Source organism: Crocodylus porosus, unplaced genomic scaffold (assembly GCF_001723895.1).
Source record: "Crocodylus porosus isolate Cpor-Errol unplaced genomic scaffold, CroPor_comp1, whole genome shotgun sequence".
Taxonomy (NCBI): Eukaryota; Metazoa; Chordata; order Crocodylia; family Crocodylidae; genus Crocodylus; species Crocodylus porosus.
This window is the reverse complement of record NW_017728937.1, coordinates 2,154,158-2,225,854: the sequence shown is the minus strand read 5'-3', so window position 1 is coordinate 2,225,854 and position 71,697 is coordinate 2,154,158. Positions and strand designations below refer to the sequence as shown.

At 46.2% G+C, this 71,697-nt stretch overlaps 2 protein-coding genes across 3 annotated transcripts in view; both read right to left on the bottom strand.

The window, feature by feature from the left end:
• Positions 1-11,911: 11,911 nt before the first annotated feature.
• On the bottom strand, positions 11,912-41,150 carry LOC109318182 (ras-related and estrogen-regulated growth inhibitor-like). 2 transcript variants are annotated; one of them, XM_019547250.1, is made up of 5 exons: positions 41,024-41,150; positions 24,207-24,263; positions 18,578-18,651; positions 14,526-15,007; positions 11,912-12,632 (listed from the first exon to the last, which is right to left on the bottom strand). In XM_019547250.1, the coding sequence occupies exons 1-5, from the start codon at positions 41,118-41,120 to the stop codon at positions 12,506-12,508; spliced, it is 837 nt and encodes a 278-aa protein (XP_019402795.1). In that variant the 5' UTR covers positions 41,121-41,150; the 3' UTR covers positions 11,912-12,505. The 2 variants fall into 2 exon arrangements, with proteins under 2 accessions (XP_019402795.1, XP_019402796.1); XM_019547251.1 differs by having other exon boundaries at positions 12,545-15,007.
• Positions 41,151-56,219: 15,069 nt separating this feature from the next.
• The window catches only part of MRPL21 (mitochondrial ribosomal protein L21), a 32,371-nt gene continuing 16,893 nt past the window's right edge, over positions 56,220-71,697 (bottom strand). Inside the window, exons 4-7 of the mRNA XM_019547249.1 lie at positions 68,850-69,013; positions 62,563-62,615; positions 57,859-57,962; positions 56,220-57,037 (exon numbers count right to left, since the gene is read on the bottom strand). Of these exons, the coding sequence (XP_019402794.1) occupies positions 56,973-57,037; positions 57,859-57,962; positions 62,563-62,615; positions 68,850-69,013 (386 nt within the window). The 3' untranslated portion in view covers positions 56,220-56,972. The remainder of the gene's footprint in view (positions 57,038-57,858; positions 57,963-62,562; positions 62,616-68,849; positions 69,014-71,697) is intronic.

Sequence of the window (71,697 nt, the reverse complement as noted above, 5' to 3'; positions counted from 1 at the left end):
CTGAATGACAGCCAGCATGGCTTTGTCACAGGTAGGTCACATCTGACTAACCTCATCTCCTTCTACAACCAGGTTACTCACCACCTGGATAAGGGAGATGAAGTTGATGTCATTTACTTGGACTTTAAGAAGGCCTTTGACTTGGTGTCCCATGAAGCTCTTAAGGTAAAACTGGGGGACTATGGGCTCAACATTTCAACAGTCAGATGGGTGGGAAACTGGCTGTGGGGATCTGTGTTGACCTGGTGGAAGATAGCCATTGGGGGTCCCCCAGGGTTTGGTACTTAAACTAGTGCTTTTCAACATCTTAATTAATGATCTGGATATGAGGGTGCAAAACACACTGGCAAGGTTCGCCAATGACACTAAGCTGTGGGGAAGTGCGGCCACACATCAAGGTAGGCTGACAATCCAGGCAGACCTGGACAGATTAGTTAGATGGGTGGACCAGAACAGATGCTGTTCAACACTGAGAAGTGTAAAGTGCTCCATTTGGGGAGTAAAAATCCACAACGAACTTACAGGCTCGGTGGTGAGCTAGCATCAAATCTGAAAGGGACCTGGGGGTCATAATTGACCATAAAATGAATATGAACCACCAGTGTGATGCTACAATTAGCAGAGCAAACAATATGCTGGCATGCATCAACCAACGTATATCAAGCAAAACTAAGGAAGTTATTCTCCTGCTCTACTCGGCATTGATGAGGCCACAGCTGGAGTACTGCATCCAGTTCTGGGTGCCACACTTCAAGAAGGAAGCTTGAAAGAGTCCAGAGAAAAGCCACTTGCATGATTAGAGGCCTGAAGAGCAAGCCATACGAGGAAAGGCCGATAGATATGGGACTGTTCAGCCTGGAAAAGATAAGACTTTGGGGGGATTTGGTGGCAGCTTACAAATATATCAGGGATGAGCATCAGGGGGTAGGCATGTGACTAGACTCTGGAATAGACTTCAAGTGGAGGGGGAGGGGGCACAGGCGCCTACCCTGGAGATCTTCAAAAGGAGCCTGGATGCATGCCTCGCTGGCGTTATTTGATCTCAGCAGTCTTTCCTGCCCAGAGCAGAGGGGCTGGACCCAATGATCTCATGAGGTCCCTTCTAGCCCTAAACTTCTGTGAATCTGTGAAATACCATTTCTTTCTAATTATAGTATATAAGCAAGACAAATAACCCTCTGACCTTTGGAAGGTGCCTGAAAGCTTTAATAAGGGCAATGAATGTTCCAAGCTTTTAACTAAAATCTATTTTTGAATTCCTTTCAATATGAAAAAATGCAGAGGTCAATTTAGGACAACGACCGCTGAGGACTGAGGGTTGCTTTCCTCCTGGAGGTGTGGAAAAGTAGAGAACTTCCACATTTGTCTCATCTCAACTTCATCTATTTCCTTGATCTCTGCTCCCAACTGGTCCATCTTTTCTTCACTATCTGTATTTAATCATATTATGGCAGCAGCTGGGGGCCTCTGTGCAAGGGACTGCGCAGAGAGAGAGAATGAGAGGTACAGTCTTTGCCTGAGAGCCCCTTAACTAAGGAGATGGAAGAAATGTTATTTCCATTTTACAGACAAGGGCACAGAAAGACTAAGTGACTTGCCCAAGGACACAGTGAGGCTAGGACAGAGGTGGGAACTGAATCCCATTCCTAGAAGTCTTCACAAGAGCATCCACAGTAACCATTTAGGTGATCACTTTTGTGACTGTGGCTATTTCCAACCTTTTAAATGGGGCTGTTTTTGTGACAGTCACCACTTGGCCAACTCATGGGGATCAAGCAGGGGGCTTTCAGGGTTAAAAGCATGAGCTGCTACAGCCTGGGCTTGAGAACTAGGATTGTGGTCCTGGGGGCTCTGACGTCCCATGCCTTCTGAAATTCAGGCACCAAGGTGGGACTTCAACAGCATGCTCACCTGTGTGTTAGCACTGAACCAACTACAAGGAGTTGATGTTGTGCAATGTGAAGTGTTTTCCCATGGGAGTAGCTAGGCAAAGTGCCTCTGTAAGGCACCCCCAGATTGTATTATATGTCTAAATGAAAGAGCAAGACTAAGCATAGAACTCAGATGCCCTTCTGGGCATCAAACACTGACCCTGTGGTAATGGTGAGGAAGGATGTTTGCTTATAGCTGGCTAGCTCACTGCTCAGAGGGCTCAGAGCTGAAGTGCAATAAGAGATGAGTGGCAGCACCAAACAGCTTTTCCCCACTTTTCTCCATTGTTCTCACTCTCTTGTAAAGAATGAAAAGTCAGAGAGAGGCAATGCATAGGGGGGACTCAGAGGGGCACATGCCCACCCTGAGATTGGCCCTCGCCGGCTGGGGAGTGGGGAGCACTGGCTGGTGCTCCCCCTGAGAAGTGCCAGCGGCATTTCCGGTTTTGCGGCTGGCACTTCTGGGGTTGGTGATCGACTGCAGGAGAACACCTCCAAGTCAGCAACCGGCACGCCCAGTCGGTGATCGGCCGCTGGTTCCCCCCCACCAGAGTCAGGAGGCACCAGTTGCCCATGCTCTGAATTCCCCTCTGTCCATTCCCTGATATCCACACTTGTCGTGGAGGAATTCTCTTACATATCACAGCACAGACAGTTCTGAGGCTGCTGTTTCCTCCTGCACAAAGGCAGGGGACGAAATACCACATTGTTAGTTTAGACCATGCTAGGCTGTGAGAAATGTTTGAACAATAATCGCCCGGAAGGTCTTGCCTGTTTTGACTTGGGACATGCAGTGGGAGTCAGAGGCCATCAAGTGAGGGAATTACCACCAGAGGGACCAGCTTGTGTGAGCAGAAGGGAGCTCTAATGTGGTGGGGGGGGCGGGGGTTGGGGAGAAGGGCTGGGAGAGTCCAGGAAGGGTCAATCCTATTTAGATGCCAACTGCAATTAGAGTGGAAAGACACAAAAGCATGAGGAGTGAGGGAATGGAATGCTTCTGGCTCTTGAACTTTTGTTCCCAGTGCTGTTTTGATCTGGCCCACATTATCTCCTTTGATGGAGACTTTAGCACAGAACAAAGCTGATTAATGACTTACTCTGGCTGTCCAGCCACTCCTTGCGTCAGCCATTTGGGTCTCTTCTGGAAGATGGGTTTGTGTTTGCCTCACCTTGGCAAAGGTCACCAGTGCTAGAAAGTGGTGTGCAAAATGAAAGCACGGCAGCTTCAGGGCCTGAAGCCACTCTTTTCCAACCTGTCTGTAATAGGTTGGTCCTGGGAAAGAGGGCAATAGGGTGATACTGGGTGCATCTATACATGTGCTTTAGTGAGCAGTAGCCTATTTTACTGTGCAAATTAAAGCATCATGTAAAAAGCCATGCAATTACACTAATGCACAGTAAAATCAACTACTGTGCATTAAGCGTCAGTTTAAAAAGGTGCACTTTCAGTACTGTGCATTAGAGCAGCCTAATGTGCATTTATTTAGTACCTCACAGTGGAGGTACTAAATTTAATGTACATTAGGAAAAGCTCATTAGTGCATGTGTAGATGGGTTTGCTGTGATCAACAAGGTGGTTTTCCCAGGGTGAGGTCTGTCCCTTGCACTCTGGGCAGGTCAACCTCTGACAGTTTCCCCAAATGCAGGAAACTCAACTGCACAATTTTGTGGCAATGGGGGACTGTGTTCACACTTCCCCCATGGCTTTCTTCTTGGCCTTTTGGCTAGGAGCAAGACTTGGGGGCATCTAAACCCTAATGCTCCCAGGCTGGGGTCTTGTACATAGGATGCCTGCCATAGATTTGAGGAGTGTCTGAAGTCTCAGACTGGTGGGTCTAGAAGGGAGGCTACTTATCCAGTGGTAGATCCACATACACAGAGAGATTTGAATGATTGAGCTCTATTCAATTGAAATTTCAAACTTGAATGATTAGGCTTTGCCTAGCAGAATTTGGAACTGTTTTGGCCCTTGAAAACAATTTAAAGAAAAGAAAAAAAGAAAACGATGATAAATATTGGGCCTGTGTGAATAAGGAACTATCTGATTCTGGTTCAGATTGGCCGATTCTGATGCCAGCGGTTCAATTCAGAGATTCGGTCATAGGGTATAATAGGGAATCAATTAAATATCGATAACTTTGTTGTTTTTTGTCCAGTTTGGAGAAAACTTGCAGGGACAGTAGCCCCTGGTGAGGCCATACAGCCTGCAAAGTTTCAAGGAGATCAGTGAAGGGGTTTGGGGGAAACTGTACCTTAAGATGTGGACAAGCAAAACTCATGACATGGGTGACACTGTGTGCATTAAGGCATAGTAGGGTGAAAGCTGCAGGCCTGCTAGCCCCTGCTGAGGCCACGAAGCCTGGCAGCTGTCAAGAAGATGGGTGCAGGGCTTCTGGGTTCTGGGGCCCTGCACCTCTGGCTACTGACAGGCAAAACTCGTGACATGGGTGCTTGTGCAACTGATTGTCTTGGAGCAGAAGCAGTTTGGCTCTGTATTGATTATTTCCTCTCCTTAGCCTGTGGTTTTGTAGGTGTTAATCCTGGCTCAGTAACTCATTATCTAGTAGCTACTAGCTAGCTACTGTGTATTGAGGTGGTCCCTGAGTGAATCATGACTGACTGGTAACACAGTAGCTTAGCAGCCAGGCTTGTAGTAGCTTCAACACCCCCCAAACCTCAAGACCGACACAGTTGCACAAGCACCCATGACATGAGTTTTGACTGTCAGCAGCTAGAGGTGCAGGGCCCCAAAATCCCTGTACCGATCTCCTTGACAGCTGGAAAGCTTCATGGCCTCCACAGGGGCCACTGTCCTTGCAGCTGTCACCCCGCTGCGCCTTAACACACACAGTGTCACCCATGTCATGAGTTTTACTTGTCCACACCTTAAGGTACAGTTTCCCCCAAATGCCTCCACCTATCTCTTTGAAACTTGGCAGGCTTTGTGGCCTCCACAGGGGCTACCATCCCTGCAGTTTTCACACTACTGTGACTTAACACATACATGTGACATGAGTTTTGCTTTCAGAACTTTGGGTTGAAGTTTCCTAGAAATCCCTGTACCTATCACTTTGAAACTTGGTACGTGTCATGCTCTCAACAGAGGCTACCATCCCTTCAAGTTTCATCCAAATCAGCCAAGAGACAACAAAGGTATCAATAGTTCATTGATTCCCCATTATGCCCTATGGCCGAATCGCCGAATCTTTTCTGAATCGATTCAGAAAGCCTAAAGTTTCCCGTGATTCAGTTCAGATTTGTAGATTCAGCCTCTGAATCATACAGATCATCTCCAAATCTGAATCATGATCCGAAGATTTGCACAGCCCTAATAAATATCCATTTTGGCTGTCAGATCACAAAGCCCAATGTCTACTTTGCAGAGTTCAAGCCACTAGGAGCATCATGGGATTGTCTCTTTCCTTTGGCAGGGGGGTGGGGAGGAGGATATTCCCTGCTTGTCCAATTCTGTACAAAACCATTTCCAGGGGAAATTGTCCACTGGACTTAGCTAAACTCAATGACATTGTATGGTGGGCCTCAGCTGGGTCATGACCTCTCTTTTCCTACTTGAAGGACCTCTCTAGGGCTACAATCAGTATTTGTGGTTATCCAGTTTCCGGCTTCTTTAAAAAGATGGAAAGAGGGAGAGGAAAAGATAGGTTTTAACCCTGTCTTTGCTAATCGGGGAAACAAGGCCTTTCCAGAGAGCAATAATTTGGAAGTTGCACTTGGTATTCCCCTTCCCTTTATAGGGTATGCTGGAGAAGACACAGCAGCAGGCAAACACTGGCCTAACACTAAAAGCAATGGCTAGGACGTTGTGTGTGTGTGGAGGGAGGGGGTCTCTGCTGAGTTAGAGAAAGGTAAGAAAGGAGTTATGGTGCCATGGCCTCTTCTCTGCTGGGTCTGCACAGGCAAGCCAGGAAAGCAGGCAGTGCTGGGAGGAGATCCGTACCTCAGAGAGTCAGCAGCTGATTCCACCTATTGTAGCTGCATCATTCACCAGCAGGAGCCCCCCCTCCCCCCTTCATGCAGACAGTGAAGAATGCCCCTTGGAGAAATGAGCAGTTCAAATAGGAATTGCCCTACAGGGCAAGAGCCCCAACTGGGGTTAGCGGTGAGATTTGCCCTGAAACTTTCTGTCTCTGGGTACCCGTGGGCTCTGGATGGGAGCATCTGTTCCTCTGTCTAGGTGGAGCTTGGTTTGAACTGATGCTGAGAGAGGTTAGTTTTGCAGAAGGGCCTCATAGGCCAGGAAGACAGATAAGGGAACATTAAACACTCCCAACTGCATGCTTCTGTCCCTGAAAAGTTTGACAAGCAGGGTCACTAGTTCCGGAGCGGTGCATACATAAAACCCCAGGCTGTGGCTGCAGGGAGGGATGGAAAATCTCAGCTTCATCCAACTCCCACCCCCGCTAAGCCTGAAGATGATTTCAGAAAGATTAATGGAGGAAAGACTAAAACGAGCGGCCAGGAGGCCTGTCTGAACCCTGCCCCCAGAGCCTGCAGAAGAGGGTGCTGGGGATGGGGAGAGCAGTCAGCTATCACCGGCACCTTATGCTGGGGCTTTTCTGACTAACGCACACAGTTTAAGTTGCCCTTTCCCATCAGCAGGAGCGTGAAGGCACGTGACGCCGCTACACATGACAACTACTGAGGTGGAACAAAGCAGCAGTTCCTGGGTGGCAGAGTCGGGGAGACGAGCAGGCTTGGGGTCAGAGGCAGGCTCCATCTCTGCTCATGGCACCTTGCTGGCAGCCTCCTGGCACAACACTAGACAAGGTGGACTTTTGCCCAGCTCCTGAGCCTGGGTTCTCCTCTCCCTCCCTACTGATAAAGTTTAAAGCACTGAACAGCTTTCCAGATGCAGCTGGGAATGGAGTAATTTTCCAGAGGCTAGGGCTGACCAGGGGGATTTTTAGTTGCTGAGAGGCTGAGAAACCTTGAGAACAATTCCAGATTTCGCTTCCCTGCATCATCATCTTTAGCCTGAACCCAGCTTGGGTTTCATCTGCACTTGATACCAACTCCAGTCTGGGGGGAGACAGCACACAGAGGGGCTGTGAGGAAGGAGGTGAGGCATGGAGGCAGAGCAAGAAAGAGTGGTGGCTAACCTGTTTGGCAGGTGTGCCACAAGTTAAGCCCTGCCTTTTTGAGTGCCACCCTGATCCCTGTCCACCAGATGCATACCAAATAAGAGTTTATACCCCAGGGTCCAGGAAGGGAGGGGTGGGAGGAAAGAGGGTTTGAGTCTGTAGGTCAGAAAGGGGGAAGGATGCTGCTGCAAGGAGGTGTAAGGTGTCACTGCCAGGAGCCCTTCCCTGCCCCACAACTACCAGTTTTATAGGCCAAGCAAGGATCCAAAGCCCTGAATTTGGCAGTGGCTGCAGGACCAGGGAAGAGTTAACCTGGCTCTTGGTGGTGACACTGGACATGTCCTGTGGCAGCAGCATCTTGCCTTGCTAGAGGCTCAAACCTGCTGCCTCCATTCCAGCACCTCCCTTTGCTGAGTGCCTGGAGCTTGCACGTCACACACAGCAGCTGCCCATGTCATGTGTGCCATGGACTGGCTACTCCTGCAGTAAGGCATATTGTTACAGCTCTAGAAGGCTGAGTTTCAGTTTGAACTTTGCTCTTGGCTTGTGTCAAAGGCTACCAGCAGTCCACCCAGCTTTAAATGGGCACCAGCAGATGTAGACAGGGAAGTCAAAAGCAGATGGAGGTGCAGCTGGCCACAGTACTCCCTTTGTGGCTTTCACTATAGAAATGGTGTGTGTTTTAATCATGCTAGCCTGTGGGCCCATAGGCTCAGGTAGACCTTTGACTTTTCCTTTCCAAGGAAGGAGCAAGGTTGTTCTTAGGCACTAATATAAACCTCTCTTGGAGATAGGGCTGCTATGCTAAGAAGGCAGCCAGCTTGAGGTTTGGACAAGGCTACTGGGTACATCTTATGGGGCATCAGGCATGGAAAGAGGTGGCTGTGTTGGGAGAAAGAGTTTTTCAGAGCTGGGAAGAGACAGGCAACTGCTTTTCAGGCTCCAGCATGCCAAGGGCTAACATTGCCAAGTTAGGCTCAGCCATGCAGACAGCATGGAGGAGCAGAAGGTACTACTTCATGGCAGAGCTGTGGTGAGATGAGACCTTCCTTTGCCTGTGCTACTTAGTGTTGATTTATCAGCATGATTTACTGATGGATATAGTGGTGTCTGCACTGTAGGTGTTTAATGCAAGATCTGACTTTGCTGAGGTGCAGTCAGGACTGACTCCCTCATGGCTGAGGTGTCACGCTGTCCTCTGCAGAACATCACCTTTCAATTTTTACAGAGGTCTTTTTTATCTAGAGCACTGGAGACACCACAGGAGAGGCTTACTTCAATGAGAGGCTCCCTTGACAGGTATACACACCGAGCCTGACTTTGTGAAAGGATCCACAATCTGAAATCCATTCACGTGCACTGATAGCTGCCCTGAATCTTCCTGCAAATCTGTTCCCTCTGCATTAAGTGTAAGGTTAAAGACACTGGAGAGTAGTAACAGCTTCCCTATCCAATGGGGCATAAATCTGCTGTACTAGATCAGATTCTTAGGGTAATCTGGTATCCCCCTGGACAAGACGCACTAGTGGTCAGACCTAGGACAGATGCGTCTAATTGTATGTGATACTGTGCTTGTGACTGTGACCCCCTTTCTTGGCAGTCTTAGAAAGCCAGAGTTCAAAAGGTCTCTCTCCCCCTTCCCCCAAAAAGAATAGCTACAGAAGCCAGCCTGTTTCACCAGCACTCAAAGAGAAAAGAACAGGAGCCTCCCCGGACTGGGTCATCTGTTTTGTCACACACAGCATTGAAGAATTCATGATTACCCTGCTAAATGTTCCACTCCAGGGACTGAGGGTGGATTTCAATCTCTGAAATATTCACAGTCTTACATTAAGAGTAGGTAGGAATATCCCAAACAAAGTGATTTTCTGTGCGTGGGAAAGTGGGACAGAAATTTCACACCTTCCCATCTTTTGCCAGATGCAGGAAGCGAAGGCAAAGAGAGATATCTACTTGGGCTCTATCATAATTCTGCAGTAAGTCTCCTGCATTCTATTATACGCATTCAGAAAGCAACTATATCAGAGCAGTGCTGGATAGGGACAACAAAGAATACTGAATACTTACTGCTGAGACAAAATAAGCCTTTTCCCTTAGTGAAGATAAAATATGGGTGAACAATAAAGTTCTAACAAAGCACACAATATTGCCCACACTGACTTTTATTGTAATGGAATGCAGCTACTGTACAGTTTAACAGGCTCCTATGTTGTCACTGAATGTAATACAAGTCATGTTATTTACACCACAAATCTTGAAAAATTCATCCAAAGAGGCAAAATTATCTGCTTTAAGGAGCAATTCAGCAGTAATGGGAGGAGAGTAATGGGAGGAGGAGATGGGAAGGAAGAACCCACTCAGTAGGAACTTTTCCAGCTCTGACTGCTACGCTTTAAAAGAGCCATGGGTAGGTTAGGAAAGCTCCCAGGTGTGAACAGTGGAGGAGAGACTGCTGCAAACCAGGTACAATTTGACGGCTTTCTGCTTTCTAATGAGGTTGTTCTGACTGAAGGACAAGTGTTTCTCAGGATAATAAATTCTGTGTATCGAGTCAGTGACCCTGAAGAACACAACCCGGCTTGTAAAAGCAGATTCTGTTCTGGTGATAACTTACCTTTATTTACCACATTGAAAGGAGGGTAGGGAGGGGAAGAGAATTAATCACTAATAAGAATTAGCATTTATGGATATCATCTTCAGATTCTACCTTGAGCAATCTTCCAGATTCACATTGAGAATTTCAAGCCCAGATGTTTCATTTCCTTTTACACATGGTGTTTATAGGTGGTACCCCTTCCTCTTCAATAGGTCATACTAGCCTATGCCCTATTGGTGCTACACTTACTAGCCCCATGGCCAAAAGGGACTTGGGGGTCATGCTTGACCACAAGATGAACATGAGCCACCAATGCGATACTACAGCTGGCAATGCAAACAAGACTCTGGCTTGCATCTTTAGCAAGACCCAGGATGTCACCCTCCCACTGTGCTCAGCTTTGGTGAGGCCGCAGTTAGAGTACTGCTTCCAATTCTGGGCTCCATAATTTAGGAAGGACGTGGAGAAGCTTGAAAGAGTCCAGAGGAGAGCCACGCGCATGATCAGAGGTCAGGAAAACAGATCTTACGATGACAGGCTGAGAGCCACAGGATTCTTCAGCCTGGAAAAGTGCAGGCTCAGAGGGGGGACCTGGTGGCAGCCTATATTAGGGGTGTGCATCAGGATCTGGGGAAATGTCTGTTCACCAGACCACTCCATGGGATGACAAGGTCTAATGGTCACAAACTCCTCCAAGACCATTTTAGGCTGGACATAAGGAAAAACTTCTACGGTCCAAGCCCCCAAGGCCTGGAATTGACTCCCTCCAGAGGTGGTGCAAGCACCTACTCTGGACTCTTTCAAGAAACATTTGGATGCTTATCTTGCTGGGATCCTTTTACCCTAGTTGACTTCCTGCCCCTGGGGCAGGGGGCTGGACCCAATAATCTTCCGAGGTCCCTTCCAGCGCTAATGTCTATGAAATCTATGAACTGATGTTGCATTTGTCCTGGGACCAGTTGTGCCTGTGTTTGTCCTGTAATGGAAAAGTCACAGGATTGGCATGTATATACACTGCCCTTCCAATCAGGTTTTAGTAAGCAGCTGAATGCACTGCCACTTTTCTGCTATTGATCCAACAATACAAACCCAGTACATACTTTGTGATGTCCTGGGACAAACTGTTAGTGGATCTTCCCACATGAACCTTTTCAGGGTCTGTCCTGTGACAAAAGAAATGGATGTCTGAACAACTGCAACTTTTCCAGGGAGAAAATTGATTCTCCTGGGACAAATGTGATGTTTGTTTGTAGCCCTACTGTTCTGATCATTATTCAGTTACCTCATAAAACCATGCCTTTAAGGTGGAAGAAATCCCACAGAGAATATAACAACTCACTGGCCCTCTAGGACAGACAAGTGCGATTAACAAGCACTTGTTAGCAGAGGTATCAGAGTGTGTCACAAGAAACAGTCCCCTCGGGCACTTGCACACATGTGAGGAGGCTGCTGCGATGCACTGTAAATCTAGCACGTCAGAGCAGAGTGTGTCAGAGTGCAGAAATTAATGTACTCTAGCAGCCTCCAGTGTCACATGTATCAGAATCTCCACACTGAAAAATGGCAGCAGGGCACTGAATAAAACCTTGTTTGATGAGCTTTAGTTCAAAGTGCCCCACTGCCATTTATTCAGTGCAAGGACGCTGATACACATGAGGAATGGTGCTTAAAATTAGCATGGCTCGCTAATTAAAGCACCTGCCTTCCCACCTCCCAGGGCAAATCTATAAATGCCCCTTGATTTACATACCTGGTAACCCAATCTGTTCTACAGAGATTGGGAGGCAATATACACATCCTGGCTACTAGGAAATTTCAGCAGGGAATGACCATGTTATCAGTAAGCCAGTTGAATTGACAGAGTCCCTTAGTGACCCTCCATTTGGAGAGATAAGCATGCAGCGCTTCTAAAACTATGTTGTTCAGGCTGGAGTAATGTGTAAACTGAAGATCAGTTCTAGATTTGGGTGGAACATGGAGGAAGCCTGGATGGCCCTTACCTGGGAGTGGGGGGACCCAATGGGAGACAGATGGCAGCAAATAACACAAGATGCACAGCTTCAGCCACGAGTGTAACAGCTAAAAAAAACCCCCAAACCCTACCACCTACACACCATTAAAATATAGTTGGTGCTTTCCAGCTAAGCTGGGACAGCAACATCTGACATTTTTGCCTTGCCTAAATTGTTACTTACTGTGCTATTTAGAGGGGATTTTGTCAAGTGATTTCAGCCCCCAAAAATGGTTTTACAGAGCCTCGGAATAACTGGCATTTAAAAAAAAAACCCCAAAACAGTAAAGTTGCTGTAAACAAGTTTTCTCAATTTAAACAATTTAAATGTAAACCAGCAGAAACATAGGGAAAGCAGACACAGAGATTAAATAATTAGGAATTAGTGGCTAGTATTCCAGGGATGGGATATTGACCCTATTACTGGGGAACCTGGGCACTTCACAATCCTTAATTGTCATTGTTGCACCCCGGGTTCTTATCCTGATTTTCACAGGCCAAGGAAAGGGGGTAAATGACCTGCCCAAGGTTATGCAGTGAGTATCTAACCAGAAGTGAACCTGTGTCTCTTATGCTTGCCTCCTCACCACTGGACTGACTTCTCTCTCCATCAACTAGAGATGCTGGACTAGTACTAAACTAGGCTAGCAGTAGTGTCAACTCTTCCACATGTAAGCAAAGGGCTCCAATCTCATGAGCCATCCAGTCCCTTTTCTTCTGTGCATCTGTAGTACCTGCAGTGTGTGGTGCCAGGCCCTATCACAAGTGGTCACTGGATCGCCATCTCGCAGCTCTCTGGATAGACCTGGCCAACTCCAAAAATCCCATTTGTCACAAGTGTTTCAACTAACCCCCAAGATCACTCTCAGTCAACAAGATTTGAGGGAACTGGAGGTTTTGGTTTCTTTTGCACTGGGACTGGGTGTACTGTCAGTCTTGTTGGTTCCCTGCATGTGTAGGTGGCTCTTCCTGGTTCCTGTGGATTGTTCACACTGGGATATGGGAGAGAAAATAATTTAAAACAGAAGAATGTGACTTCAGAAACACATATGGCACGAGGAACTCGGTGGCAGGGTCCTCCCTGGTGCTGCCTTTAACTCCTAACTTGAAATGGACTAGATTTCAAGCTGTGCGCAACCCTGGCCAGTGCTTGATGGAGCTGGCATTTGGCACTCTTTCCCTTGCTTTACTCCTCAGTTGGATTCATTTTCTCCTTAGGAGGAGAGAATTAATAAAGCCCAGAACCAGCAGTCTAACTAACTATTCTGGTGCTCTGAGAAGAACGAAAGGGGAAGGCATATTTTGTGTGCGGACTCATTTGGGACAACCATTTTAACTCCCACCCCCTGATCTACCCTATTCACCTACACCTCTACTACTGCCCAGAGCAGTAAACATGGCTCTTTGATAGCCACTTTGAGGACCATGATGGAGAAACACAACTGAGAACATTTTTGATTGTCACAACTAAGGTTCTGTCCTCACAGCAGTCACACAATTTCAGCAGCTGTGGGCACAATGTGATGCCCTCCATGCACACTACTGTAGTCCCATGGAAGCTGTGTCTCACTCTACAGATGGTGTAAGCTCTGGGTGGCATGAAACTTACAGGACTGAGTGCTTGTGTGCACACCTCCAAGAGTCACACTGAGTAGAAAGGGTAATGGCAGCTGGACCACCATGAAGGGTAAGTGCTTGAAATCTCTTTAGCATCAAGGGCTTGATTTTGTCCTGCTGAAGTCAATGAGAACTTTGTCCTTGAGTCTGATGGCTGGGGTGGGGGTAAGTGAATAGGGAGTGGGGGGGGGGGGTGTCAAACGTCACACAGTGACATATTTAAAGGAGTTTGCCCTTTGCCAGGGGCATTCAGCACTTTCTAGAAAAGCCACCTAGTGTTGACTGTTACTGAAGACAGCAGATGCAGTCTGATACCCTATGGGTCTGCCCTGGTAAAAGACATCCACAACAGGGTGCAGGTTGTGAATGGTTTTGTTCGGGAGAAATGGGGTTCCTTTATATGTCCAGGGAGGCTCCTCCAACATGCTGTAATTCCAGCGCATTAGAGTAAAGTTGATTAACACAGTGTGCAGGAGCGTGGTAATTACCGCACTCCATCGTCACGTGCATCAGCGTCTCTGCACTGAAAAATGGTGGCCAGGTGCTTTTCACTGAAGCTTGTTCATCAAGCTTTAGTTCAAAGTGCCCTGCTACCATTTTTCAGTGCAGGGATGCTGATACATGTGACATTCTGGGCACTTTTAAATAGTGTGACTCTTGGAGCTGCATTAATTAAAGCACCCCCCCCCAGAACACGTCTATAAATGCTCATAGGGATCAGTGGCCAAGCAGAATGAGGAGTTGTGTCAGGAAAGCTTCCAACTAGGGCCCCTCCATCCTGCTCTGCGATACCGCCTGGTAACCAAGGCCTGGGCTCCCACATGGCTCTAACACACAATCTTAACCTTCAGTCCCAATCCCAGTTCCACCTGGAGCAGAGCCTGCCAACAGCATAATGTACGGTGACAGTTTGTGACATAAGCAAAACGTGGATAATGAGGAGGAAGAGGACACCCTCTCAAACACATTTGGACTGCTCCCTCTAACCCAGGACATAAGCGTCCCCTCTAAGGCTTTCAATGTACAAAGCTAATGCACCAACCTCATCAAGCTACCCACCTTCTTGCCCATTCCCCTCTATGAAGCCAGCTTAGACTAGCACCGTGAACTTCCTGGAATACAGGCAGCTATAGTGACCCACCCTAGCTACTACACATGGGCTCTCAAGGCTGGCAAGGCCAGCAGCACTGCAGCCTGTCCATCACTTGTTCAGGCTGCTTCTGTTCATCATTCACTTCCAACCCCCTGCCTGCACAAAGGCAGCTCACTCTGGTATGTAGTCCCTGAAGGAGTTGAAGCTCAGGCTTCTGCCACCCGAGTTGAGGGTGGAGTTAGCATGCATCCTGGGAATCTTCTCCATCAGCTTGGACACTGTCTTCCTCTTGAAGGAGCCGGGAGAGAAGTGCCCCTGTCTCATCAGCTCATGGTACAATGTGTTGAACACCATCACTGTCTCTTCGTAGCTGTCTCTGGTGGAGATCTCATAGAATGGATATTTCAGGGCTTTGGAGAGGTTCTCGCCATCCTCAGAGGATACCATCCTGTCAAACTGCAAGTCCTTTTTGTTGCCAACAATTACCACAGGCGGCTGGTCACTCCCACTGCTCCGCTTAGGGCTTGCATGGATGTGGTTGATGAGGAAGCAGAGCCTCATAACCTCATCAAAGCTGCACCTGTCAGTCACTGAGTACACCACAGCAAAACCGTCACCCCACTTGATCTTCTCCTCAATCTGCAAGGAGTCTTCTTCCTGGGGCAGGGGAAAGTAGAAAGCACAGCATCACCATCCCTGCTTGGCACCTTTACATGCAAGGAGCAAAAAGCACTAGTTCAGACACTTGGCTACAGCTTGCTCCTGTTCCTATTTGGGTCACCAGTAAAACTCCCAACAGTGTGGGATCAGGCCTCTGGAGCAGCGCAGGCTGTTGGCTTTGGATTACATCTACTGGCACCCACTGAGGACCTGACAGTTAATATCAAGGGATGTAGACAGGTTGTTTCATGTCCCACTGAGAGGCACCTGGGATGGAACACAGTGGCTGGCTACCAACAAGGCAACCCAACGCAGCAACACAGGGCAGAAGCTGAATGCTCCATCCAATGAAACTGCAGGTAGAAACTGTGGATCCACAATGGGATAGTCTCAGTCAAACTATGGCCCAGTTACAGGGGTGGCACCCCTAATTTCATAGTACCCCAAGATCACTACTGACAACTGTCTCTTGTCAAAGAGAACACATGTTCCTCCCATCAAGCAGGCAGCTCCTTTAGAAACAGCAAACCCTCACACTAAGAAGGGGTATCAGTACTAGCTTAGGGCCAAGGGATCACTACTGCCACTCCATGGAGCATGTTTAGGGCACACTGTCTATCCAAGAACTGACAAGCATGATCCCGTGTAATGTACTGTGATGCTGAACAACATGTACTGTAATGTTGTAACATGAACTACAATGCCAAGAAGCCTTCAGGGGACTGGTGGAATGAACTCCAATGTGCACTACAACTCCCAGAAAGTGGCAGGAGGGCAGGAAGAAATGGAAGGAGTATCATCGGAGCATGGGAACCACAGCAGACCCGTGGCCAGAGGGTTGGAAGGAGTGGAGGGGCTAGGACTGTGAGCTGTAGCAGAGGGACTCAGACGTGGAGCCCAAGCAGATGGCAATTAAGTATTTTATAGGACCAGAGACTGATTTGGAGTCCTCTGGAATTATGGGAAGGCTTAAAGTTCTCATGTGTATACATCACAGTGTTACTGTTTTCTACCAATAACTACTGGTTTCTACCGATTTCCTCACAGTGTCACTATTTACTTCCTGTTACCCAGTTCCTAAGTGTATGTGCCTTAATGGTAATGTTTATTTACTTGTGTCTGTCCCCCTCTCCTTAGCCCACTGGCTTGTGACTAATCCCCAGCATCCCCTATATAAAAGTAGGCTCTTCTCTTGCCAGCTCCCTGTGCTAGTTCCTGGGGTTGCAGGGTTTGGTATACCTGCTTAGCTTGTAAAACATGACTGGCTGAAGGCTGTAGTGCCATTAATGCTGCAGAAAGCCCATCAGTGTTGTGTCAGGAAATAATGAACATAGTCACGCTGAAAATGGGCAGCCTGATTATTGAAAGCAAAACATCCCTGCTACTACTACTTTTACCGGCTTTTGTGTGCTCCTGACAAGAACTCTGTATCTCCTCCAACTTGGCTCCCCACGTTGTCCTTCAGTTTAGTGTTTTCTTCATCTTTCATTTATTCTGCACACAGCTGGAAATGGACTTGATCTAACCACACTGAAGTCACTGAACAGGCATGGTTGGACTTCAGCACATGGTAGATCAGGTCCAAGACAACCTCCCTCACTCACTGCTTCAATGACCTCGTCTTCCTCTTCTCCAACCCCTGCAATTTACTTCTGTCTTTTGCTGCACAAGGTAAAAGCTCCTCATCTTCCCCCCCTTGAAGTCCTGCATTATTTGCTTCTGCCCCTTTCTTCTTATACTTGCTCCCTGTACACCCCCAGTGTTGCTCCTTCCTTGGTCTTCTCTTCCTCCACCTCTAGATTTGTCCCTTCTCCTGAGTCTCACCCTGTTCTCAGAGCAACCTCCTGTCCCTTGCTGGGCAATGAGCCATCTCCTTCAGCAACACCTCCTCCAAGAGTGCTCTGTTCCTTACACTGAACTTCTCATTCTCCTGATGCTTTGATTTTGGTCAGAAGACAACTGTGACGTCTTTGGCACAGGGATGATGCCTTTGCATATGCTCTGTGGGGTGCAATGTGTCGTCCACAGGGATTGGTTAGAAACTGAAACAGCTCAAGAGACTGGATTAAAGTAGCTCCACTGGTTTTAATTTAACTATGCAAACATATAAATAAATACATGGATAAACCATACACCTAGGTCAGTCTAGACCTCTGGCTACCTGAAGTGCAATACTAAATCTCTTACTCCAAAGGCCTTGTCCATTGGGTCTTGGATATTTCCCAGTGCTGCAGACAGAGTGGTATTGCATTGTATACAGCAAAAGAAGAGAGAGAGACTAAATGGGCAACTTCAAATGACATGGCTGAAGTCCTACCAAGGGTGGTCTGATTAAATTAAAAAGTGCAAAGGCAAAGTGGCATTCCCAGAACATTCTCATCCCATCCTTAGACACCGATTCTTAGCTTCTCATTCAAGTCCTTATATGGAGGACCAGAGCTGATGGGAAGGCAGTTTCCAGTTCACAGTGGAACTGCCCCAGAGCTGAGGGTCTGGATGGCACTTGATTTCCAGTTCATAAGAAACTGTCCTTTTTTAGATTCGGTTTTGTTGCTAATCAGACAGAACACCAAAAATACTCAGCATTCCCCATGGACTAGAAACTGAGAGTATTTTACTCTGGAAAGACCAAAGTAGAGCAGCTCCTTAGAGTTGACATGCTCATCCATTTCACCACCAGCTGAGAGCAAGAAAGGTGATTTCATGGAGCAGCTAGGGGCCCTCAGTTGTATGCAGCTCCCAGGTAGTCCTGTCTGGGAGCTTCCCCAGAGCCACAGACCCTCGGTGCCCATCCTGTGGCTCTCAGGCTCTGAATCTCAGATCTGCAGCAAGAAGTCTAGATGCTCTGAGAGCTATGGCTCCTTTTATGGTTCTCAGACTTTCAGATCTTCCTCCTGCAGTGTCAGGAGCTGAACCTCTTTTGCATCCAGGGCCCTCTGGGCTTTCAGGCTCCCACCTCCATGGCAGAGAGCCTGGAAGCTCTGGCATGGCTGTTTGGCCCAGAGCCGCATACTCTAAATCCAGCTCCAAGGCTAAGTGGCTAGGGCCAAGGATCAAGTCCATTCAGGAGTCTCAGCTCTGGGGCAGACCCACTGGGCGGATGTTTCCCCGGGCAAGAGACTCTGGGAGCAGTTTGCCAGGGATTAGGGGTGGGTTCTGTTAGAACACTAATCTGGGACTGATGAAAACCTGAGGCATTGTGGACTCAATTAATTGACATTTTCTGATGAAATTTAATTCTGAGAGAAGATTTCAGGCTAGCCCTGTAAAACACAGCCTTAGAATCAAGCATAAGTGTTGCCTTCACTATCCTCTCTCAAGGCCTCCTCAGCTGGTCCACCCAAAGCATCCCTGCCCTCCACCACTGCTTGCTTGCTTGAAGCAACATGTGTCAAGGCTCAGAAGACAGATGTGCACCCACACTCTTTTTGAGGCATGGCCTACACTGGAATCCACGTACTGGGGCCAATGGCAAGAACATGGACTGAAAAAAGGATGCTGCCTCTTTGGGAATTCTTTCCAGTTAGTCTTTTCCAGCATCCGTGGATGAAGGAACCATAACTGTACCTGTCCTGCCGTGTCGAGAATCTCAAAATGCACCACGTCCCCATCGATGACAGCTGTGTGTCTGTAAATCATCTCTGCAGAAGAACAAAAAAAGGCACATGAAATGTCTCCTGATCCCTGCACAGAGTAAGTGTGGACATCAGCCAGCACAAGGTTGGCTTAGATCATGCTACATAAGAAAGTACTGACAGCACGGCAGATCAGACCCTGGCATGTCCTGATCACTGACAGAATGGTAACTGGATGCTTTTAGAGTGAACAGTCAAATTCACAACCCATCCCATCCCTGACTGCACTGAAGCTAATGGGAGCTTTGCCACTGATTTCAAAGGAAACCAGGTTGAGACCCTATGTCAGAATATAGCACTCTCACCCATGGTGAAAGGGTCATGCAGGCAGTTGCAGTGAAGTGCTAAGCGGCCCTGATTCCCCCACATATACACTGTACCGTATCGAAGTCATCAGACAGATTCTGACAAGTCTCCTTAGTTCATCTTCACCCGAGGGCATCGTTCTCTTGCTTTAAGATCAGGAAGGTGATAATGGAGCTGGTGTGCAGGGTGGGAAGAGGGGAATTCCAGGTGCTCTCATCTCTTGTAATGCATAGATCTGTTCCTGTTGCATGTTTTTGGCACGTTTTTCTTGACAGCTTTTTTCTGCTTGTCAACAAAATGTGTGTTTTCAAATCCCACCCTATCCTGCAGGCAAGCCAAAAGGCTACAGGTCTGTTGTCACATCTAATTCCATGGTAACCAATCATAATGCCCCTAAACAAGGGCAGTGATATCACTATAGGACCAAGTGCCCTGGGGCACATGGAAAAAACATGTGAACAAAAAAAAAGACAAGTCTCCCCAGCAATAGGTATGGAGGCAAAGAGATACCAGAGCCAAAAGCAATGGCTTTTCCCTAGGTCCCCCCAGACCTCTTCCCTCCCTCTGCCTCCCACCCAAGAAGGCCTAGATCTCTACTGGAGAGATCTAGCGGTGTAAATCAGTCACGGTGCTGATAGATGTGGGGGAAAAAAATCCAGCGCTTTACCAGAAAAGGAACCATGTCTGTTTGACCCTGCTCCCCAGCATCTATATAGCTTGCATGCTTCAGCAGAGCTTTTGGGCACTTTTATCTAATAGCCAAGATGAAAGTAAAGGGCTGAGTTTTTTGTTTCGCTTTGTTTTGTTTTGTTTTGGTTGGGGAGACAGTGTTTCCACATCTGTAAATACTCTCAGTGTCAGAAACTATGCAGTCTAAGACCCGTTGGTGTTGTCCACACTCTAAATCTAGCACTGGTTTAAGAAGCTGATCTGCATTCACCGTGATATGGTTACATACTGACTGTAGCACTCAGGGTCTGTCTTAAAGTTTCCAGCAGGAATCTGTGGACTGCTGTATCATGTACAATGTGCCTCCAACTGTTTCTGTAGTTTAATTTAGCAAATGGAAAGCTGGAACATCCATGAGAGATTCCTGCGGTGCTTTCAAAATTAAGACTCAGATGGATGAAACCATGTCTGTCCCAAACTGGGTACATGACTGGCTTTGTCTCTCTCCACCCTCCTGCCCATCTGAGAAAGAATGACTCTACAAAAAGAGGCCAGTGAGGCAAGGACTTGAACAAGGAAATGAAGATCAAAACCAAACCCAGGCCATGTTGGCCTTTGTTCCATTGGAAACATGAGGTTGGGAATCACAGGAATGATCACAGTGTGACATATGCTAGAAATGAAAAGGATCAGGAAAGAATGACTCCATTGCAGGGGTGTTAAATGCCAACAGAGAGGGAGCTAAAAGCTATGAGACCTTTCAAGCTATTTTTAAAAGCAATTCTTTCAGTTCTGTTTGTCAGCCCTGTTCCTCACCCACTGCCTTCAGCTTGCCTGTCTTTTAGTTCGGGTCACATACATCTGAAAGAACAGATCTTGCTTTTCTAAACAAGAGATAAAAGTTGCCTTGATGCATAGATCTGCATAGTTCTTTTGACATCAAATATGTAGTGAAATGCTTGAAATTTCTCTAATATATCCAAGATATAAACACCACAACACTCTGCTTTGCAACAATTTTGCAGAGACAGTGCTGTACAAAAGTGACCTTCCCCTTTATTTCAATAGTGATATTTGCATGAACAAAATTCTTGCCACTCCAGAGTTCATTTGTTACTGTTATGTAGACAGGGAGACAGCAGTCTAGGGAACATACCTCAGGATGAAATCAGGAATTCAAGTTGCTGGGAAGCTGGTACTTCTGAAAGTCAGGCCACCAGTCTGGCAGGACATGGTGGCAGACTGGTTAAGGCAGGGGCAGGCAAAATACAACCCATGGGGCCCCTAAAACATTTAGAAAATTAATATTTATCTGCTTCTGGCTGCCTGTCAAAGATGACAGGAGCCAGGGGCAGTAGGACCCAAGGGAAGTCATCAGCAGGAAGCAGCAACCCAGTCCCACACCACTCCCTGCCTTCCTGCCCCCATGCTGCTCTAGCACCACGTGGCTCCAAGCTGCATCACTAGACCAAGGAGCATGGCGTTGCGCTGGTATGGGGGAGTGTGTGTGTGCATGTGCGCACACATGTAGGGAGGGACTGTGTATATGTGTGTTCATAAGGTGAGTCCCATACGCACACCCCACCATACAGATGCACCCATACCCCTCCCTCACATTGCCATCCAAGCAGACTTCCACACCTATACCCCCCTCACACAGCCCAGCCACCCTTCCTTGCACAAACCCCATATATCTATACACACATCCAAATGCTCCCTCACCCCACACCTCCCACACCCATCCACCCCTACACCCCACATACCCACACACCCACAGCCCCCCACAAATCTATACCCACCCCCCACAATATACAAGAGTAAGACTTCATTTTAAGCTATTATATATAATCATCTCTATGTACACTACACAAAAGCATGTAAATCAGGACAAAAATATTTTCTGAAATCGAATTAATGAATCTTGTAGATGTGTGCTTTTTACAATATAATTTGGTATTTTTCTGGTTCTGAGATGGCAAAACCCCTTGCTGAAGGGAGTACTCCTGGGGGCAAGGGACTTCTAGTGGCAAAGGTCAGGGGTTAGGGGTGGGACTTACAGTCCCAAGATGGCAACCAGGGCAGGGCACCTGTCAAGGGGCAGGGCTACTCATGCAGACCTTGATAGCTTGCCAAAACTTGGTAAGTGGCCCTCTGCCCAAAATAATTGCCCGCCCCTGGATTAAGGCATCTTGCTACAGATACAGGTTTGGGCCCTGTTCTAGGTTTGTGCTAAAAACTGTCCCCAATCAACCTGGCTATATAGGGACACCTGGAAGGTTTTCTTGGTGACATCTTTTATTGGGCCAACTACTTCATTTGGAGAGATGTTAGACAAGCTTTTGGGCACCAAGTGCATTTCCTCAGGTTTGGGAAAGAAGCAGATGCAGCCCAAGCTAAATGCCAGGTAGATCAATGAATTGTGTTTAACTCCCATTAAGTGAAAATAATCACTAAAAGAAGGGGAACAGGGTAGTAAAGCAAAAGTAATTATTCTACCTGGTATTTAGCTTAGGTTCTACCTGTCTCTCTTCCAGACCTGAGGAAAGACATTTTCTGCCTAAAAGCTTTTCTAACATCTCTCTCAACTCTTCCCATATCTCTTCTAACTACTCTCTCAACCAGTTGACCCAATAAAAGATAATGCCAAACAAACCTCGCTTCTCACATATTCCCTAGACCATCACAGCTGCAACATAATTCTCACCTTACTGCAACTTGGACACCTGGTCATTCAAGCTGTGAAGTGACCATATATATTGAGAGCCACATCACTCCCTTGTGTGAGCACAGCATAGCAAGTGCTGTGCTTAAACAACGCTAGCTCAACAAGTCATTAGACTCAGGGAGACCTTTACCTTGACTTTGAGGTAAGATCCTACCTTGTTCTGAAAATCTTGGCTCTGGTCTCCATTCCTGCCTCTGATTCACTTTGGGATAATACCTCCCAACCTGTCTTGGAACAGGAAGTTGCAGGAGTTCTCTGAAGTCCTGCCAAGGCAGGGCATAATTCTTCACGTCTTGGTGTGGTTTTCTGGCAGTAACATCAAAGGTGTTTTAGCCTTTGTCCCTACCTATAGAGTGTACTCTTTTCCTCTGACCTCTCAAACCTGTTCAAACACAGCTACTGAAGTCATTAGAGAACATGAAGGGACTTTCTTGGTCATCAACTCCAGTTCCCTGCAGCCATGTCAGAGAATGCCTTCTAGCAGCTGATCTTTTTGCTATCAAAAACCACCTGCTCCTGTTCTTGGACTCCTGCCTTGGCTTTCATATAAAGTTTAACCTTTACACTCTTGACCTTCACCATGCTCACACTTATGACTTCCACCCTCAATCCTGATATAGTCCCATCCTCACTCATGCCCCAAGTCCTATTCCCTACCTTCCCCTGTGCTCTTGCCAAATTTTCCATAGATCCCTTTGTCTCTTGTCTCCCAGCCTCAAACCTTCAGCTACTTATGCCCTATCTTCACCTCCTCAGCTCCCTGCTCTCTTCCTCCAAACCCACCTGTGTAAATGTTTTTTCTCTTAGCCCTATTACTTCCTTCTTCTGAGCATGTGGTCTCATCTCATTTGGACTGCAAGCTCTCTGGGGAAAGGAACCCTGTGCATTCTGTGAAGTGTCCAAGGAGGATGAAGCTGGACTGTTCTTAGTGGTGGCAGATGATAGAACAAGGAGCAATGGTCTCAAGTTGCAGCAAGGGAAGTTTAGGCTAGATATTAGGAAAAATTTCCTCACTGGGAGGACAGCAGAACATTGGAACAGGTTACTTAGAGAGGTGGTGGACTCTCCATCCTTGGAGGTTTTCAAGACCTGGCTTTACAAAGCCTTGGCTGGGATCATCCAGTTGGGGATGGTCTGGCTTTGAGCAGGAGGTTAAACTAGATGACCTTCTGAGGTCCCTTTGAACCCTAATTTTCCCTGATTCTGTATCAGGTGTTTGTGGTGCAAGTTACATACTTTATCAGGCCACAGTAAGCAGCTCCTCGTGAAAGAAATAAGCAGCAGACAGGAAAGGAATTCCCGCGGGAAAAGGGATCCTGTCTTTGTGAAAACTTTCTCCAGTCAAAGCAAACAAGGGAAGCAAAATAAAGAAAACATAGGACGGGCAAGGAAAAAGCTGAGCTGAGCTGTTTTGAAACCAGAACATTTCTTTTCCATGAGGCAGTAGCTACTTCCTACATGAAGTGCAGAAAACAGAAGAATTTCTAGCATCCCCACCCTTCCAAGCCCAGCGCCATGGCCCAGCAAATAACATGGCTTGGAAAGAGCAACCTGCATTTTTATTGGCTCATGATTTTCCATATCCAACTTGGGGTTCCTTTAAAAAGGCCTGATATTCAGAAAGTAGGTGCTCAAATTGAGCATCAGGCAAACAATGGAGGCCCTGGATATTGCTAGACATGTTTTAATTGAGGGACTAAATGCCTTACTTCCCCATAAGAAAGCCAGCCTTGTCCCCAGATGCCTTCAGGATAACTCAGCAATTCCCATACAGTGTCTGGCACAATGGAGTTTACCCAGGCTATCATAATATAAATCACAATAATAGCAGCAGTAGTTGAATAATAAATACTTCACTTACCTAGAGTAGGGTCATAGTCTCCAATGAATCTTTTGGTGATGAATCTTACTGTTAAAGCTGTATGACAGGAAACAAAAACAAAGAAGAGTTGCAATTAACCACGAAAACGCAATAAAACACTGATAAAAAATAATTCCTTTTTTTGCACACTCCTGAGCACAGACCTGATGAAAGAAATTGGGAGCAAGAAGTATAACAATTAGCAGCTGGGTCTGGTCCAAAGAAATAGTTAAATTGAGAAGTGGTCAGAGAAGCTATTTCAAAGCTTGGACAGAAGTAATACACAACCAGAAACAATTCGAGTCTCTGTCCTAACACCACGCAACACTGACACCGGAAGAGATAAGGGGCAAGGAAGGGCATGATAATGTGGCAGCTTGGGGCTGTAAAGTCTGGACAACCCAAGCACACCAGGCTTAGAAGTAGATTGGAAAGCATAGTAATGCTTTGTCATTCTCCCTCTGCAAATCCAACTCCCTGACTTGCTGGTTGTCAGAGAGGTGCAGAGATAGCCTTGCCAGGTTCTCTGCTTGGCTCCAGTTAGTGAAGTACTTGATCATGAACTTAGACCTAGCTGGGCTGCTTCCAACACACAGATCTGGAATGTGGCCAACAGTCTGTTCTCCTGATTTGGTCAGGGGACAGGAGGGGGAATGAGAAACTGGGTCTGCATAATCCAACACTTTTTGTATCAAGGAGCTGCTTTACAAATACAAATCTTCAAAGAAGGAACTGGATGTGTCCCTCATGTATGGTTGGGATCCTTGTAGAAACCATGAGGTAGACTCCTATGGGCTGTGCCAGGCAGAGGGGCAGACTCCATGACTGTAATGCTCCCCTCATGGCCTTGATGGTGCATAGGCACCTCAAGACAGATATGACTTAAACTGTGCCCTGATTTACAGGGCTACTGATTTCAGTGGGAAGAATATGTTGTGGTAGACTTGGCTCATCCTGCCTCATAGCACTTTTCTTACTGCTTCCATTTGTGCAAAAATATCTTAAGTGACCCCAAATGCAATGATAAAAGAAAATCAAACTGTGCCCTATAAAAGTCAACTTAAGACAGGACAGTGGAATTTGTTGAGTGCCTTAGCAGCAGGCATAACACTAAGATGTGTGGCTTTGGTGGCTCCATCAGTGCTTCACATTCCTGTTTCCTAGTCTGTGAGCACACTGTATATTTTAAAATCATCTTTCATAGGTGATGCTGAGGAGGATGTTGGGTATTTTTTACTACTTAATGACCTAACTCTTGTTCAGCTCTTCTGGGTGTGTAGATTTCTGTTAGTCCTCCAAATGGGAAGGAGCTGCAAACTTTGAGCTGCTACAGGAAGATGGAAAATACTAGGGCTGTGCAAAGCTTCAGGTGCTGATTTGATTCAGAGGAGATTCGGCCTGATTTGGTGGCAGAATCTGAATAGAATCAGGGGACCAATTAAAAGGTCCGAATTGATTTGAAGCTCTCTGAATCTTTACTGGCAGTCCCCAGTGGCTGCAGCGGGGAGCTGCAGCTGGATTCGATTCAGCTGCTGTTGAATCTCTGAACCAGATGCAGCTAAATTGATTCAGGACAGTGAGTTGAATCAACGAATCAAATCACTGGCCCCTGAATTGGCTGAATCTGAATCCGAAGCAAATACTAGCCGCTTTGCATAGGCCTATAAAATACCTTAAAAAGTCCCTCTAGGGCATGGCGCAGTTCTCTAGAATGACAAGTCATAAAACCACAAGCCAGTACTTTGGAGGTGTCCATGACAATTTGGTGGGTGTCAGTCCAGCTCTGAATGCCACGTGAGACAATCCTTATATATACACACACACACATACACGCACGCACGCGCGTTTATGGACATTTGCAGACCCTGGCTCTGTGAAAGTCAATGGCATAACTCCCCCTGGTTTCAGCAGGGCCAGGAGTTCAGCCATAAATTTTTATGACCAGAACATACCATGACGATCAATCTAATCTGACCTCTTGCATAACATAAGGCAAGGCATTTCACATAGCAATTTCTGGACTGAATATTATAGCTCAGCAAAGAAATCAGAGTGTACAGCACAGAATCATTCAAATGTTATTCTAGGGACTGCTCTGAAATGCTGATAAATAAAACAGGCTTTTCCTCATGTGTGCTATTAATAATTGGTGTCTTACGGCCCTGACCCTGCAAAGACTTAGGTACATGCTTAACTTTACATCTGGTGGATAACCGCAGCAATTTGAGTGCAACTACTTCCTAGGCCTTGTAGCAAGACTGGCACTCCAAGGGCAGCGGTCACGTCTCCTGGTGGCGACTCAGCTCCTGCTCTGCTCCAACTCTAAAGTCCCTCCATTTGCTCTTTCCTGCCACACCTTGATCTTGTTAATAAAACTTGTAAAGGGAGGCTGCCCAAGGGTCTTACGACAAGCCACAATCTATCTCCTTTACTCACACATCCTTCTTGGACCCCACTACTCATACTCAATCCTTCCCACTATATGGGCCCTCTTGACCCATACATGCCTCCCAAAAGCACCCACTACCTTATGGGCTAATCACAGCTTCCAAATCTCCCCCACAGCCTTGCAGGTGTTTCCAGTCATCCCTTAGGTGGGTACCTTCCCTCACACCACTAGACCATCATAGGCCTCTTAATCCCTTGTTGGGGCCTTGGCCTTCCTGGCTTTTGCCCCACTGCTCTGGCTTGTCTCTTTGGCCTAGACCAGGGGTGAGCAAAATGTGGCCCGTGGGCTGGCTGTGGTCTGCCAGGTCATTCTATTCAGCCCACGGGGCCCCTAAAAATTTAGAAAAATAATATTTATCTGCCCTGGATGCCAGTCATGCAGCCCTCGATGGTTTGCCAAAACTCAGTAAGTGGCCCTCTGCCCAAAATAATTGCCTGCTCCTGGCCTGGACCCACACTGCACCAGGTCTTGCTCCTTGGGCTCCAGACCTTTACTCGCCCTCTTGGGCTCTTATCTCTGCCCTGCCTGGGCTGTGGACCCTCTGGCCCCCAATCTCTGCCCCTTTTTGGCCTGTGAACTCACTAGCCCTGTACCTGCCCCTCATGGGCCATGTGTCTTTGATCCTTGTTTTGTCTCTCCCAGGCTTTTATCTCTCTGTTGCTGCAAGCAAGCCACTGCCCTCTGGCAGGATTGAAAACAGCCACATACCACTCAGGTACCGTGCCACTGGGACCTCTTCTCACCCCTTTCTAGTCCCACCCAAACCGCTGGTTAAACTCTAACATACATAAGTATGGCTATAACCTAATCCTTTAAACTTACTGGCTCTGTAATACAATTGTCATCCATAGTGGTTCTAATCCCTTGTCAGTTCCCAGTTCCCTACCTGTGACTCAAAAGGTGTAGCACAGGGGCTTTCAACCAGGGGACACTTCTGCCGATTGGCCATTGGGGGACCCCCCCCACACACACACACTTGGCAACTGGTTGATGTGGCAGGGAACCAGGAAGTACTCCTTCCTGACCAGCTGCTGGGGATACACTGACCCAAAAAGGTTGAAAACCCCTGGCATAACAGGATCTCACTCAGACATCATCAACCCCCTGCAGAGTTCCTTTCCCTTCAGCCACTGGGCTGTTCACTCTGGGTCTGGCCTGAGCTTATATGCTACTAGAGTCCTGCCCCCTTCCAGTCATGCAGCTCCCTGGGTGGTCTGCAGATGCTCTCTAACATGCTTGGCTTAACAGCCTTCAGGACGGCCAATCGTGGCACCTTTAATCTTGCTCTTTTCACCATGCAACCCCCTTTCCTGCTACCGAGTGGCTGAGAGATAAAAAAACCATGGCATTAATTGCCTCTGGGCCACTCAGCAGCAGGGGGGAGGGGGAAGCACAACACAAAGAGCAAGATTAAAGGTACTCCTGCACTACAAACTTGCACTGTGATTTAGGTAGGTCCCTACCTATAGCAGCAGAACTAATACTGCTGTAGTTCTTTTTCTACTTCCCCAGGTTACTCTCCTATTGCAGCAATAGGCATGCCTCATTTAAGGATCTCTGGCTGCTTATCCCTTTACAGGCAGGCCCACTCTTGATTGCCTAGGCTCAGTTTGACTCCATTTTCTCTCTCTTAGTAACAGGAGCCATAGGTTCCCTAGTACAGCCTCAAGATTATCATGAGATTCTTTGTCAGGGTGCGCTCTTGACCTATAACAGTGCGGTGATAGAACTGTACCATCAGAACACATTTCAGTACTGTGCATTTAACGCTGTATATGTAAATGTCAGAAAGTGAGTAAATTCTGCTAAATACATCATTACAAGGACATGGAAAAGGAAAAGAAAGACAGCGAAATCAAGTGGTAGAACGCCACATATACAAATCAAATTGATCAAAGGCTCAGTTTAGAATGAGAAGCCTTTGCAATATCTGTATTTGCCATAATAATGTGGGTTTAGCAAACAAAGGAGGGAAAAAGCAGTTCCAAGTTTGGTCCTGTTTATACTTGGCTATGACATTTTTAAAAGAAAAAAAAATCATCATGAAATGAGGGCTAGAAAAATAGCCCAAAGCTCTTTTCCTCCCTGTGAGAAGTGAGATGTCTATGACAGCAAACACACTGTACACATGCTGCATTTATGTCTGGGAACTTGTATCCACAGCTCAGGGAAGCCAAGGACAGTCAAATGTTGTTTTAGCTTAACCCTTTTAAGGGTCCCAGGCCCTGGTCCCTCAGGGGAAGCTTACTGTAACCAAATGAATGCTAGTTGTGAAAATGTCTCTTCTTTTTGTATTCTATGTAGACCCAGAAGCAAAAACAAAGCTCAAATAAGTCAGCAGCCTTTTTTCTCAAATGACTACACTAGTTAGGAACAGCTACAGCAGTGGAATGCAAGTAATTAAATGTCTGTTATTCAATTAATAGATCTCAAGACAAATATAGGAGGTCAGGAGGCCTAACATATGGTATCCAGTTTAACTCTAGACTGAACCAAGGGTAGAGCCTCCTGCTTAAGCCCTAGCTGTTAGGTCCCTCCAGACAGCCTGGATGCCCTTTTCTCCTCTTTCTGCCATGGCAAAGTACTTACTTTTGTCCTGTCTTCTAGTCTGTTTGCTCTGAACAAGAAAGACATTAATTCCAAGGCAGTCCTGGAAAGGGAGCATCTCTCTGAGCAAAGCCCTCCTAAGTGAAATGGCAGGTTGGAGGCAGGTAAACAATACAGCAAGCTGGAAACTGAGTCAGAGTCTTTTTGCGGCTTGCTATGATGGGTTATCAGGTGACAGAGCAAATCTCTGGAGGGAGTGAAAGCCACCTAAAAATTCCTAGACAACGGCATCTCCAACAGTCAAGAGAAACAGATATTCACTTGCCAGCTTACATAGAGTCTTGAGACCTAGCTACCTACAGTCCATAAGCTTTCTGGGAAGAGCAATGAGGGTGGCTTTAATGCTGGTTTGAAGTTCTGGGGACTTGACCTTTACCTTCAGTCACAGAACATACAGAAGGGGCCACAGGAGTGCAAGATACTCCAGGGCTCCCAGCCCTGTCCATGGTCTTCATCCTCCGATGGAAGGTATAACCTCAAGAGGGCAGACAAGTTCCCAGGGCATGCAAAGGGAAACTGAACATGAAGGCTCAACAGGCATCTATTATTTAAGGGTATTTTTGTCCTGCCCGCTTGGACCTTGACCAAGCGCATGGAACAGCCTTCAGCCACTCACTCTTCACTGGAATGAATGCTTAAGTATCACTGCCTAGAACAGAGGGGCTAGAACAGGGGTGGGCAAAATACAGCTTACAGATTAGACCCAGCCTGCCAACTGATTGGATCCAGCCTACAGGGAGGCACCCTTCAGTTGATTCAATCCCACCCGTGGCTTCTCCAGCGGCGCTCCGCATAGGGCTGAGTCCAGCCCAAGGTAGCCCATGCTGCACTCCAGCCCATACCCACCAGCCCAGCCCTGGCCAGCATGCACAGCTTCTGCAGGGGCTGTTCCCAGTGCAGCTGCAGCCTCCTAGATGCTGCTCCATTCCCCTTGCCTCCAGAGGCTGCTCCCCCTCCTGCTGTGCCACTTGAGCTGGAAGGAAGCTTCAGCTGGGCAGCTCTTGCCCTGTGTTCAGGGCTCTGGCTCCAGCTCCTAGCTGCCTTCCACCCACTCTGCCTGCCAGGAATGGGCAGCTACATGGATGAAAGGTGGCTGGGAGCTGGAACCAAAGCCCTGTGCACTGGGGCAGGAGCCACCTGGCTGAAGCTTCCTCCTGGCCCAGAGTGACATAGCAGGACCAGGAGGAGGAGCAGCCACTGGAGGCAACAGGAGTGGAATAGCACCCAGGCAGCTGTAGCTCCTCTGGAAGCTGTGCATGCTGGCTAGGGCTGGGCCAGCAGACGTGGGCTGCTCTGGGTGGGAATGACTAGGACTCAGACCCACATTGAGTGCCATGGGGGCAGCCATGGACTGCATCGCCCAGGTGAGCTCTGCTGCATGTGTCCCCTGCCCCCACCTCCCTCCCCTCACCCCTGGCTGGCTCCCAGGACCTACTGCTAAGGCAGCCCCTCCCCCCACAAACACACCTGTGCATCCCCCGAACCTCCTATCTTGCTCCCAAACACTACTCCCTGCCCACCTGCCACCTATCCTACAAAGGGAGTTTTGGTGAGTTGTTGCAGTGCATCGCCCAGGTGAGCTCTGCTGCATGTGTCCCCTGCCCCCACCTCCCTCCCCTCACCCCTGGCTGGCTCCCAGGACCTACTGCTAAGACAGCCCCTCCCCCCACAAACACTCATGTGCATCCCCCGAACCTCCTATCTTGCTCCCAAACACTACTCCCTGCCCACCTGCCACCTATCCTACAAAGGGAGTTTTGGTGAGTTGTTGCAGTGGTGGGCAGGGAGAAGTGCTGATCTGGTCCATGACAGCTCATCTGGCCCAAATAATTTCCCACCCTTGGTATAGAAGCAGACAGAGAGCTGGTAATAGCACAGGAGGAATCCAACCCTCACATACATATGGGGTACAATTTCAAAAGGGAACATCATGGTCCTACCAGGGCTCCCATGCAAACTGATGGAGGTGTAGCTTGCCTGTTTTCCCTGAGTGGGAGGGATGACCAAAAAACACAGGGAAAAGAACATGCTGAAATTCACAAACTGCTTCCCCAGCAAGCTAGGAGGACAATCTAGCTGGCTTGGAAAGGATGGGTCCGAAGGGGAGGGAAAGGCAGGCAGTTATGACTTTAAATACAAATCTCCAAGGAGCAGGATGTCACATCACAGGGAGGAAAGCTCCAATAAATGAGGGAGGAAGGAGCCAGCTAATCACAGATCACATCTAAAGGGAAGGCCATGTCTCTCATTAAAAGAAGCATTAGGTTAATATATCAAGCCCAGGCATCAAGGTGAGGAAACAGCAGCTTTCCTGCACATATACAGCATGGTTGATGGTCTACACCAGGGGTATCAAAGATAGCCCAGGGGCTGAATCCAGCCTAGAGAGCCATATCATCTGTCCCCTGGTGCTGCCTGTGGGCAGAGTGAGCTGGATGGCCCCACACAATGCCCGCAGTGTGGACATGTGCAGCTCCAGGACTGTGCTGCATGCACAGGGCCTCTGGGGCAGCCAGAGCAGAACCAGAATACAGGGCCAGTCTGTGGGTCCGGTCTGACCTGCAGACCAGCTGTGCATGCTGGATGAGTTTGATACCCCTGGTCTACGTAGATGCCACAAGGTCCCATATAGTTCTGGTCTAGAATATGCTGGGGAAGTCTTTTTGCTGCTCTAGAATCCCACTCTGAAAGGCTTCCTCTGATGGGACCTCCATGGTCATGGGAGCAGTGGAGGACAAATACAACATATTGGGAAAAGGAAGCATTTTGGGGAAACAGCCAGCAGATAGCTACTGTGACATCCCAAAAGTGCCTTACCAAGGATGCAACAAGATGAGCTCAGGGCTCATGAGAGTAGGGGAAGCCAGATACTCAAGTCATTTCCTTAGTGTCACCCATGACTTCGACACCCTAATGGAGCAGCACAGCTACATTTACTGTTTCTGTTCTTCGGCATTGTATATACTTGGCTTATACAAGGAATTGGAAATCTTTTTAAGGGGCCTGGGAGAACAGCAGCCTCCATGGGTTTATATTCCATATGACATGCAAGAACTTAGCTGCCCTGTAAGAAAAATTAGGACGTTCATGAGGTGATGATGGCAGTAGTGCCACGGGAAAATATGGGGGAGGGCACGGGGGAAGAACATGCAGGTGGCAGAATATGTCACCGCTTCATCAGTGTAAGTAGAGCCAAGACAATTTATACCAGCTGAGTATCTGTCCCCAAGATTAAAGGTATGAAGGCACATGCCTGTATTGAGGAAATCACTGTAATTATGTTCTTTACAGTCAATGGGAAAGTCAGCACTAAGCAAAGCTATTATTAACGTACTATTTGAAGTACAGCATACAGTCACACAGATGGCCATAGACAGGGGACACAGAGAGCAAAGTGGGACACTGCAGACAAACACTCTCTGTCTGGGAAGGGATAATTACCAGGGCACCAAGGTCAAGGCGCCCAAGTGGTTTGGCGGGCAGCCCCACAGAGGAGCGGGGTGGGGACTTGTGGTTAAGGCCTGGGCCAAACAGAAACTGCATATTCTAGCCACTGGGGAACAGGGCTGGATAACTTGCCCAGGATGGGACAGCTACAGTAATAAGGCTCTGTGTCACTGCACTTGAAAGAACAATGGGCCTCCAAAACAACTGTGCAAACACGAAAAGGATTTTCAAAAGTCTTAACTCTACCTTGTCAGGGCTTAGAGCACAACCAAGGAGGGGGAATAGAAGGCATGATCTTGCTCCCATACTATTCCGTGGCTATATTCCCATTCTCTGCAATGGTACAGGCTTAAGGCATAAAGCTACATCCTCCCAAGCTGATGGCAGGAACAGTCCAGCTGACAGGGATGCGGCAGGCACTGCCGAACCGGCTGGAAGAACAAAGAGTTTCCTTTGGACCCATAATGAGACATGAGCATTGCAATGGGCTTTTCATTAAGTAAACTGGTGTTCACTTTGTACAGAGAGATTCATTACAACCCAGCTGTGAGGAATACATTAATTTTTAATTCACAGATGGTAGAGTTAACTCATAGTGTTTTTTAAAAAAAGGTGTCAGGAGTACAGAGGTGTAAGGGAGGAAGCTGATGCAATTTTCTATCCTTACTATAGCCACTATCAGGAAGACAGCTCTCTATTAGTAGACTCCTGAATCTGCATGTAACCTCAGTGATATTAGTAAGGCCATGTAGTGAGGCACGGATGGGCTGTAAAGTTACATACAAAATTAGGAATTTATATTTATCCATGACCTGAGCCAAATATATTAAACATCTTCCATATTGGAAAAGCCTCATAAAACTTAAGAGGGTGGATATCTAGAGCAACAAGTCTAAATAGATACCAAAAAAAGCTTTTTTTGGTGGTATCTTTTACTGAACCAACTATATAGTTAGGAGGGTTGTTTGACAAGTTTTGGGGCACAAAGTGCCTCCTCTAAAAACCTAGAGAGTTAGATGACTGCCGAAGCCTTACCAAATATTGTTGTTTCCTACAGAACTAAATGCAGAATTATAGCCCAGAAGGAAAATTCCAGAGGTTGTTTTTACAGTTCTATAGAAATGAAAAAAGTCCCTCAAATTCCATGGGACTCTTCCCAGGAATGTTATCAAAATAAATATCCATGTATTGTTTTTAGAAACACAGGCCATTATTCAGCAAGGATATCCATGTTAGCCAAAACAAGGATGCCAACCCATATAATGTCATTTCAAGTTGCACAATATTCCATGTCTTTCTTAAAGCTCCAGCTTCTGGACCTATGTGATTAGAACAGCTCAGCTTTAATTAAAAATTAACCAGTTTCCCAGGGCGCCTCTTGGGGTAACAAAGAACAATGGTCACTAACTGACAGCAGATTTAGGCTAGATATCAGGAAAAACTCCAAGGTAAGAGTGGCCAAAATTTGGAATGCTCTCCCCTGCCTTGGGGGTCTTTAAGAGAAGGCTGGACAGGCATCTGGCTGGGGTCATCTGACCCCAGCATTCTTTCCTGCCTAGGCAGGGGGTCAGACTCGATCTGTTGAGGTCCCTTCCAATCCTAGCATCTATGAATCTATGAAGTTTCTAGCCCTTGTGATTGTGAAAAAGATCTTGAAAAGGAGGATTCTATAGGCTCAAAACCCAGAAGGAAAAACAGGACCCACCATTTTTAGCATCTCATTTTTTTCAGTCTTGGTTTTCGACTTTTGAATGGCTGAAGTTGGCAATACCTACACCTGTCTGAGCCCCAGTGACTTCAACGGGTCTTTGCGTGAGCACAGGAATCCGTCTCTATGGAGCACTTTTACAGAACTGGATGCCAGACTATTCCTTTTCATTCTGGCCTTATCCAGACCCAAAAGTTTCTCTGTGGTTTAGCTTAAATCAGTAAAGATGACTGTAAGCCAAACTGGCTTTTCCCTCCTCCACATACAGTCTTGTGCAGTTTAACCATGGCTCATTGCTGTGTAAGCTTAAACTTAGTCCCAATGACTAAACCCAAACAAGCCCGGTTTAAAACAAAAATCAGAGCCTTTTGCACTGATTCCACTTAACTGGTTTTATAACTGCATCTTAAAGCACACAAGAGCAATTTCCTCATATAGAAAAGACCTAAGATTCCTGGTGGCTTACGGGGATGATAGGTAGGCATGTGAGGGCCTAACAGTGGGTGAAGGGGAAGGTCAGTTATTTCTATGTCAGTTATGGGTGGGCCAGACACTCAAGAGACATGTGGGAATTGAGAGAGAAGGGAAAGACAGAGGAAGAAATGCATTGTGAATGAACTAAGGGAAAGAGGAGAGAGAAATGAGTAGGTACAGAACTGAAGATGGAACTCATGAGAACTTAGCTGTGATGGATGGCAGAACACTACATAGGGAAAGGAAGGAAGGAAAGGGGGACGCAAGGGAGAAAAAGAGAGAGAAAACGCCACTGAAAGACATGGGATGGAGATGAAGGATCACACCTCAGTTCTGCACAATGGAAATGAGGTAAAAGCACAGAAATAGAAAAGAGAAGAAAGAACAAACATACCATAGACAGGATGAGCTTTTAAAAAAAAGTATCCAATGAAGATCAATGCCAAAGCTTTGTGAAAAATTCATGCAGAGTCACCATTTGATTACACACAAAATTGCGCACCAGTTTGTCAAAGTTAGTCATAAGCAAATGTTTGCAGATACCTAATTTTTGGACAAAAATATCATACTGGATTAGACAGGTGTGCATATATGCCCACAGCTGGGTAGACACATATGACCATATGTACACATGTGCTATCTGGGATGAGCCACTATAAGTTAGATGCGTGCAATACAATTGGAGTAGCCCACAAAATCTGGCTAGTCTTCCCTAGTACATAATACATGTGTGTTTAATATAGATGGGAATTATATCAGTACAATGAAGATAGCTATGATGGAAGAGATTAATTTGTGACTGCAGTCTCTGACCTCACTGCTTCTCCAACTCTAGTCACCTTCTACAGTCAGTCCCAGCTGTTAACCTCTCCTGCTCTGAAGCCCTAGGCTGGCTCCTATAACTAGGCTCCTAAGTTAATTTATCTATGGGGTCTTTTTGTTTTTAAATCAGGGTGGATCCATCAGCTCCTGCCTTGATTATATGAGGGGAAAGTCCACGGAGTCTTACAGACCTTGAGTTTCACTTTGCAGGCTTCCCATCGAACACTATGAATGTTGATGAGGTACCAAAATACCTTGGCATCTCCTGTAATTTAATAAAACTGCCCAACAGTGATGCTCAAGATCCTGCCGTAGGTATTTCTCCACATCTGTAAAGTTGTGATCGATTTGTCCAAGAAAGCAGGAGACAGTCGGACAAGTCAATAATCTTGTTTTCTAGAAAGCACCTGATTATGTGTCATGCAGCAAGCGGCCTCCCTAAGCTGGGATGCCTGGTACTGCGTGAGGAGAAGAACCAATTAAACTGCTTAAAAATTGGCTAAGATGCAAGAATATGATGGCAGCTGCCAGCAGAAAGAAGGGGATGAGGGCGGAGAGGCAGGAGTGCATTCAGGGACCCATGCAAAGACCTTTCTCCATCTTGAATGTAAGCAATCTTGCAGAAAGGAGCATTTCCAAAGGGGATCTGGTTAACTGCATTAAGGTTGTATTTATAAATGATTAATGTATGTTTTGATAAATGGCTAATGGATTGTTTCAGAACACCAACAGGTTCCCCAGACTGACAGTTGTAAGTGGTTTCTTCCACCACCTACTGATGTGCTTACAGCCCTCTGGTAACACATGCTACTTATCAGTGTAATGTGCTTATACAATCTATTATTTAACTCCTCTTTATAAACAAAGTCTTCATGTTAAGCATTACAGGGGTTACACTGGCTAAAGTCAAAAGAAGAGGGCCGAAGATCCTGGAGGAAAGGCAAGTGCTGGGACTGGGAGATGCTGAATTTATAAGCTTCTACCAGTGATTCATGTAATTCAATGCACGTCCAAACTTCTGACGGGCCTGAGCCTGGACTTTTGATGCTAATATATTCCACAACAGCAGTACTTAGCTCCTGCACGGCTCTGTGATGGCAACGACAATGGTTCTATCCTCACAATATTTCAAGGATGCTCATTGAGGATTTCAAGTTGGGTCTCAGCAGAGGACCAAGAGTTATGCTGTTTTCAAGTCATGGATCATTTTCTTTCTGAAGATGCACCCTCAACTGTCTCTCTTAGTTTTAATGGCGACTGCACCAGGAAGAGATTTGTGGGGAACATGCCCTGTAGGTCTCCAAAGGTGACCTATAAGGGCAAGCTAATCAACTGCAAGGCCGTTCTGTGCAGAGATACAGTATCTCAAGCCTTGTGCTAGATAGATGCACCTTTATTTCACTTTCCACTTTCAGTCAGGCCATTAAAAGTCTGATTTCTAGCCTGACAGTCCCTCTAAAGTAAAAGGAGCCACTATTACATATACTTTAGCTGAAGCTGTGAGGATTTTACAAAACTAAATCCTTTATCCTCAACTCTAGCACCTGGCTAGCTCTCACATTTTGATCAGCTCGAATGTGAAAATAGCTTTCTCTCCAGTTTTCTTGCGCTCACACAATTCTCCAGGAAGTGGGACACGAGAAACCTATGGAAGTGACTAACTCTAATCATGATAGAAAGGCTGGTCTTGCAGTTGAAGCACTAGACTCCAGAGATATGAATTCAGTCTCAGCAATTCTGCACGCTTCTAGGGGGTGGGGCCAATCACTCAAACCTCTCTCTCAGCACTATCTATAAACCAGTAATAACCAGTTTATGTCTATTTAAGATGTAAAGTCGTCAGGGCACAGGGTGTTTTAGAACAGCAACTAGCACAAAGGGGCTCAGATCTTGGTTGGGGTCCATTCTATCCCTCTGCCACAATACAAATATCCATAACTCACATCACTTACTGCCCTGTGTGTGGTGTTAAGCCACAGAAAGGCTGGTTTGTATCAGATGACAATTTATATGTCAGCAAACCCTGGGATGTTCACTGATCTGTGGTGCTCTGCTAGTGTCTGAAGATTGTGAAGCTTGACTGTTAGTGAACAAGAGCATCATCCCAAGTGGGAAATAAGGATGTAACCAAAATTTACCCTTCAGTCCATTATGAACCCCAGTCTTTGCCTCTCCTCACCTTCCTTCCATTCATTGGCTGCAAAACTTCACTGCTTTTTGATGTTTTTTGTGCAGTAACACCTCAAATGTGCCCCCTCAGACTCACCCCCTTTCTCCTTGAGGAAGATGTGAAGCCAGGACCTAGTAGCCTGCAAGTTCACGCTCTCCAGTGATGCTCCCCAGTAAAACGTTCGCTCTTGAGATCTGTATTATCAAACTAACCAACCTTGCGCAAGCAAGCTGGATCTGAGTATCAGCTTGTAGGATGACAGAGACACGTTACAGCAATAGCAGAGCCTAAGGGAAAGGACACCAGGTGGGAGGCCTTATTGACACTGGGGATGTCAGCCAGGGCTGTAGCTGAACTGATCTGAAGCCACAATGGGTAACAGGCAAAGCCCATATTCAGGCATCATCGCAGTTTGCCTCTGTTCGAAGCTGGGCCCAGCTACACCAGTTTTGCCTGCCTGTACTGTAAGCTTGCACTAAGACAGGCACACAGGTGGTTAACCACTGGCATCTTTAACTAGAACCAGTCTCCAGGGCAGACAAGGCTTTTTAAACTTCTCTGAGTGCAATAGTCTACTTTGATCTTTTAGAAATATCTCCCTTCCCTGTGAAAAAAAAAATAATGAAGGAATTTTATAGAAGGAAATCATTCTTTTCAACCTCAGTTTCAATTGGTCCTAGAAAACAGGAACAGCTCCTTTTAATTATAATTAGAGGTGGCTGCAATTCCCAGGCGTCTGGTTCATCAAAGCTTGTTGCCTTCTCTCAGCAGTGCTTCTCATATTTTACAACCGGAGAGCTACCAAAGTACATTGGGGAAGCACATATGTTCATACAGGAGGTTATGAGATTGCCTAGATACTGGCTTATGTTCCAACCAATGTTCTGCGGCATGAAACTCAGTTCACATGCCTGTAATTCACTGCTCCATCTGCTCTCTCTACTTTCAATTAGTCAGTTGGAAGTGGGCTGAATAGCACATGTAGGTCCCTATCCTGCAAGCAGCTGGGTGCAGGCGGGTTCTCCCACCTGCCTGGAGCCCCAAGAGACTGTCCACCTTGTACAGCTTGCAGGTTTAAAGTCTTTGACATTTAATGCACCCACGTTAGAGCTGCACTCAGGTGGGTAGCTGTCAGCTGCAATTGCAGTTCAGGCCAGGAGCTGCTGTCAGGACATTTCCCCAAAGGGAGGGAGAGGATTGCTTGAATGTGGTGTTTTGGTCTGAAATAATGTAGTTGAGACGTGCTGCAAAGCCTGTGGTTTGGGAGGTGAATTTTTATTTAGTGGTGGAAGCTGAGGTTTTACAGGAACTGGCACAGAGCCATTTTGGTTTTGTGGATTAATGTCTCTGTCTGGAGAAGGACTGAGATGTTAGAACTAGGGTGGGGGTGTTTTTTTGTCTAGGGTAGATTGTATATTTCTCTTTCAAGGACCCCCAAATCTTGGCCACTGCAATCTTTGCATGGTTTGACACTGCAATCAAATTATGACTTTTCGAAGTCAAATTGAAATGCCACATGCCTCTTACACTTCCCTTTTAAACAACTCAGGTTGAAAATTGACTTTTCCCTTAGCTTCAAAGACAGTAATTCACTAGTCAACAAAGAAATAAGCTCACTGGATGCTGTACATGGAAACGCACAATGTTAACAGAGTCTCGGAAGCCAAAGCAAAGCCTCTGCACTGGCTGCAAGCTAGCGAGAGGTGCCATCTCTATAGCGTATTTTAAGACTACTCCCTTTGTGAATTGGGCAAGTGAATTGGGAAGAGTGTTCATTAGAGAACATCATGTCCTCCAGTCCTAGGTGACCACACAGCTGTTCCCAAGACCTCTGTGTGGAAACTTGCATTTTATTTGCCAATACCACCGATCCCCATTAATATAGACAATGCAAACCTGTACGGACACAGACTTGCATCCTCATTATTATCTGTATTACAGCAGCACCTACAGCCTCTAACCCTCCAGTGCCATATATACAAATAGCAGAGATGGCAAATGCTCCAAAAACGTACAGTCTAAGAGACAGAACAGACTCAGGGTGGATGGGGAAAGAGGAAGTAATTTGACTAAGGTCTCATGGCAGATCAGTGGCAGAACTAGGACTAGGACCCAGACTTCTTGACTCCTGGTCCACTGATCTCTCCGTGAGATCACACTGCTTTGGAGTCACAAAACTTCCCACATTTCAAAAGGAAACATACAGTGGAACCGGCTGCACTTAAAACAAACAAAACAAAAAATAAATCCTCAGAATAGTTTATAACTCCATGATATTTGTGGCTTATTTTAATTTATGAGAGCCCGGAAATGCAAGGTTCTTGATGGAGATTAAACTTTGATGTGGCTTATAGATTCTTTTTTAAAGGCAACTTCCCTATAATTACAAGATGTGCACCACTGACCCACCATGCTGTGCTTGGTCCTTCTAAACCCGGCTGATTTACAGCCAGCATTTCTGCAAAGGGCCGTTATTACACATGCCAAAAAATCCTTTGGACGTGACTGCAGAAGCACAAAGCACCCTGCAGCTCTAACCAGAGCCCCTGGAAGCAGAGCACCTCTCCAAATCAGGCCCCTTCTGTTTAGTGCCCGTCCACAGCAACCCCCTCCTCCATCCCCCCCCCATTCCACAACCCCTTTCCACATGCTTATTTTAGGAGCCTGCAGATCATATGGGTAAGCTGGCAGCTTGGCTCCTTTTTGGACTGCCATTCCAGCCATCTCCAACCGTTCAGCAACCGGGTGAAGTTTTCAGATCAGATGTGTGCCCGGGAACCCCCATGGTCTTTACAAAGATGAAACCCCAGAGTGTGTGTGTGTGGGGGAGGGGGTAACATTTCGCTGTCCCATGTGAAATGTGGAAAGGAGAGGTCAGCCAGGAGAGGTTTCTTTAAAAGAACAAAGAAAAGAAATAAAAAGTCCTCCCAACTTCCTACGCCCAGTTCAGAGCAGGCTGAGGAGTGGTGCTGGGGGGGAGGCCGGCTGGGGAGAACAGCTAGGCCGTCTGTGAAGGGTTGGGGGGTGAAAGCCAGAGGGGCATCCTGCCTGCCTTCTGCGCCCCCCGGCTGTTCGCAGCTGCGGGACAAACCTGGGGTGAAGCAGGGAAGTTTCCCCCCCGCCCCGGGCGGGGTCCCTACCTGTCTTGCCCACGGCGCCCTGTCCCAGCACCACGAGGCGCAGGGTGCGCGCCGGGCTGAGGCTCACGGAGCGCCGCAGCGGCCGCGGGAAGCTCATGCTGGCACCTGCCGCCGCCGCCGCCCGCGCCCGCGCTCGCTGTGAGGCGGCTCCGCCCAGCGCCAGGGGCGGCGCCCGGCGCCTCGCGGGACCCCTGCACGCCAGGCTGCCCAAATCCCCGCTCCTGTATGTGGGGGAGCCCGCTGCCCTGTACCCCGTGCTGCCTGGATCCTTGCCCCCCTCGTGTATGAGGGTGGCTGCTGCCCCTGCTCCCCAGATCCCAGCTCTGCTGGGGTATGGGGGGGGGCACCTGTAGCCTGCACCCCAGGATCCCCAGATCCCTACCCCTCTGGTGTGTGAGAGTGCCTGCCCCCACTTTGCCCTGCACCCCGGCCCCCCGTGCATGGGGAGGGTCTGTTGCCCCTCCAGGCTCCCCAGATCCCAGTGTGTGGGGGGGCAGATGCCCTATAAAGTAGCATCTGAAGTAGCCTCCTGTTGCCAACGAAGGCATACGGCTGTCTGAACCAGCTAATCTCTTAATTTCAGGGTGACAGGGCAGCCTTCCCCACGTGTACAACCACCCTTCTAAAGCTGCCGCCCCACTCTGCCTTCTGCCTGCCTGCCGATGTACAGGGCTAACCACCTCTCTCTGCTCAGAAACTGGACTGACAGGGCAACGCCTGATACTGGCGCAGCACCAGCTGTGTGAGTGAAACTGGGTGAAACAGGCCAGCTCAGCAAAAGATCTGGTGGATTAAGGTTCTGGGATCTTTTCGGTAGTATTCCTTCATTTCTTAGAGACCGTCTCTCTCAAACTGATAGAAAAATATGGGCTTGCTTGGGTAAAGTTCAAGGTAACATTAAATCAGTCCTGTATTTATAATCTGCAGCATTTGTTGGAAGTAAGCATTGCTGGAAGCAAAGACTGTAGCACGATGTGCCACCTACTTGGGAAAGACTCACCTTGAACTAGGGAATAGGATATCAAAACTGTATGCCAGCTGTCAGGGAACAAGTCTATTTGGCCTCATAGGACAATGACCACCCTGAAGATAGGGATCAAACAAATGTTATACAAAATGGTATAAAAAGAGAGAACACCAAACTTACAGAGGAAATACCCACTTTGGGCTGGCTGCTAGGTTTCAGACTGCTTGTCAAACGTTGTAAAGAACATAATAAGACAGAAGAGGAAGTTGTTCAGGAAAAACTGGTAAGGCAAATAGCTTGCCAGACCTACTTAGTCTGGGTGTCGCTCCTATCCGTATTGGCATTAGCATCCTGCTGAGATGTTGGCTTTTATCGGTTTTATTTATACATCTGGTTACAGTGGTTTCCAAAATCTCCTTTATTAGCATACCCAGGCACAGGCATAGGCAAACCAGGCAGGTGCCCAGGGTCCAGACAGAAAGGGGGTCCGAAAATGAAAAAAAAAAATTACAATTGCAAAAAAAAAATTTTAATATTGCGCATCTATGGGGGGCAATGTTATCAATTGAGAACAAACTATTTAAAGACATTGTTACCACAGACATGATAAAGACTTTTGCAACAAAAAATATCATTATCTCTGGCAAAGGGGGCCCCAATAATAAACGTTTGTCTAGGGCTGCCAGGAGTCTAGGTACGGCACTGTTTATTAGTACTGCTGCAGAGTACCAAAAGTGAAATATGCTGCTGTAGCCAGCCCTGCACCACGCAGAACTGATGAAGAGAATGTGTGGGAAAATCCTTTGAGTGTTCTTCCTCCCCTAAATGTCTCATGTTCCAGGTTTGCAGAGTCAGGACACCACAAAGGATTGGACCTGAGACATTCCCTTGGTCTACTCCTTCTGTGTTGCCATTGCCATGGTTCACCATTTGGTGTCACAGTGTGCACCTCATGCAAAACATGGGCCTAATTTCATTCCTTCGTAAAACTGGAATAGCATCTGACATCACTTTTATACCTTTGGATCTGAAAACAGAAGTCAGCCTCCTGCATGTTTTTGATACATATTTTAGCAGGAACTGTGGCACTTCTACATGTGGCTCCCCAACACCAAGAAAGAACACCTAGGTGAGAGGTAGTAGAATAACAGCAGCTGAACAATGAATTAATATTACAAGGGCTCATGACCTTGAGGCTCTGGGACAAAAAACTGATTCACTGTTGAGCCCAGGTAATGCATCTCCATTGCAGGATGACATATGCTACTTTTAAATTAACTTATTTTAATGCCTCCTCTGAAGCTTCTAAAAAATATAATTGTCAGAGAGGATACTAGAGTAGATGGGCCATTGGTTGCAACTTCTCCGTACCATGCAGGTGACAGGGGGAGCAGTCACATTTGTTGATGTTTGTCCAGAGAAAGATGTTGGCTTATACTGATCTCAGTCGCATGGCTGCGGGCACATGTCCTGTCTCCTGTTATATTAGACCCTTGGTCTGAATCCAGCCTGTTGATCTGAGTCACTGGCCTCCACTGCTTCCTTCTTAGGCAATATTCTGCTTCATACAATGAGGCCTCGTTTGTTTTAGCCGGCTATTGCGGCCCATGAAGGGCTGACAAGCTAGAAGCAGGAATGTGAAAATGTCACTTTTTTTCCCCTGCATGAGATGGCGCCATCCAGTATCAGACTAAACTCCCTGAGATGACACCAGATAAAGAATATTCGCTGATATGGCTGACTCCCTATTCTCAGGGCCCAGGTACCCCAACCAAGGTCAAAGTGCCTCATATATAAAAATAGGCAGTGGGAGACAGTCCCTTCCCCTAGTCTCAGGGGAGAAGACAGACATAGGGTGAAAGGGCAAGCGACTTGTCTATGGTCATGCAGCAGGTTAGTAGCAGAGGTAAGATTAGAAACCCCAGTCTTCCAAACCAACTTTGTGCTCTCCCCGCTAACTCAGGGTTGTCAAATATATAGCCTACAAGCTGGATCCAGCCTGTGAAGCTGCTTCCTCTGAGCTATTAGAAGCTGGGGGTCATGACTGAGGGAGGTGGGCTGTTGCAGAATCCAGGGACCACAGACCCTGGTGGACATGGGCAATGGCAGCAAGAGGGTGATGGAAGGCTGACTCACACAGCCCTGCCTACCCTAAGGCTGCTTGGCCCAGAGCTACTTGCCCTATTGCTGCCAGGCCCACCGTCCCTGACACAGCACCCATCACCCCCACTGCAGCTGCTGCTGATCTTGCTGCCCCACCACCATCTGTACCACTGCTCTACATCTGTGTTGGATCTTGCTCATGAGGAGCTTCATGGTCCAGATCCAGCCTGGAGCACAGGCTGAGTTTCAAACCCCTGCACCAGACCTGACTGCCACTCCTCTAACCTCCCTGAATTACAAGTGCAACTCTTCCATTTCCACCATTACTGTCACCATCTGCTTTACCAGCTGCCCTCCATCTGAAGCACTGTTAGACTGGGTTTCCCTGGTGAGACTACACAGTAAAGGAAGGTCCTGCCCATGAGGGGAAAAGACCAGAATGGCCTTTTTCTCCCCTGTAGATAAGACCCAATTGCCAGAAGTTTGTGGAAAGATTAGTGTACACTTCTTTCTACTTGATACTGGGACCCAGGCTGGACATATCAAGTGACCCCTTCCAGCTCCAACCTTGGTAAGTCTATTAACAGTTAAAAAAAAGGATATGGGCGAATGTTTCTATATGCACACAGGAAGGGTAATTTATAATTGGCTGCTGTGCTGAGTCAGGAAATATGTATTTAATTCCTGGCTCTGCCAGAAACTCTCCAACTGACCTTGAACGTGACACTTAATCCCACCCTGCACCTTGGTTTCCTATCAGTAAAACAGAAATCAAGCTATTCTGGTCTCCCACCCTTTATTTAATCTATTTTGGCCATGAAGTCAAGAGGGCAGTGGTTGTCTCTCACTAGGTGGGCACAGAGCCCTGGCACCCCAGGATTCTGATCTCATGTGGGACACCCAGGCATGACTCCAACACAAGCATTAAGAACTTCGTAGACAGAATAAGAGCAAGGGGAAGTGGGAGCAACCCAGGCTGAGAGATCACGATCATGTGACATTTACAAATGAAGCTAATAAGATTTCATAATTCTACCTCCGCTCTTTTTTTCTAATATGGTCTTTCTGTTGCCATGTAAGGCTATGAAGCACTGCTGGGCTGCATGTAGCAGAGCAACATGGATTATGTTTACAAAGGAGGGCTGCTTTCTTTTCCCTTATCGAACTTGGTATACTGGCTAACTGTAATTTCTCTCTCGATTCTGCCCTTTCTGCCTTTTTTTGCAAATGTGCCAGAGAGTATTTAATAACTGTTCATATTTTGCTTATCCCCGCAGGCCAGAGTGAGAAACAGAAAGCCAGCATTTAGTGAAATGCATCTTCCACCCCGACAGCAGGGAATGTGCTGTGCACACACAAGTTGACAAAACACTGTTCAGCACTGCTTAGCACTTGGGGAAATATTTTCATTTGTGACATTAAAAAGCCTGTGCCCACTCATGGCAGGCAGCGTGCCCTAGGGATCAAACTAGCTAGGGCTCCTGAACTCTCTCTCTCTGGGTAAGCTACTTAGCCATAACCATTTTTTTCCTTGGTTAGCCACCTATTACCTTATCAGGTTTACCCCTCATCAACACAGACTGCATCATAAACTAAATTATAACATCCAAGGTACATTCACTGACTCCTCTACCGATGTCACATACATCATTGCCTGCTCACAAAACCCTCTTGCTGTCCACATTGGACAGATAGGGCAACCCCTGCATGGCACAATGAATGGACACTAGAAATACACAAAAACCTGTGGCAAAACACTTCAGCTTTCCTGGGCATTGCATCACTGGCCTCAGACTAGCTGTTCTTCAACAACAAGAGCTTTAAGAATTGACTTGAAAGCAAAATTGTGGAAAAAGAAATCAACCACAGACTGGATTGAGTTAAGCAGAGTCTAAACATGGACTACAGATTCTTATCCTATTATCTGGATTAGCCTTTACGTCCCTATGGGCTTATTGATTTATTGCTCCCTCCAGTCCCCTCTGTCCGTTCACAGCATCTGATGAAGTGAGCTTGGCTCACAAAAGCTTATGCATTTCTGATTTAGTTTGTAAGGTGTACCTCTAGCCTGCCTTCTACCTTTTAAATGAGCTGAGCAATATGTCTGTATCTAAAGGGAGGTGCTCTACAAATGTGCAGTGTTTCTCTTTGGTTATGCTTTTCTGCATTTCTTCAGCAGATCCGGTAGTAAAATAAAACACATAATGATAACAAACAATTGCGTCTTACTTTAAAATGTAACAAACTTTCTCCTAAAGAAGATGTATGGACTTCACGTTTTCCCCATTGCATAGAGCAACTACCTCAGGGGTAAAACTTGGCAGCTGTTTGACAGACCAGAGCATAATTTACTGGCCAGCGCACGTGTATGCTGTGCTGCTCTGGGTATAGTGTGCGTATGATCCAGTTACGGTCTGTTGCCCACCTACAAAGAGGAGAAATGCTTTATGGCTAACAACAATGAACAGGGATTCTCCATTGGTTAAGACATAGTGAAGTATTTGGTGGGGACATTTTCTTGGACCTGAAGGCTGTTCGTTCTATTCCAAATTGCTGTCTTGCACAGCTAAACCTTTGTAACCACTACAGCATCAACATGCTACATCTTTGGGGATGGGAATTGAGAAATAACACTGCATCCAGCTAAAACTGCAGGAAAACATAAGTTACCAAACTGTCATTTAGCTGAACCCGGGGATTAACATCCCTACTTCTTCAAAGAGTTGTGGGATCCTTAATAGCCATACATGGTCAGGGCCTTTGTGGTGCTGTTCTGAACAACCTGACATATATTGAATATTGAGTCCAAGGAAGAATACCAGAAGACCCCCAAGGAAAAATTCAACTAGCCCAGTCTTGCTGTGCCCAGGAGGGTGACAAGATCCTCCTTTAGTCATTGTTGCTGCTGGCTACTTTTTAACATGTGTAACCCACACAAAATGTATAGGCACTGTTGTACTGCAAAGTATGGTGTTGTGTATGTGGTTTTAGTTAAGTATGACTGTATATATATACTATTTTTTCTGCTGTGCTTTATGTACTTATGCTTTGTGTGTCTTGTCTCCTCTTTGCTCGAGTAATCTGATGCTTTGCATAGCCCCCTTTGTTGGGTCTTTTGTCTAGGGATATACCTTGCTTTTTACTGTAAACAAGAAACCTGGCTCCTTGTCAGGTAAGCAGGGGATATCAGATCCCCTAACCTGACTGGCTACCGGGGCAGTGTTCTTTTATGAGGAGGAAAAACTGGATTCAGGGCAAGCCCTGATTGGAAAATCTTGGGTAATGTTACATCAGGTATATAAGAACTTCTCAACTGAGGCGCTGCTATTTTTCCTGGGGCTGTTGAAAGCAGAAAAGCTGAATTAGGAGCTGGAGAAACTGCCCCCCATTGTGGGGGGAGATTTCCCCCACCCTTCTTCACTGGAGAAATAAGCTGAAGCTATGTGAAGGGAAGACCTCAGGTACAGGGAGAGAAAGTTGGTCTTATGGTTTGAGACTCCTTGTCCATCCCTCTTCTTTCCCTTTTGTTTTCCTGGGTTTTAAGTGGGATAATACTGTGTGGGTATTAATCCCTGGCACACACTGACCAGGGTTGGAGCCTGGTGGTTTTGTCAGCAGATTTAGGCCAGGATTAAAAACCTGGCATGGTTTGGGCCAGGGTGAGACCTGGCATGGTTTCTTGTTTGGTCCAGGCTTCAGTGCAAATAGGCTTGGGTCCCCCTTTTATTGTTTTACAGCTGTTGTCTCTCAGCCTTGTTGGATAGCTGAGCCTTGCTATATGTTCAGGTCTGGGCCAGAATAGGGCTGGCTCCCCTTCTTCGACTTCTCTTGCAGTTTGCTGCACCAGCAGAGGTGGGGGTGCAACTAGGAATTTTGTGGGTACAGTAAGCTGACTGAAGCCCCAAGTCACCCCCCCCCAAAGCCATCATGTAGAAATGGAGATCAGTGCCCTATAGCTACCCAGGGAGCAACAAGGGGCCCCTTGTGTCTCAGAAAGATCTACACTCTCTAGTCTCTCCCCAAGATGCATCAAACCCCAAGGAGCAGCTCCTAAGACTCTCTGGTGTGGGTCCTCCTGTCAAGCGTATTGCTAAAGGGCAGGTATAGAGATGCAGGACCCCAGAACTACCCACTGGGGAGGCCCGAAGTCCCAGACTGCCTGGGCATAAGTGAAGCCTCCCCAAGAGGGTGCAACCTATAGCTTACACCCAGTAGTTTAAAATACTAGTTGGTAATATTTTAAACTGCATGTGGTGTTTTCCCTTGTTTTCCATGCTTGTGTTTTCTATTTAAAAAATCTGTCCTTTTGTGTTTACACTGCTTCTGAGGAGGGGGTTTTGTTTATGTGGGACAACCCAGATGAATTTAGTGATCCCAGGTTTCTGGGTGGGGGCTTAAGCCTCAGTAAAAATTCACTGAGTACCCCCAAATTTGAATCTGCTGCTGACTGGTGCCTGGCAGAAGGGTTACATATGTTTTTATCTAATAAGAAACTAATAAAAAAGTAGTTGGTATCTTGCCAAGGCTGGAGGGGCAGGAAAATACTCTGGAAACCATGGCAATGCTGCCACGGCTCCCCCACCACCAGGTTTCTGGACCTGTTTGAAGCCCCACAGGCTGGATGACAGGTTTACAGGCTGGAGATTGAACACCACTGCTTTAGGCTGAGGGCAGGCTGTACTGTTCCTTCTCCTAGGCTAGGGACAGACATTACATGCAAACTGGTTTAAGTGATCAGAAACTGGTTTAAACCTGTAACAGAACAGATGTTCAGTGCACATAAATCAGTTTGAAAATGGCTGAAGTCTCAAGTTACAGCAAGGGAAGTTTAGGTGAGATATTAGGGAAAACTTTCTGACTATGAGGGTAGTAAAACACTGGAACAGGTTACCCAGAGCTGTGGTAGAAGCTCCATCCTTGGAGGTTTTCAAGACCCAGCTAGACAAAGCCTTGGCTGGATGATTTAGTTGGGGATGGTCCTGCTTTGAGCAGGGGGTTGGACTAGATGACCTCCTGAGGTCCCTTCCAGCCCTCATTTTCTATGATTGTATTTCTAGTTTGCCCTGGGTGCCCAGCTGTGTCCTTTCACTGCTGTAGCAGAGCCACTGCATTGAGAAGCAGCATGGGTTAGCAGAAGGGACACTATCTCCCTGAATGAAAGAAGCTGTCATCTGTTGGCATAGCTGTGCCCACACCAGGGGTTTGTCACACAGTGGCTAGTTGTAGTTTAATGTGGACCTGGCCTGAGTGAAGCAGTAGCAGGACATATTGTGCCCCTTTCTCCATGAGGAGCTTAGATTGCTTTCTTGGCTGCCCCAGTGCTTGTTCCCTCTCACTTGCCAACACCATGGCATTTACACGCTCAGCAGCAATGTATGGGACAATAGCCTCCAGCTTTCAAGGGAACCTGGTCAACATGCTCCTCTCACTGAGTCCAGTCAAGGATCTAAAAGCACTCTTGTTGTATGCCTGAGAGCTGCCCTGTGCAACTGCAAACAAACTGGCTGCAACATCTGTATCTAGCTAAATGACCATTTGATGAGATGATCCTGAGGTCCCTTCCATCATTTTCTATGATTCTAATTATCTTGCTCCTATTTCAATTAAAAAAACCACAAAAAACCAACTAACCAAACAACACCTCCCCCTCCTCAACACAGAATAAGTTGATGTTTTGGCTGGGACTAGAAAGATCCCTTTGACTGAAGAGGGTGGGGATCCGTGGATCTGGGCTCAGAAGAGGCAAGGATGAAAACTGATAACTTTGCTTATTCACTGCGTGAAGCAGGAGCCTGGCATTGTGAATGAAGACCAGAACATCAGCTTTGTCAGAATCAAGGAGAAACTACAGCCCCAGAGAGCTGGTTTTCAGTCTCTGCCCCTTCCATTCACATTCCTGTTTTCATCCACCTTGGCAAAAGCCTGGCTCAGAGCTTGTGCAAATTTGTTTTCTTCCTCCTTGAAGTCAATAGGCCTGGCAAGGTCTGCTAGCATTCTCCATTCCACATAACCACAGCACAATTAAGTGCCAACCAGGAGTCACAGCACCTCTTGCTCTACCCCAGCACAGGGAGCACTCAGCAGAAGCCTTCTCTGTTTGCTTCCAAATTATCGCCTTTTATAGAGGAATTGTCAGACTGCATCATAGCACTGGGCCACCCTGTCCATTTCCCTCCCCACTACCTTCTCTGACAGTGGCCAGCACCAATTGCATCAGATAAAGGTGCCAGAATTTCAACATGGGCACAGCTACCAAATAAGCTGCCCACGTCAGGGGTAGGTTTTCCTGACTCCTCCAGGAAGAGCAGGTCAGAAACAGGCAGGTTTATATTCCTCACTGTCCATTCAGGAGTAGCACTGACAAAACAGTATTAATCTCATTATTTGGGGTCAAAAAGGAATTTTACTCCAGGGTCAGATTGGTACCGACTGTGGAAGTTTTTGCTTTCTGTTGTAGCAGGGGGCATGGCCCTCTACCCAGGACCTCTTGAGCATATATAGACAAGACTTATTAGGAAAGGCTGAAAGAACTAGGGTTATTTAGTCTGGAAAAGAGAATAATATTGGGGGGCATGATAACAGTCTTCAAATACCTTCAAGGTGTTTATAGAGAGAATGGAGATGGGCTTTTCTCTGTAGCTATAGGGAACAGGACTAGGAGTAACAGTCTCAAGCTGCAGCAGAGGAAATTTAGGTTGGAGATGAGGAGGAAATTCTTGACTCTGAGGGTGGTCAAGCACTGGAACAGGCTGCCTGGAGAAGCTGTGGAATCTCCACCCTTGGAAGTTTTCAAGAGCAGAGTAGACAGGTACTTGGTTGGGATGGTTTAGTCAGGGAAGCTACTGTCTTGAGCAAAGGGCTGGACTAGAAGACCATGTCAGATTCCTTCCTGGCCTATTTTCCTATGATCCCAAGATCTGTTTAGATGTTAAGGTCTTTGAGGCAGGGCTGTCTCATATCAAGTATACGTACAGTACAGAAATGGGTCTCAATTTGCTCAGATCCTCATAGTTCCACTCTACTATAATTATCACATGAGGTATAATGATTGGCAGTTGTAACGTAAACCACCATGCAGGTTAACCAGAGCAGCAACAACTTGCAACAAGACCCACTGAAAATTTTCCCTCACCAAACATACTTTACCTTCTAATGAAACACCTGCAAGTGGGATAGTCCACCTTCTGACTGGAAGTCTGTGAAGCTATGCTTACATTTGGACATAGGCTGCATTCACATGCGAATTGCATCACAAGCAGATGAAGCAAAAAATCAACTAAGGCAGTGGTCTCAGAGCATGTAATTCCCACATGATGCAAAGTAAATCCTAACGGGTCAGTAGCTATTTTGTGACCATTTGGATTTGAACTTTGTTGACCTTTTTTTTAATTAAATCAAATCTTCGTCACCCAACAAAGTGATTAGGAAGTAGAGGAATGTAATCACAGATCTTAAGAACAATTTTTTAAAGGTGCTGAAGTGACTTCAGAACCCAAGTCCCATTTTCAAAGGAAACTGAAACACTTTGGAACATCAGTCATATTGACCTCTTGTACTACTGAGGAACATAATAGTTGATCTTATAGGGTGCATCCACACATGCAAGCATGTGTGCTTGCTGCAGCTCTAATAGAAGTGGTGCAAATTTGAGCCAACTCAGGAGAAAGGCTAACTTTTTCCAAAAATGTTAGGTCACATTTGAAGACCGGGACTTGGGTTCCTAAGTCACTCAAGCACTTTGAAGAAATTTCACCCTATTACTACTGCTATTATTTAAATTTATATCTGTCCCTATCCAGAAATGCTCAGAGCAGCTTACAAGAACAAATGACTCACAAGATAAGAAAAAAGAGATTCCCCAACTGGCATGTCATAGAGTCACGCTACCTACTTGTGTAAGATCACTACTGTGACACACTATATGTTGCTAACATTGCCATCACCATAAATAACCATGAGATAATACAAATCATTACATTCAGCAAATGTGGTTTGGGGACTTAGCAATTTTTTTTTCCTCTAGATGAAATGGAGCCACTGTCAATAAACACTGACACATTTTTGGTTGCTATAGAAATAATAGTATGCAAATACCAAGTGCTCTCCTTCACTTCAGGGAGATTTGGACTTGCCCCTTCTTGGCATGTCTGCAGGCTTGCTTCTGTTCCCACTGAAGTCAACAACAAAACTCCCATTCACTTCAATGGGACAAGCACTGCATTTTAGAATTTAAGCAGTAGTTGCTGGGACAGAAACACTGGTCACAATCACACTATTTTCTGTATCATATTATTAGATGATAATGCAGGTGAAATGTATCATCATGTTCCCACATGATAAGTGTTGCAAGGCTTCTGTATCATGGTCTTAACTGAATAGATACTCACTGGCAATCTATTCCTTGTGCCTGTTTTTTATGGGGTGTGTTTATTCCCCCTTTATTCCCCCCTGCAGAATAAAGGGAAATCAAACCAACACAATTTCTTGGTGTTACAGCCTGCCTGTTTCTGAATTCTAGCGCATATTTTCTATTTGCAGCCAGAAAGTGTTTGCATCATGCTGAGAAAATAAATCTGGCTTCAAATAAGAGTGCAAGGACACATTTTCAAAAGCTGACAGAAAAGAATACTCAAGGGTCACGACAGCAGCCATTTCTTAGCACCCCTCCCTCCTCAAAGCTAGGCCTGCAAGTTCTATAAGCCTTTGAAACTGCCCTTCCATTGAGTCTGCATAATGCTGCAGTGCATACTACATATTGGGGAGTCCAAATGTTAAACCATTCCAAATATCTGAGAGGGGTGCTGCATTTTCCTGCTGGTCCCCAAGTCACAAGAGATGGTTATACATGGCAAAGGAGGAGAGGATAATTATACTTAGCATGTTTACTGGGCTTCACTACGCTAGACAAATAATGACTCCTCACAATAGGCAGTCCAAGCATCCTGAGAATTTTTTTTAACAGTGAAGTGTCTCGACATAAGGGGTACTGTGCTAAGGGAAGTGATGGAAGCCACACTGCTAGAGTAATTTGAAACTAGTCCAGACAGTGCGGTGGAGGTATGCTGCAGGCAGCAATCCTGCTCTAGGCACCTCAGGGGAGGGACTAGATGAGCCCTTTACATCTTTATGAGTCTATTATTATTGCCAGGATATTAAACGCCAGAACAATTGCCATCAAGCAGCTGACAAACAATACCAAAGGGTGCCATTGAGGGGCTAACCCTCCTTCCTCCCAGTATTAGTCTTTAGAATGACAAAAAATACTAATCAAAATAAGAATCTCTACAATATGTATATCTGGCTGCAAAGAAAACTTCATAAACAATATAAGTGCCATATGTCTTTACTCTTGGACAGACTATGGAGGAAATCTCGAGAGGCTGACACTCTCTCAGGCCAACGGTTCCTGGGTTTCTTGTAAGCCACTTCCCAAGCATGGCTAACACTTCATTAGTGCTAGCAAAGAGGCTTCCCTTCAGGTTTCCAGAGCAGTGACTGAAAGGGAAGTGGGGTGAGAGGGGAAAAGGGGTTTAGGGTTCATGGAATCAGAAAGTGAAGGAGTGCAGGGATGGCTCCTAACCCTACTGAGTTTCTAGCACTCAAATACTACAGAGAGCTACGGTATTACTACCTCTGATGTTCACGGCAGAGTTGGCAAAGAAGTATTCACATTTCTTAAGAATTTAATAAAAAGCCTTGAAGCAACTTGACTGGCTGGAAAACATTTCCTTCCAGTGAAAAATCCCAAGATTTCAACTCTGGTGTGGAATGGAACTGAGTCCTATTGAAATATTTTGCAAAAAACTAGGGGAGGGGGACCAATCTAAGCGACCCAGTTCAAATCCCTGGTCTGTCCGAGTACCATTAAAGGTCCATTGAACCATTCAAACTGGACCACCCTAACCACCACCTCTGGAGTCAGTTTCTTTCACTCAGTGGATATTTAATTATTTATACTAAGTGAAAGAGCTCCAACAGCAGAAATTGACTCTGTATCTCTGTGGTTAGCCAGGGCTTGAGCCTGAGCCTCCCATGATGCAAGTGAATGCCCCAACCACCGAGCGTTTGGCTGTTCTTCTATAGATTTGTCTCCATCTATCTTAGAAATTATCATACACCTGTGAAACTTTCCCTGTTAAAATGTTGTGGAAATGGGTTAGTTTTAACAAAAATAAACAAAAACAAGTTGGGCTTTTTTGGGGGGATGCAGAATAAACAAACCAGAAACGTGCCACTGAGAAATTCTTGACTAGCTCAACTCTGCAAGTCATTTGCAGTATTGCCACCTCAAACCGCTAAAAATCAAAATACAGCACCTATCATTCTAGACCCCAAGGCTGGAAAACAGAGGGGAAAAAAGAAAGTCTCTCATGAACCACATCTCAAAATTTTCCTGTAATTATTTGGAACAAAACTCAGGTATTACTGAATTCTTCACCAAAGAAAGTTCTGAATAGTTCCATTTTGGCTTATCTGAACTATGTTGTTTCAGCACATCTAAATGCTTTGTTTGGATTTCATCAATGATGGAAATGCCAGGATGTTTTGATGTTGTTCAAATTCCCCCCCCCCCCCTTTTTTTTGGTCCAAAATAAACTGGTGAAATCAACATGTTATGAAGCACGTTCTGTTTTCCAATTGAAGTTTTTCTGGTCTGCTCTAAAAACTGACCTACACATTATGAGATTTTATTTGCACAGCATGTGCAAGCACTATACAAGTCTGCAAGTCAGTAATTTCTTTTCCAACTGAAGGAGCTCAATGGAAGCAGGATGCAACTGGTGAAGTTAGGACTTGTCACATTTCTTCCCAGACACTTGGAGGTCTACAATAACAGGTGGCCAGACTTCTCTTTTACATTTTATCTGAATGGTCGCATGCAGCAGCACATCCCCTCCCCTCCAGTACCACAAAGGACAACCAACACACACTGAATCACCAATACGGTTTCCAGCAGCACTGAAGTGATCTTCTGGGAGCTCCTAAATAAGTACAGTACTGCCTTGACACAACCTTACTTAGCTTGGAAGAACTGAAAGCAGAGATATATACATTGGATGTCAGCACTCTTTCTGGCAAGGGATGGGGAGAACCAAATGGTTTTACAAATAAGACAGGGAGCAGCCCTAACCTGGGCTTAGTTTTCACAGCTTTGAATGGGGTTCCCACATAAGATGTAGTGGACTATGTCCATTTGTTACTTTAGATGGCAGCAGCAGAGAATCTGACAGCATCCCTGAGAATGTGATGAATGTGCTAGGAAAAACATAGCCTCTGCTTTTTAGCAGATCACTTGCTCTCTCTCTGAGTACCAAATGCTGCTCCGTATGTCTCATTCCTGAGAAGGGTTTAGGTAAAGCATTTGCAGCTGAGCTCCAAATGAGAATGTGAGCTGTTCTAAAGAGCTTGAAAGCATGGTGCAGAGGCAAAACAAGAGTGCATGAACAACATGGGCCATCTCCATGATTCTTATGCCAACTCCTTCAGTTTGCAAGTGTTTATGTCAATAACTCAAAGACCTGTCACTCCACAAACAGCCATGGAAACCATAAGAGCCATGAAGTGACATCAGAGCAACACCATTTACAATATGAATACATCTCAGATGGGGAAGGGGATAGAAAAACATTCCATTTTGTTATTACTGGTTATATTCCAGCAGCTCCTTGAGATGAAATCAGAGCTGCTTTGTGCTGGGCACTGTTGGCTCTATGATCTCCAAGAGACAGTCCTTGAACAGAAAAAGGGTTGTAAGAACACTGTCCCACCATGATAGCTGGAGAACTGAGACAACAAGATTACATGACTTACCCAAGATCAAAAAGTAAGCCTGTGGAAAGGCTGGAACTGAAACCTTATCCCCAGCATCCATTCAAAGCTATAACTAAAAAAACCATTTTCCAACATATCCTTCCATTATTTATCTCTTTTGCAGAAGAACCAAAAGACATTTGTAAATATCCTAGAGATTTGTCTTCCTAATGCTGTGTGTACATATACACACATACATGTTGCTGCTAATGGGTTGGGATTCTGAATGGCTTTTTAAAAATAATAAGGCTTTTTGTCTGACCTATAAGCAGATTAGTTCCTCAGCTACCACCCTTTTGCTATTCATTAACACGCTGATTGGTAAACATCGGCAAACTCGCACAGAGGCTTCTAGTCACCAGTCATCTCTCTCTTCTGTCCCAGGTTTGTTATGTACCATGTATTGATAGTCCCTGAGCCTACAGAACTGAAGGAACCATTATATGCTAAACTGGCATGGGATTTCTATAGCATGGAACAGGCGCAAGGACTGTCAGGAGGACCATGCTCTACACCTATCTGCTGAATGTCTACTATCCCCATTGTAGTATTCGCTTACGTTCATGCATTAGCATCCCAATCCAACAAAATACTTGATTGTGTGGATACCCAAGCACAATAGCAATCCCCTTCAAATCAGTGGGGTTACTGACATGCCATATAACCAGAACCCAAGGAAAGCAGCAAGGCTGGGGTTACATAGGCTTTTCTCTTTTCCAACCATTGGATCATCCCCATTTTAGAGGCTGAAATAAGGGCTTGATTTCCATTTCCAATAACGTGGTATCTCGTGTGAGAGTTCAGCAGAGACTGTATTGGAATTAAACATCTGGTCAATCATCAATGGAGCCTGAATTTCAAAAGAAATTTGTTACAAACACACACTGTCCAGGCTAAAATAATACTTTAACAAAAAAGATTTCATTTGTTTTAAAGGAAAGTACAAATAGGTTTCCATTACAGACTATAACAGGATAAGCTCAGGACTTTCCAATCACAAGAGGTTTTACTTCCATAGCTGCCTAAAGCAGTAAAAATAAACCTAGCCACAATTAGACCAACAGCTGATCATGACAAACAAGGGAAAATTTCTATGGAGTTTATCCGGAGAACCGTCTGTGGCTGTATGACAACTGGAAAAGAACAAAAAAAAAGAAAATGAGATCACACCACTTGAACATATTATACATTAATATTATGCCTATGTGTGAAGGCTTTGACCGGTATAGCCTGATTAGGGGTGTGAGGAGATACGATTCTTGGACATAGCTGTGCCAGCAAAAGTTACCCTGGCAAAACTGTGCTCTTACTGGAATAGTTGATACTGCTTGAAGGAGCTGGAATGAAGTATGTTGGCAGAAGCAGAATTTTGCTGGTATAACCACATTCCCATTATGACACTGCTGGTAGAGCCTTCTGGTATACAGTTGCATCAGCAAAGCTTGCTAGTGTACACAAAGCCTGAGGAAAAGCACCAGCAAAAGTGGGTAATTCTTTAGAGTGTCAGGCTAATCCACGTTCTAGTTCTAACCAGCATCTCTCTCTTTCTTATTGTTTTTTCCCAGGCCGGTACTCAGGAAGAAGCTGTCACTCCAGAGCTGCCTCATTTACATGGTAATTGAGGCCTGCCTCAAGATGTTGCTGAGACTTGCTAACATCTGTTGATATGTATGCAAGATTTGGGGCTGAGAAAGGAGAAAGGCAGCACTTCCTTGTGCTGGAAGCTGTATTTTAAAGCTTTTTTTTGACAATACAGGCAATATGTGTCAGGCACTGGAGAACCGAAAAAAGACCACTTTGCTTAAGGCTGCCAGGGTGCTGTTGGGAGGATTCTGGGCCAAGTCTGTGGTAGGTGTGGGTGCTGCTTTGTCCATACTTGGGGCTCGAGGTGCTGAGCTGCAGTATTCTCTGTATTCCTGGGGAACAGAATGGGAGAGTTCTGTGTTCATCTTACCTTTTTTCTTTCGATAACTGTGCCTCTTCCAAAACTTCATGTTAATTTTTGGCCAAGATTCTGTCTTCTCAATAACTGTGGCTTCTACACGGACAAGATCTTTCCTTAAAAAGAAAAAGGCACTGTGTAACTATTATTAATGGGCAGGTTTTCTGGAAGAATTACACAAAAATCATGCAGCTTTCCTACAAGTCCCTGTCCCACAGGAACAGCTACAGCATCAGCCGCTGAGTGTGCCAATCTGTCTCAACACTGCCAAAACAGCTTTTCATGACAGAAACACAGGATAGGGTGTGCAAGGCTTGGACTACCCGAGTGCTGACTCCACTCTGTACAGCAGGGCTGCTCTGCTTCCATCCCAGGGATTTGGAAAGGAATGTTTCTCCTCTCATAAGTGGTTTATGGGCTTATGGTGGGTTTTTTCTGCCTTCCTCCAAAGCACTGGCCACCACTGAAGATGGGAGTTTTGACTGTGGTGTCCTCCTGCCAGTATGCTGAAACTTGGTAAGTCCCTGGGAAGAGGGTCCTCCCTCTTCCATTCTGGGTCAAAGAGGCTAGAGTCAAGCTCCCTTTTGCTAACTCTCTTTCTGGCTCCATAAATCTTGCTGTCTTGCTATACACTGGCCTAGCTTCAACAGGAAAGGAGAATATCCCTGCTTTGGCCTTGCCTCTCTGCCAGTCAGTCAGTGTATTTACCTGGAAGGTGAAAGGTTTGAGTCTTCTTAGTTCAAGGAACACCTAGAACCCAGGTGTTCCGCTTCCTAGGCAGAAGCTCTAACCACTAGGTTATTGCGTGTAGGGTGGGCACCACCATCACTACCTCTGGCTGTATTCTAGAAGAAAATAGGAGGCTAGTCCTTTGACCCTAAAGGAACGGCTTAAACACACAAGGGCAGGAAGGAATTTGAGTCTGTAAATCCAAGTTTCACACAGACACCAAGCTCAAGGCTTCATGAGAAGGAAGCTGAGGATTTCAGCTCTGCTACTGGCTGTCTCAGCTTGTAAGCTGTTGGAAATCTCATTCTCAGGCACCTCCCTCTCACTATTCAAAGTACAGTGATCCAGGTCCCTAGAAGTTAGGCAGGGCTAAGGATCACAGGGGCCAAGTCCCTTGGTAACTTCTGGCCTCATCTAATGCTTTGGGTAGCTCTGTTTCTAATGAATACCAGTGGTGGAGCTGTGGAGTTGCTCTGCTGCAAAATGCCATTAAACACTCATCACTGATCTTCCTTCTCTGCCAGGAAACATTAAAGACCATTTTCTTGACAAATAATTCTGTCTGCAATTAAGAAGGGGTGGGGAGTGGAAGAATTCCATTAAGATAATTAAAGGGCAAAGGTTTTGAGATTTACCATCTACATTAACATTTCCATTTTGGGGATGTACTACGTACAAGAGGTTAAATTTTTAGAGGGGAAGAGAAACAGCTTACGGCCAAAATATCCATGAGCTAAGCAGCAAGCCACACAGGAAGCACAGTTTAATGTGGAGGTTCTCAATATGCCTACAGTCCATGGAGCAGTGTGCCACCTAGCTAATGGAGGTTTCTGGGAAATTTCTGGGTCTTGCTCCTTTTCAGTTTTATCTTCAAAGTGTACAATAGAGTACAAATTACTGTATTTACCTGAATCCAAGATGATTTTGAATTTAAGATGACCCCCCTGCATAATTAGATTCTATAAATGGAAAAGTATAAACTTGTTATAATTTTCCACGTATAGAATCTAATTATTGGATGGTCATCTTAAATTCCCCCTGTCCCCCCTACTGTGGCAGGCAAGGCTCAGCAGGGGGCAAGGGACCAGATCCTCATCCCTTCCCCTCACCTGGTACCTGTGCCCCTTGCCATTTAGATCCACCCCCACTGCCCCATTTTGACTGGGGGAAAAAACCTCATCTTGGATTTGAGTAAATACAGTATAAGACTAGAGAAATTAAAACTGTGCGCTATGTAATAAAACAGGCAAGGATCTTTGGGTAAATGTGATATGCTATGTAATAACCCATTTACCCAGAGATACTGGCTATGTACGTGGCTCTATAAAAACACATCAGGTCATTCCTGGGTGGGGACAGACAAAGAAAGAGGCTATTACCTCTTGGCACAAAAACACATTTTAGTTTATTGTTTTTAAAGAGGTGCCATCTCAGGAGTGTCTGATTTCTACTGAAAACTGAAACACATCCATCTGTTAAAAGCTGAACAAGTTTCTACCCATCTCCCATTCTACCCAGGGAACTTAGCACTATTGGACAGTATGGTATATAAAGAGTGGCGAAGGCATTGGATCCTGTGTTTATTTTTAACCCAACAGAAATCAAAAAGCCTTTGTATTAATCCAAGTTATTTTTTTCTTCTAAAAAGCTTGGGGCTTATGGGTAAGCTGGGAGTTATGACCAACACTTTCAAGTCCACACTGGTGCTAATCAGACCTACACCATTATTCACTGCTGTCTCATATGGGAACAGTAGGTGAGGGGCTCATGCAGTCATATGTTTCCCAAAAATCCCGTCAGGGAAGAAGGGGAACCACGCCCCACTTCACTTCTATATCTCACCTCTTTGCGCCTCTTCTCTTCCATCACCTTTAACACAGTTTAACCTAACTCTGTTAAACACACAGTTTTACTGCTGGCAATTCCCTGGGAAAAGTTTCTCCCCTTTCAGTGAAAAGGCTGATAAAATGTGGCTTTCTCCTTTTCCCCCAGCATCTCCAGGAAAGGACTGTACCCAAATGCACTGGCAAACCCAGCTCAGCAAAATACTGCTGCACTGGCTGCTAATTAGTTTAGGAAGTTGCACAAGGAGACTGGTATTCTTATAGTAGAGTTTCTTGAAGAGGGGTCCAAGACAGAGCCTGCCTGAGGTGGTATATATAACCTATCCAGGGGCTGCAATAAGCTTTCATTTAAAAAAGAAAAGTGAAGCTTTGACATGTAATGACATGTTGCAAAAAATCCGCCACAAATGTGAGAGCTGGCTCAGCTCCTCTGGCAGCAGCTATGCTGGGAGTCCTACAGTAGGCAAGTCTCCTGCTGTTTCAGGCCCAATCAACTTGATAATAAATACATTGGTTGCCACAGGATCCTTGTCTCCTGTACAGATCCTAATGTTGTTTGTACCAATGCAACTGAACCTGTGTTAGCAACAGAGTGAGCAGTTTATCAGTAACGCCTAGTGTAGACAAGGTTGTGGTTAGGAAGAAAATTGCCCAGCTGTGAAATGAACATGAAACAATGCCATGTTACCTGCCTGAGTCTCCACTAATGGTTCTGCAGGGTGAGAGCTCCTTTCACTCTACATTAAATGTTCCTGGAGGGTTACCTCCCAGACAAACGTTGACAGGCAACATCAATTCTGTATGTGCTGTCACTCAATCTGTAGTGGCAGAGCTAGGAGTGAAATCCACGGGGAAGGGAACAGGAAAGAAGCTCCTTGGGCATAAAAATTGACAGTTACTGCAAGGAGGGAAGTACAGAGACATAAAAGGAGGAGAGGCACCAAAGATATAAATAAACCAAGTTAATGGCAGGTGGGGACAGCTACCCTGTAGTAACTGTCAGTTGCTCACTTTTATGCTACTCTAAGTGGAAGCTAGACTGGGGCAGCATTGCCCACCATGAAAGATCATGTGTGTTAGTTTTCACTTACAGCAGGGAAAGAGTGGGCACACAGACAGTTACTATAAAGCAGCTGATGCATAAATCCCTGCCTTCTATCAATGTACTGTGATTTGTTTACCCATCCCCAAAGACATGAGCTGTGGAAAGAAAGGAGGATGAAGAAAGAAGGAAGAGTTACTTTACAGGGAAGCATATTGTGGAATATAACAATCAGGCAATGAACAGCTAAAACTGGTTATGGCATACAGGAACCAATATTTTTGCCCTTGCTTTTTGTGCAACTCTCTCTTGGCATCAGTGGGAGTTTTGCCGTGGGCTGAGGATGGAACACAGCTTCATACTCCAGCCCACAGACCATCATTAAAAATGGGATTTAGCCTTCTCCATGGAATGAGTTTTCCACCCCCGTCCCAGAGTGCTGCTTCCCTGTGAAGTCCCTATAGGGACATACATGATTTAGATTAAAAAAGTGATATGAAAATGTGCTAATGCAATCACCCAATAGTTCCTTTCTCATCTTTAGCACAATAAATGATGATGAGAGTCCAACTCTCTTTTAACTTCTCTGGAGATCACAAATTATTTCAGAGACACCAATGAATGCCCTGGCAGGTAGGAAAGCATTACAACCCCCAGGAAGAAAGTGAGGCAGAGAGCTGAACAAAGACCAGGCAGGAAGGCTATGACAGAGGCAGGGATACCACACATTGACCACTGGACACCCTTTCTCTCCACTGGGAAGGCTAAGTGTCTGTCAGAGTAAAAGAGACCTTGCCAACTCCTCCACCCAGCAGGCCAGAGAGAGAATGAGATTCATCTTCTCACCTCATTAGTACTGGACAGTTTGGGCAACACTTAGATATTCTGGTGTGTTAGTGGATCAAGTCTGTGACACGTATGTAGATGCATACCTCCAAAGTCCCCTACCTCACAGTACTACTAAAGGAAGTTAGAAACACACAACTCCCTCAGCAATGTCTCAGTATAAACAGATAGACCTGGTAGGGCCAAGGCCTGCAAACAGTTCATCGGAGACTGTCAACTAACTTAGATGTACGATCTTTAAACCACACGCCTTACCCCAGAAGTGGCTTTCCAATTAGTGTGAAGTCATCAGCACCAACCAGCAAAACCTAGAGAAATTAAATTATGCACTGAGTCACTTGCTAGACACAATGTAATTAGAAACAACATCAGCAAAACTTTACATTTATCCCAGAAGCACTTGGGTGTGTTAAAATTTCCATTTCTTTTTTAAGTCTCAAATCTCAGGATGCCATACAAAAGATCTAACAGCCAAAAAACAGGCCCATTCAACAAACAGCCTCCCAGAGGATGTCTATCTGTATTTTATCAATGCATATTTTAAGAACACTTTTCACAGCACATACGATCTTGTCTGCATATGTGCCATCATGGAAAAGAAAGAGAAAGGAAGACACTAGGACCTTAACACCAAGGTCTGTGAACACTAGGTATCAGGGGAATGAGAAATATCTTCCTTATTCTTCCTGAACCCTCAGAAGAATAATGACTGGGGAAAAGTCATGTCACATAATAACCCTTTGGTTTATAGCAATTCAAATGATCTGCCCAAGTCAGAAAAGAGGTGCTTATGTCAGACAGGACTTCAACCGATTAGGAAGTAAATGAAATTCAAAGGCTTTTTACAGCTGATTTCCCTGTCCCATTAAGTGTACAGCAGCAGTTAAAAGCTATAAACCAATGATTATTACAGTTTTTGAGTTTTGCCTTTGACAACTTTTGGCAGTAAAAACCTGACTGGATTATAGGGAGATTTACTGGGAGATTAAATGTAAATTCCTCACTTTCTTCACCCTGATTGAGACTCTGTGCTCTCAAGCCAAAACTTCATTTTTTGCACAAAGATACACCAGTCACTAGAAAGGGTGCCTTGAAACTGGACTTTAAAGCAACAGATTTGTAAAAAAACTGGCTCCCCAGATGTATTTATTCTACCGGTAAATGGTTGTCTACAGTGACTGAAGATGAATCTAATGCAGCCTTCTTTCCTAAAATTTCACATAAGCCTTGGGTTAAACAGTCTCTAAAAGTTCTTTTTAGCATTAGATGTGGATTAGGAGGGAAATACACACCCATGGGCTTACACTTATCCCCTAAACACCTTCTTCACCTAGAGGGATTGACTGTTTTAGGGGCCAACTCTAATGTTACCCCGGACTTACAGTACTGTCAACTAATGTTAGCTGATCGGTTCCAGGACAAATATTTTGGGGGCACCATAGGAATACCAATAACCACGGTATTTAGTCCTTAAGAACATTTTAAGTAAAGCACACTGCTTTCCAACACAGGCAGGATATCTGAAATACGCAGAGCAATTTACCCATTTCCCTTTGGTATAAACTGAACCATCACCATCAACATGAGGGCAAATAAAATCAAAGGAAAAGGCAGATCTTGCTAGTATTGGGAATTAGAGAAAAGGTTTTTGTGGAGCTAAAGAGGACAAGGGTAATATTCAAGACCTGGCTGAAATTGATGTCTCAGGAGATCTTTCCTCATATTTACAATGCCAGCTTGGAAAAGTTGGCCTCTATCTGTTGCATTTCTGCTAATGCAAGGCTGGGACAAAGAACTGTAGCACTGGCTTGTGGTTAGGATGGAACTGATAAGGATGAGCAGCATAAACATTTCCCATGGAAACAGATTTGTGGTGTGAAAGCTCATAATGGACTACTGTTGGCAGGAGAGGGCAATGAACTGTAAATTCCCATAATCCAGGATTTTATTTATTTATTTTTTTTTACAAGATGCCCTTGGCTGCCGCCAGCCCTTCCCACGATCTTAAATACTACCCAAGCCACAGGCCTTGCCTGGTCAGTTCTGCTGCCTCCCATGGAGCCGCAAGGTTGGAAGGACCTCAAAGGACATCCACTCCCAATCTCACTCACATGGGTGAATGGAGTTTCCCTGGCTAATTGTCAAGAAGTCAGGATTTATGAAAGTATGAAGTAATTGCAGCAGACAGGATGTAGGTGGCTGTAACAGGAGTAGGCTCCCAGGGTGGCCATGGCTCCCCCCCAGGTGGCCATATGGCTCCTGCCTAGCTCTCTCTTTAAGATGCTCTCCTTTGGTTCCTCACCTGCCACACCTTGATCTTATTAAGATATTAAGGGAGGGAGGCTGCCCACCGGTCCTAGATTGAGCCCTTGTCACTTCCAGCCACCAGCAGGTCCTTCCCTGACCCTGCTGGATTCAGTTTTTGCCCTGAGATAAGTGGGCCTTCTTGGCCCATCTGTGGACCCAGGGCACCTTAAGGGTTCGTTGTGCGACTCCACTTGCCCCTTATACCATGCCCATGCCTCACAGAAACTTTTGGGTCACCAATCAGGTGGGGCACTTGTCCCAAATCCAGCAGGCCACCACAGACCTTTATTCTTTTTTTGGGCTTTGGCCTTCCCAGCTTCTGCCCCACTACTCTGGTTGCACCCCTGTGGCTCAGACCTACCACACTAAGTCTGGCTCCTTGGGCTCCAGACCCTTATCTTCCCCCTTGGATTCTCTGGCCCCCAAGCCCTGCTCTTCCCACACTCTGCCCCCTCCCTGGGCTCTGGGCCCTCTGGCCCAGGCTCTGCCCTTCCCTGGGCTCTGACTACACCATGAGCCTGGCCCCACATGGCTCAAGGCAATCACGTGCCCCTAGGGCACTAATGGGAGCTCCAAACCACACCTCACAGACCCTTCCACAAACCACCAGTTCAGAATCTGGTCCAAAATACGCCCTCTGGCTAGAACATAAATCCCCACAACGGAGTCTAAGCTGCAAGCCTCAGCTCCTTGCTGTATCTGTCAGCTCCCCCTACCCTGAGTCCTGTTCCCCTGCAAGACAGCAGCACTTCTACTCGCACTTCACCCAGGGTAGTCCAGGCATCAGCCAGGAGCTTCTCTGTAGCTCTCCTGCCCTGGAGCTCTTCCCTCAGGAGCTCCCAGAGGCTGACTGAACGCTCTAGCTGCAAATCATGCTTCAGTCTGATCATGGGACTCCCCAAGTTACCACAGATGCTGCCTGATTTAGTTTGCCAGATCAACCCCAGGGAAATGGACTGCTGCTGGATTTTGCTGTAACAACATCTTGCCTCCCATGCAGGGGACTAGCCCAGTGCTCTACTGCCGTGCAGCTGGTTCAGCAGTAAGTACTTGTAGCAGGTAAATAAATCCCCAGGTATCTGTTCCTTAGACATTCACAGTAGGCAGTTTTCCCCCTCCTGGGGCTCTCCGTGCTTCCCCTTCACCATTAAAGTAACAGGAGCCTCTGGCTCTCTGTTACACTGGCTCAGATGAGTAGATGGATCATTTGTCCAATGACCACGTGGTCAACAGCTTTTCCCTAAGGATAAAAGAGAGACCTTCTCCCAAAGAGGATACTCGCCTATAGCAGGAACTAAAACAGCAGCAGACTAGGAGATTAAACGTGAATTCCTGACTTTTGCCAATTGCAAGGGCTGTGTGGGTGGGAAATGAAGTTGTATATCCTCCCCAAACAAAGCATCTGGTATACCAGGGGACAAAGGGGTTGGGAACTACAAGGCCTGTAATATCACTGTAACAATGGGAACATGACACACACTGGTGTAATCTCATTTATACTGACGTAAATGTGGAATGGACATAGAAACCTATGCTAGCATCAGTCACTTCACTCTGGGGTAAAGCACTTCTTGGGAAGTCAAGAGTAGCAATAGGCTAGTGCAAGTAACACCAGTGTACAGATATGTCTGCAGTGAATTTCACCCCCCAGTAGCCCTTTGCTCAACATAGCCTAGTACTGGCTAGCCTGCCATCTAGTGGTGAGACTGTGCAATGAGTCCATTGTGGGCAGCTGGGCATCCTCCAGACACCAACAGGATTTTCACTGACGTACAAAAGCCATGTAGTGTTCCGGAGTGCTGGATGTATGCACCCTAAGTAGACAGACTTGACTTTGGGGACTTGAGTAACAGAAATGGGATAAAATGGAACAGTACAAAGTGCAAGGTCACGCATTTAGAACCTAACACCAAGAACTTTATTACGAGCTGGGAGCTCCTCATTTGAAATTGAGCAGGAGAATGAGGAAGAGCAGAACTGGCAATCACAAGCTGATCACAGGATGATTATGAGTAGGGCCTGGTTTAAATCCTAGGCCTAGCTTGTGGCACAGCAGCTTGTTTAATCTTGGAGTTCCCCCTGCCACCGATTAGCAGAAGGGGGCCCCATTGGCCCTGCTGCTTGCTCCTGGGCCCTAATCATGAGCTTCTAAAGCAGGGGTGGGCAATTATTTTGGCTGGAGGGCCACATAGTGAGTTTGGTGTTCTCTCATGGGCCACATCTGTTTCTTCTACCTGCCTGAACCATCCCCACAGCAATAGCATGCCCCATCTCTCTCTCTCCTCCCTGCCCTCGCAGCTACAGCATGCCCCAATCCACAATGTCCTGGACCTGTCCGCAGCTTACACCAGCTTATGTGCTGGAAGCAGTGCTGGGGAGGGGGTGGTGCTCACATCAGCTGCAGATGCTGTCCACAAATTCTCAGTGATGAGTGGGGCGACTACCCAGGACTGAAGCTGATACGTTGATGCAGATGTCCCAGTCCCCACCTGGAACCTGCTGGCCACACCATAGCTGATGCTGGCACCTGTCTGGCACTGCTTCTGGTGCACGGACCAAGAGCTGGTGCAAACTGCAGAAGGGTAGCACTGTGGCATTATTTTTATTTTCCCCAGCAGAGACCGAAATTATCATTACTGTATTTTCTTACTTGTAATGTACACACCAATTTCCAGCAATTGATTTTCTTGGGGAAAAAATGTGCTATTTGCAAGAAAGGGGTACATGAGAAGATACTAGAAGAGTCTCTTCTTTATTTGATCAGAAAAAAAAAAGACAGAGGGGATATGACTGCACTCTGAATACATCACGGAAGGAGAAGAACTATTTCAGCTAAGAGGCATAAGAACACATTGGGGGCAAATAAAGAAATTTGGGTTAGAAATCAGAAGATGGCTTCTAGCTATCAGAGTAATAATATGTTGGAACAGCCTCCCAACAGGAGCAGTAGGGCAAAAAAGTTGCCTAGTGTTATGATGGAGCTACATTATTTTATGAAAAGGATTGTGAGACATAGACTCATAGATTGTAGAGTTGGAAGGGATCACAATGGATCACCGTGTCCAATGCCCTGCCCTTGGCAGACAAGAGGACCGAGGTCAGATGACCCCAGCAAGATGACTATTGAGCCTCCTCTTGAAGACCTCCAAGTTAGGTGATAGTATTACCTCTCTTGAAAACCCATTCCAGATTTTGGCCACCCTTACTGTAATAAATTTCTTCCTAATGTCTAACCTAAATCTACTCTCCACTAGTTTGCACTCATTATTCCTAGTTACTCCCTGGGGCACTCTGGTAAATAGTGCATCACCAATTTCCTGTTGTCCTCCCTTGATAAACTTATAGGCGGCTACAAGGTCTCCCCTCAGCTGTGTCTTGTGAAGGCCGAAGAGATCCAGATCTCTCAACCTCCCCTCACAGGGTCTTTCATGGAAGCCACTAATCATGCAAGTGGCCCTCCTCTGGACCCTCTCCAGATTCTCCGTGTCCCTCTTGAAGTGCAGCGCCCAAAACTGGACACAGTACTCCAACTGTGGCCTGACCAATGCCGCACAGAGGGGGAACATCACCTCCCTCGATCTGTTGGTCATGCATCTGCTAATACTCAACAAGGTGCGATTGACTTTGTTGATGGCCTTGTTACACTGCCAGCTCATGTTCATCTTGGAGTTAACTATGACTCCAAGATCTCTCTCAGGCTCTGAGCTGCTGAGGAGGTCATCCCCCAATCTATAGGTGTGCTGGGGAATTCCTCCTTCCTAGGTGGAGTACCTTACATTTAACTTTGTTGAATTGTATCCTATTTCGTTCTGCCCATTGATCCAACCTGTCCAGGTCAGCCTGTATCTGCTCCCTGCCCTCCGGTGTGTTAACTTTGCCCCATAACTTGGTATCATCTGCAAACCTGGAGAGTGTGCTCTCCACACCCTTGTCCAAATTGCTGATGAAGATATTAAATACAGGATGGCTGGATTGCAGGGAATTTCATTCAGTGATTCACAAGGTTTCTTCCAAACCTAAGTAGCAACTAACACATATGTGAACCATGGGCCTGCCTGATACCAGACTTACACTGCTTAGTCAAGAGTCTGAAGCCTTAGCTAACCCCAGTACTCCAAGCACCAACAGCTGCTCCTGGAACGTATTTCTTCTTTTACACTGTGGCATCACTGACACTGGGGAAGAGAGATCTCTAAGTTACTGCATGTAATCTCGGATGCAGGAAGGGACTTTACCTTTTCAAGTCGGATTCTGTCTCCACATTCAGCCGGGAGAAAGTTTTCCATTAGAATCAAGTCTTCGCTGGTGACCTTCCACTGTTTGCTGGCCAAATGAACCACAGCAAAGAGCCTTCCATACTGCCCAGTGGCAATCATTTCATTCACCCTTTGTACGACCTCTGTTAACAAATGGTGAGGCAGTGAGTGCACTGGGGATAAACTGTAGTAGGGAACATCAGTAGGCAAGGCAGCATGAAAACCTGCCCACGTGTTCTACCCATCCCTCCCCATCTTATTAGGATCCCTACTGAGGGCTTCAGACATGGGCCGTAAGATGATGATGTTTCATAAAGAAGGAACATGCCTCCTTCCTTGAAAGACTGACTGTACCCATACAAGCATTGAACATGTACCAGGTTTATACTGACACAGAGCAACTGACAAATATGCAGCTTTCCTTCTGCTGGAACAACTGGCTGGATGTCAGTGGAATGTCCTATCCTGGAGACGAAGGTATTCCATAAGAGAGTGCCCTGCTCTGCTTTTTTTCTATCCCAAGGGGTGAAGAAGAGCCCTGAGAACCAGACAAAGGGCACAGAAGAGGTAGAGCAAGGGGTGCCAGGGTTCTTGGCCAGCTCAAGCTTGAGATTCTTTTACATGCCAGAAGGACCCTGCTTCAGCTCCTTATTGTATGCTTCCTGGAGATATTATATCTTTGTGCTCTTGTTGTGCATGCTATGAGCTTAGCACAGTACTGGGTGCAAATTATGGCGCACACACAGTGAACAACTTTTCTAAGGTCATAACTCAGTCCAATCAAACACCACTGTTACACAAACACGGACAATGCATTGCTTAATGAGGCATATTTCCTTGTCAAATCTCAGCGTTCTAACCTCATGCCATTTAGCTCTCAAGCCACTCATCAAAAATACTTTTTCTGCTATAATATTCCCTCTACTCCCATTGTGCTCAAAAATAGCTAAAACCAGCTTTGCTCAGAATTCAAGCCAAAAATATCTATTTTGAAGAGATAAGAGTATGGAACTCTTCATCCCCAAAGTGGAAGTCATGCGATCAGGAACAACTGAAAACAGGGGTTTAGAAAATCATTTTGCAACCTCAACCACAATAGTTGTTGCCACTTTCACTGTGATTAACCTTGGAGCTTGAGTAACTTTACTGGTAGAATGCGAAATCTGTGGCTTAGGACCTGCTCACACAGATCTTGTATCCTGATGCAGAGGATAATGCTGGAGCCTTTAAAGCAGGGACGTGCAATTATTTTGGGTGGAAGGTCGCTTACTGACTTTTGGCAAGCCATCGAGGGCTGTATGACAGGCAACCAGGGGCAGACAAATATTAATTTGATAAATTTTTTAGGGGCCCTGTGGGCCAGATAGAATGACCTGGCAGGTCACATCTGGCCCACAGGCCACATTTTGTCCACCCCTACTTTAGAGAACATGATCCCCTTCTCCTCTTCATTATGTGTAGCATGATACCGTGAAGATTACAGGCTTGAAGCTACTAATCTATTTATTCAACTAGTATCAATAACCTTCTTGCCAACATTTTAAAATTTCAGTGCCTGAAAGTTAAACTCCTAAATTCACACTCGCGTGTCTAAATAAAAGCAGGCTGACTTCCAATAATGCCAAGGGCTTGTAGTTCCCATTGAACCTACAGGGATTTAAGGTTACTAACAAAGTCTGAAATTCAAGATACTTAAATTTAGAAGTTGAACTTCTGACACCCAAGTCTGAACATTTTGGCCTATAATTTTATCTTCTATTAAATTACTGCATTTTTAGGCTTTGTTTTTTTCCAAAGAAAGGAAAGTGACATCAAGCCATGCTGGCATTTCCTTGTAAGCAGTTATTTGCTCTTTAGTGCTAAGCAGACTGATCTTACATAAAGCACCTATGGTCACTTCTGGGCACAGTAAGGTCAGGCAGGTAATGAGCAGAGCACAGAAATCAAATGCCCTTGCAGTTATGAATGCAGTCATAATGTGATGCTATTCTGAGAAGATGCTGGAGAGGGCAAGCGAGCCGTTTCTCAAGCAGCCTTGAGAACTGTTGTGTACATTGACACAAAGTACCTGGAAGGCCACGAAACATGGCAATCATTATGGGCAAAAGGTCTTGGCTGAATCAGAATGAAGGGAAGATCAGATCAGTTTTAGCAAGCAGGTTTAAAGTGTACTTCCACTGTTTGGACAGTAAAAAATTAAGACTTATAGTAGTGGTGCTCGATCTTTTGGTCCCATGGGCCAGATGGTGGCCAGGGGCCAGTCCACAGGCTGACTGGAGCCCCACATGCCAGAATTGGGCCCTGGAGCCTGGCACTACCCTTTCCCTGCCCCATGTGCTGGGATTGGGCCCCAGGGGTTGCCACCATGCCCTGCTACCCTTGCATTCTGGAACTGAGCCCTAGCACTGCCCCCTCTCATTGGGGACTAAGCCCCAGGGGCACAACACTACCCCTATGTGACAGGATCGTGTCTCAGAGACTTGGCACAGACCCCTTTCCCACAGTCCCCCACATTGGGATTGGGCCTTGGGGTTGCCCCCACCTGGTCCTGAAAGCTGGGATCTGGCACTGGATCCCAGGGTGCAGGGTCTGGGGCTCCCCATGAGTCTGGAAATTTAGCAGCAAGGGAGTTATGCCAGTGCTTGCCTGCCACCAAATTTCTGAATTTGTTGGGAGCCTTGCAGGCTGGATGACATGGTGCTGCAAGCTGGAGTTAGCCTACAAGCCCAGGGTGGACCACCTCTGGCCTAGAGTGTAGAAAATATTTTAGGGAGAAACCACATTAATTAGCAATAACCAAATGTGCAAAATGTTGTGGGCACAGAGC

Coding starts and splice junctions, on each gene's coding strand:
- LOC109318182 (XM_019547250.1), bottom strand. CDS start 41,120: ATGAGCTTCCCGCGGCCGCTGCGGCGCTCCGTGAGCCTCAGCCCGGCG. Junction 18,652..24,206: donor AGACTATGACCCTACTCTAG/GTAAGTGAAGTA, acceptor GTTCTTCTGCAG/AGATGATTTACAGACACACA. Junction 15,008..18,577: donor TTCTCGACACGGCAGGACAG/GTACAGTTATGG, acceptor CCCCTGCCCCAG/GAAGAAGACTCCTTGCAGAT.